Raw genomic sequence first — 67,409 nt, 5'->3', positions numbered from 1 at the left:
AGCACAGCGCTACACCCTCTCTTACCAAGAGCCCATGCCCGTCGAGCAGCTCGTCCAGTCCCTCTGCGACACAAAGCAAGGGTAATAAAATCCCGTGCGAGTTGTTTAATTGGAGAGATTGGAGCCGGGTCTAGTGATTTCTGTGTTTGAAACTATCTCAGGTACACCCAGTTCGGTGGGCTGAGGCCGTTCGGGGTCTCGTTTCTGTTTGCTGGTTGGGACAAGAACTTCGGGTTTCAGCTCTACATGAGCGACCCGAGCGGGAACTACGGCGGTTGGAAGGCCGCGGCGATCGGCGCCAACAACCAGGCGGCCCAGTCGATGCTGAAGCAGGATTACAAGGACGACTTGACTCGCGAAGAGGCCGTTCATTTGGTTCTCAAGGTCTTGAGCAAGACCATGGACAGCACTAGCCTCACCTCCGACAAGCTCGAGCTCGCCGAGCTCTTCCTTTCTCCGTCCGGGGACGTCAAGTACCGAGTCTGCTCGCCCGATGCTCTCGGAAAATTGCTTGTCAAGTCCGGGGTCACTCAGCCCGCCCCGGAGCCTTCTTGATTCGCGATAATACTCGCTGGATTCTCTCTTTTGCTCTGCTCTAATGTAAGCCACTTCATTTTTTTTTTAAATCTATTTCAGGCATTCTTCAGTTCAAACCTAATATTTGAATCTGGTTTGGTAGAGACTTTTGCACCCTCAACTAATATTTAAGAGCTACTGGTTCAAATAAGCTTCTTAAAATACATTTCTGAAAATATTTTTGCACATGTAATCAATTAAAATGATAAAACTAGTATACAATTTTAGGCATTCACACGACTATTTGATAATTATTTTTATCAAGGGAAAATATGTTATATAACAAAAATAATCCGAGACTCGTTTTCGAAGAGGTTTCATGGAGAAGCTGCAAACACGACGACTTAACCGATGTTTATCGGCGACGTTGTATATTAGAACACATCGGAAACCCACGTTTGACAACTTGTAGGTATTTGGTTTGGTTGTGTGGCATACATGCACAAAGAGACAGATAAACTTGTTCCATGAGTGAAAAATGTATGTATGTCAATAATCCGGACAACAACCTAGAATCGTATCAATTGGCTAGAGTAACTTGAAGTGACATTAGAAGTCGCTCCTAAAGGCCAAAAAGTCGATTCTAGTTGACTTTTAGAAGTGACATTAGAAGAGACAAAAGTTGCTTCTAATACTTGTGGACAAATCCAAGAATCGACGAGTAATTGATTGCAAATGAGTGTTCAAACGAAAGGAAGATATTTTCAGGTTTGATAAGCAGTGTGTAAAGTGAGATTGGTTGCTAAGGGCTTTCATATGAGTTTTCTCGTTGTAGTAAATCAATATGATTTGGAGCTTGAGAAAATATATGTAAATACTGCGTTTCTTAACAAAAATCTTGAGAATAGAATAATAGTGACTAAACTAGAAGGATTTGTGGTTGGAGATGAAGATGTGCGTCTTCGTAGGAACTCTTTCTAGTTTCTACGGGTTGAAGCAATCTTCGAGGTAATGGCACTTGAGGTTTGACGAGTTCATGATTAAAAATGGATTTTGGTAAAACAAATTTGATAGTTGCATGCGTATGTCAGATGGGTCGATGGTTGTGAAAAATTCTTATTGTTATACGTTAATGACATGTTGATAGCGTAAAAAAATAATAGCGAATTCCTTGACATGCAACGAATTTTGTTTGATATGAAGGACATGAGACCGACCAAGAAAATTTTGGGGATATAAATCACAATGGATATGAGATCATTGGTATTCGTGTCTCAATGTGGTTATCTTCACAAGCTGATGGCTAAGTTTGGATTGTCAAACGCAAAACGATTCAAATACCTTTGGCGGGCCATTTCAAGCTTTTTATGAGAATGTCGCCTAAGACCAAAGACTGTCAAGCAAGTATGGAGCAGCTTCTTTATGCGAGAATCTCATGTATTTCATGATGCGTACACAACCAAATTTAACATTCAATAGTATTTCTATCGTAATTTTCATCGATCACCGCAATTTTTGTTCACATTTTCACAATATTTATGTCCTTATTTTCATCAACCACTGCAATTTCTAATTTTTAAGATTATGGACACAAAATCGGCTATAGATATTTTAATCCTGGTTATAGCTCATGTGGTTGAAATTGTTTGAAGCAGAAAAAAAAAATAAAAAAAAAATAAAAAAAAAAAGAATGGAGTAGTGATTGGGTTAAACATCTTCAAAATATGGCTAAATTTCAAGAGTAATTTTTTTAAAAAATAAAATGGATTTTTTATTAAAATTGGGTAAAAAACTCATCAACACAGGAGAATAACACCTTAGTACATGGACCACCAAGACCTAAGTCGAAGTGAATCTAACACTAAGTTCCGGTAAAAGTACGATATGTGCATACTTCCAACAACGGGAGGAATTACAAACACAAATAGAGCACACAAGAGAGGCTCGTTCAAAAATCCAAAGATTGGCGATGGAAAAATCCAACCAACCTCGGTCCGATGGCCACGAAAAAGATGGCTCTTCACCTGCATAGATCAAAACCTAATAGGAAATCCTCTACGAGAAAGGAGACTACGACTAATCCGGCTCCAAAACAAGTCAAAAAAACCAAAGCACAAAAAAAAAGGTTCACAAAAATCGAAACTAAACAAAAACATCCAGATTCGCACACCAGCTTCGCACAAACAAGAATCCATGTGACATTCTTAAGCCCCAACAGAACCGACGATCCGAAGTCGGGAACCGGAGGATAAGAATGGCGCTCATCTAGGCTAACGGAGATCTCACCGGTTAGAGAAGTTGAAACGAGATCAGCGGGGGGACACCGATCTGAAACGAAGTGGCCCAGTGAGGACCGACGCCAAGAGTGAGGTAGGATTTCGTCGCAGCGCTTCATCGAGGAGCATCGAAGGCTTAGAGCAACGTCCATGAGGAGTAAGAGATCGAGGGAGGCCGGATCTGAGGGAACACCCAAAAGCGCCCGTGGGTGAGGCGAGATCGAGATCCACAACACCTCCAAAGAAAACTCACCAACAACCCCAAGAATCAGCATCCAAAGAGAAGTGTTGGACTCCCAACGGCACAGCTCGGCGTTGAGGAAGACCGTCGAGGGAGACCACCGTTTGCGGAGGCAGATCTCGAAACCAAAAGAAAAAAGAAAAAGCAAAAAGCTTTAAGATAAATTAAAAAATAAGCCTCCCCCAAGTCTCAGCCTTGCCACCGTTGGACGAATGGCCAGCGCTTGGGGGGAGAGGCAGCTGAGAAGAGAACTGTGTTTGAAACCCTAGTTTCAGAGAGAAAGAGTACTTTTAGTCTAAGACTTTTCAAGAGAGTAATTAGACGTGTAAAAATTTCCCACCGTAAAATAAAAACAAAAGGAGAAAATAGACTTAACACTTGGAACGTATTGTGACTATCGGGTTATTTAACTTTTTTATTTTTATTTTTATAACAAAAACAAAGTTTGGCCATTATACAAAGACTAAAACTTAAAACGGCTAATATGCTATAGACTAGTGCTCTCAAAGAGAATTCACAAAATTTCAAATGACATATCCTATATGTATTTGCTAGTTATTTTTTTATTTATTATTATTATTATTGTAACATCCTATATATTATTTAAGAATACTCGTAAAATTTCCAAAGCATTTAATGGGGTTTGGTGGAGATTCTCGTCTAAAATTGATTGATCATGTTGTTACGTTTGTGTTGACTTATTTTTTATGCAAGTTGTTTTGGAAAGATATCGGTCAACATGCTCCAGGATATGTTGAGACATCTTGCCCTCTGAGCGCAGATTATATTTCTGGAAAGTTTCTTGTTTTAGCAGAATGTTTTGCGGGAGTTTTTACTCGATGGATCTTCACGCGTGTATGGGTAAGAAAACCCTAGATTGTTCTCCAACCTTGTTTGTCTAGTATAAAAGCCATGCGCCTCTCCCTTAGTAGTTCTCGACGGACACATCAAACTTTTAGGGTTCTTAGATATGCAAGACTGGCGAACTGAGAAGCTGATCATTTGATTTGTGTGGTGTAAATCTCTAAACACTTTTCCAGAGATCTGAGTGTTTGAGAGAGTTTGGTTTTGTGATTGCGTGATTGAAGTCCTCATGTACGTTGATATTGAAGGCGACCAAACATCGAGAGTGTGTTTGAAGAGTGGAATTGATAGGGGTCTCAAATTCAGGGGGAATCCTGTTTAGGTATTCACATGTAGTAATAGTAAAATGGCTTTGAGTCTGGTGTTGTTCATGTAAGCCCTTAGTTGTACTATTGACTACTTATTATTTTCGTGAATTCCTTTCCACTGGGCTGAGAGCCTCCCATAGTAGGTGTGACGACCCGACTTTTCGGACCGTCATACTAAGCTTAATTCTTTTACTTAGAAAAAAAAATAGTGGAAATTTTTTTTTTAAACATCGTTTCATATATTTATAAAGTTTGGACTTTAAAATAAAACAATCTTTGACAATAACCAACATTTGAAATCTTACAAAAATATTTGATGAATATAAGAGAGAATACTTAATTCGGAATTCCAAACTAAAGTAGATGGTTGGAATATTCAACGGAAATAAAACCATAAAAATTCAACTTCAGTTTTGCAAAACTAATTAAACTTGGAAAGTATCTTAAGCATAAAATTTCAAACCGAGTGTTTAGGAAATTTCGTAGCGGAAGTCTTTTAATTAAGTGAGCGGAACCACAACCCAACCCCTTAGCCATCGAACGCCGCTGATCCACCCTCCTCACTTATTTATTTGTTGCTTACCTACAATACGGACGAATACACATAATATGAGCTAACGCTCAGCGAGAATAATAATAACTCACAAAAAGATGAGTAATGCGATGTATGATCCGGTTATTAGTGTTTTAAATTCTAATAGTGTCATGGTCTTTCGTATCATAAGTCTTATCATATTTTATTCGGGGTGCCCCTAGAGTAGTCGTACCAATTTCAGTGTACACTTTGGAAACGAACTACGGGGCTGCGACCTCCCATAGTTCGCACCATCTAATAAACATATCATATGAGAAAACTCCCTTTATGAGCCCGTAGGTCGGCTCGAGAGAATTCTCTTAATACCTCCGTAGCTCGAGGCGGTACGACTCTCTTACTTATCTTATCACTTGATTATTTGCGTTACATACAAAGATGACATATGACATAAACATAAATAAAACATGCTAATAATTAGAACATGTTATGTCAAAGTTGTACTAAACTCATACATAAACTCATCATAACCAAACATGCCATAATAATCACAAATCACTCAATAACATATACACGCACATAAGAAATATCATACAATCAATCATATAACACATATTAACCAAATCATATCACACACTCATCGTAATTAATTTTAAGCTAATCCGTATTGTAGTGAGATTATTCTCACCTTGTTTCGGGAACGTGCGACTTTAAACTATCGAACGATCGGAAACGTATTTGGCTCGGGACCTAAACGAAGAAAAAAAAATGAATAAAGCTTATCCCTAACTATCTCTGGTACTCTTAAAAAAACATACAAGGCTTCTGGAAAAAAGAATTCCAGAACTGAAAATTGGACATGAAAAGACCAAAATACCCTTAATCCTAAAGTATCGGGGAAAATAGTTTTCTGGAAAAAATTTCTGAAAAAATTACAGAGCTAGAGAATAAAAAACTGAACGTTTTCATCTTCAGTGGTGTCACCAAAATCGGATCCCAAATAACAAAACTGAATTAAAAGTATAAGACGCTTTAAAAAAAAATTCTGGAACCTATCTGCGCACTGGTACAAAATTTCAGTTTAGAAATAGTTCTGCTAATTAAAAACTCATCAAAATTTTATCATATAATATAAACATATAAAAGTATCTTGTATAAAAATTTCATTCAAAAATACATCTTCTAGGTCTTTTTTAAAAAAACAAGACCTTGCTGATTGAATCAATGTAAAACTATATGCGCACCGATGGTAAATGTTTTTTATAAAATAAACCATTCAACTAAAAATCATAAAATTTTAAATACATACCGAAGATATCTATACCATTCAGGTATATAAATATCAAATAAAAATTCGTTTTGTAGCTATTTCATTTTGAATCAAAACCTTGCTGTTTGAAACAGAAAACAAAATTATGCGCACTGATCATTATTGAATTTTAGAAAAAAAAAACGGTTTGTTTAAATATTATGAAATTTAAAATACATATTAATAACATCTTGAATATTTTGGTACAAAATTACAGATCAAAATAAAATCGCAAGCCTATTAGAACTGATAAACACATTACTTTTCAAAGACTCGCGCATAACAGAAAAACATTTCAATAATATAGTGCATAAGAAAAATCGTAACAAGCAAAGTCATGACAGACTAATGAAAAGATATCTTAAATAGAGAAGTACCTCTGAAAGAATGAAAAGAAAAACTCCTTAGTGTGGAATAGGACTCCCGAAAAATAAAGAAAATTCTAAAGAGGTTTATGTGTTTCTTTTGTTTTGTTTGAAAAGGGAGAAGATGATGGAGTTGAAAAGATATCAGATCAAGAGTGTGTGATAGACAAAAAAAATTAAGCACGTCCATTCAAAGTCATAGAGCTATAGAGAGAAAGCATTTTTAATGAAAATAAATATTAGACTGTTATAAACGTCCAATATATAATGCCATTTAGTCACCTCTTTGTTTCTTTCAAAAAGTAAACATCCAAAAGAATTGCTATGCACACACTTATTGCATGTATCCGGATACACATATTCATTTCTATATGAATCCACTGATACCACAATAAAAACATACTACTCTTTTTTTTATTATTACTTTTATATGCATCTATTATCAGATCTCTTTTTATGCCTTATATATATACCTATATATATTTATATAATATTCGTATGATTAGATGTATAAGTAACATTATACACAAGGGATAAAAATTAGATATGATGATACTGCTACTATTGATTAAAAATTATTATTAAAAAAATAATTGTCATACATAAATTTGATTATGGAAGATAAATTCTCAGACTAAACATATATAGCACATAAAAATAATTCAAGCTTAAGGTATTACGTCGTAATGTTAAATTTTTATATGGCTAAATTTCGGGGCGTCACAGTAGGTGACGTTGCACCGAACTGGATTATCATTTCTTGTGTCATTTTTTAACGCACTGTTATTTATTATTCATCGCCTGAGTCAGAACAAGTTGTCGAACACATTGGTTCTACATCGTGTGCGACATCTTTCTTATGTTTAAACAGAATTTCAGATCACTAAAATGTTAACAATTCAATAAATAGAATTTCAATAAACACAATAAGAATGGAGGAGATATATTGATGTTTATTAACGATCGTGTAAACAATATAATTGGTACGTTCGAGGCTTTGTTTCAAATGAAAAAATATAATAAGCTTGATGTAAGAAGATTGGATGTTCTTTGAAAGGTATGCGCTTTTAGAGCTTCTTATTGATCTACGAGCTCCCGTGCACTGCGGAAGACATGTCACATTGGAATCAGTCTTCTCTAGCCACTGCTAGATGCATGTCTTCTTCAATCTAATTGTGCGTAGTGGTTTGGCTATGAGTTTGAATAAGTTCTTGTCTTCCATGAGACTCAATATGTTCCAAATGATATTACGAGCTCGAGTTTACTCAAGACATCAAAGTTAAAACTCTGCATGTTTTGTCGATCTTGTCCTTCCATCGAATTGAGCGCTTCGACCCTCTTGTGGTTGAGCTCGTGGACGGCATATATGGACCCAAAATTCAATATTGTTAGGTTCAATCTCTTTTCTGAAAAGGGTAAAGAGGAGAAGTTAATCAAATGTAGCCAAGCACAAACTTCGACGAGCATGAGACGGAAGTAATTTTTTATTCCTCTATTGATTTTTTTTTTGTCGCTCAAAAGAGTTTTGATGATTATGATCAAATCCAATATATAGAGAGGTGTTTGTATAAAATATGGAGATGATATATCATAGCAATGTGTGTGTGTGTGTGTGTTTTCGGTTCTCACTATTTTCATTTTTATTTTCAAAATTTCACCGAATTTAATAGACAATATATATATATATATATATATATATATATATATATATATGTTATGTCTATGCAAGATTTATCTTTTCAAGATAATTAAATCAAGTAATTATCAATGTTTTTAAAATATACATTTTTTTTTATAAATTAAATAAATGTCTTATCTCTTCTTCAATGTGTCTGAATGTACGGGATTTAGGGCTCTATTTTTCTATATATAAAGTGGTACCAATGCAATTGTGTCGATGATATAATTATCTTGACACTAGTTGAGAATATGTGATATATATTTATTAATTATGCTTAATTAAAAAAATACATTGCGATTGCATACGAATTTTAAGGGACAATTAGGTCAGTAATACAATAATCCACCGTCCTTTTAAAAAATTGGTAAAATTTTATTTTATTAAAAAAATATTATACCAAGCCGAAGTAAATTCAATTAGCTGTTTCTAGTTAATTGAATTGACCGAAGTAAATTCAATCAAGTAGAAACAGTTAATTAAATTTACTTCGATCTGGTAGACTATTTTTTTAATAAAATAAAATTTGAGTTAGATCTTTAAAATGATGTAAAAATTTGCTAGTTATAACAAATACTTACAAATTTTAATACATTTAAATTTTATTTTAATGTTAAAACTTGTGTATTCAAACTGAAAATATCCTTATCATTTTTCATGACCTATGTCTAACCCAAACATATATTAAAGGGTAATATAGCTAAATAGCCTCTCATATTTAGACAGTTTTGGATTTAGCCAACATTTGGTTAATTTCGTGTTAATAGCCAGCCCAATTTATTTACATAGATAAAAATACCAAAATAACCTCCCAACCGTTCCCGCTCATTAACATGCTGAAAATAAAACATTTAATACAAAATATTGTGATATAACCGTCCATTAATGTCATTAATATCATTAATTAAGATCATAAGAAAGAAAAAAGAAGAAAGAGAGCCAATTACGATTACGTTGTTCTCGTCATAATTCGATGTTAGTATTTTCCGATTACGATTTTTTTCATCAGTTGTTGCGTTATGCTTTTGTCTTTTCCTTATTAAATCGAATCGGCTTGCAATTATGTGCGATATAAATCTGGTGTTCGGATTCATAACCACCGCTTATGTTTTATTGGATCGAGAATTGGTTATATTTCCTCGCTTTATGATCGGTACGTTTTTGTCTATGTGCAGTAGATTCGTCAACTGTTCTCGTTTTGTATCTGATGTTTTCTTATACCACCGACTCAATTTCTATTCACGGTTTGAAATATATGTTCTTAAACACCGAGAGTCATAGCAATTAGGAAAAGTCATGTGGCATATTTCTTTTTGTTTTGTTTTGTAGCTACTAATGTTTATGATGGCTAACCATTATAGATATCTCAATTTTTTTTTTCTTTTGAATAACGTTGTTGGTAAGGAAAAAGCAATTTAATCTGATGGCTACTAATGTTTCAGGTCGGGATCGACCTCGTCGGTGCCGTCGATGGCGAGGTCGAGGCGGGGATGGTCGTCGAGGACGGAGAGCGGGATTCCGAGCGATCTGGCTTGCTCCTCCGTGCGCTTCGAGGTCGGGACGCCGATTATGTCGGAGAGCTCGCCGGAGGATAGGAGGGCGCCGAGCTTGGCGACGACGAAGGCGGCGGTGGAGCCGGTTCCGAGGCCGAGGATCATGCCGGACTTGACGTACTCGACGGCCTTGTCGGCGGCGAGCCTTTTGAGGTCGTCTTGGGTCGTCCGGGTGCGCAGGCTAAGGCGGAGCGACGGCGGCGAGAGGAGCGAGATTGAACTGGACGCCATTTTCCCTGTTTTGTGTCCCTGTGAGAGAGGACCTTTTTTTTTTTTAAATACAGTATGTTCGTGTAAATTGATAGCCTATTTACAGTATGTTTGTGTAAATAGAAATCATATTTACAGTATATTCGTGTAAATTCGAAGCTTATTTACAGTATATTCACTGTAAATACAAAGCCTATTTACAGTGTATTCGTGTAAATAAACTGAAAAATTCTGAAAATATTTTGAGCACGAAAATTCTGGAAATTATGAATATATGGAAGACAAAATAATATCAATGAATGAAGAATTAATTCGACATTAATTACCTAATGAATTGCAACGAAAATATAAACTAATTACCTAAAGTCAACGTTGAAAATTTCCAAATATATAACAATTAATGGCTGATATCTTTCAAAATCTGCTCAAAATTCAAATTTGAAAACTTCCATATTCGGTTTCAATATTTAATTCGAATTTTTTTTTAAAAAATGCCTAATTAAAATAGCATAAGGACAAAAAGGTAAAACTAAATCAATTAATAAGCTGTCACATAAGCAAGATGGCTATTTACGGGAAATTAACGAAAGATTGACTAAAACCAAATTGCTAGTGTTTTAGATGGCTAAACAGCTAATTATTTGTATATTAAATGTTTATATTTTTTACAAAAAGTGAAGCAGGGACTAAAAAAAGATAAATGATATTAAAGCAGGGATTTCATCCCAAAACCTCGGCGCTCTAGGGTTTAACTGTCCCTCTCAGAACAGGACTCCCCTCAAAACTCTCAGAGAGAGAAGCTCAGTCCAAAATCTAACCGAACGACCATCGAAATGCCTCGAACGACGACGTTGGAGTGCTCTGGTTGTCCTCCGCTTCGAGCTCTCACCTTCGACGCTCTCGGTCTCATCAAAGGTCTCTCATTTATTTTAATTGTGATTCAAAAGCATTATTTTGGTGTTCGATTTTAAAGAGAAACAAAAAAACGAACTTTTTGCAAATGTGTTTTTTTTTTTTTGGTTGATTTCAGTTATTGAAGCTCGGGACAATGAAGGAGGTGTTCCTAGGGTTGTTGAGAGATGGGGCGAGCCTGATTCTTCTAAATGCGTCCTCATAGCTTCTATGGTGGACCGTCAATATGACCCTGTAAGCACTTCGCTTCGGTATTTTCATGACTTCATTCTTGTAGTCTTATGATTTTGGACTCTTTTGTTAGCTTGATATAGCTTGATGAAGTCTCATTTGCCTTTGTACTTAAATAGCTGAAACTATGTGTTGTATTTACATTTAAAAGTTGTTGAAATATTGACTAAAGGAATGTAAATTTTATTTTGTGTGTTTATTTTGGCCTATTTTACAGTTACTAGCGGTGGCAAGGAAAAATGGAACTGTGAGTTATACTTCCTCCTCGTTCTTATTTATCATATTTCTGGTTTTATATTTATGTTTAATTGGTAACGGGTCTTGTAGATTGAGGTTCTCAATCCTCTCAATGGAAATCTCCGTTTCGCAATCCCTCGCCCGACTGATGAGAGCGACCAATCCGTGGACGACCCGATTTCTGGGCTGCATTTGTTCGCCACGAATAACCCGGATTCGGGATCGAAGTACGGCTTCGAATTTCACTTGTTTGTTTGATGTTATTTTTCTTCTAACCTGAATTTCCGTTTGTTCTAACCTGAATTTCCGTTTGTTTGTTTGATGTTAGATCTTGCACTTTGCTCACTTGCTCAGCGAAAGGGAAAGCAATGATGAGGTCTTTTGAAGGCTTATCGCCGTCCCCGGAATCTGCTTCTTGTGAATCGTTGAAAGCATGGGACGTTTGTAATTCTGGTAGTATTCTGTGTTCTAAAGTGGACCATTGTGAAAAGTTTGCTTTGTTTGGAGGGTAAGTAATCGTTTTTTTTTTCCTTTTGGGAGATGAGAATTCGTAATAATTTTTTATTTATATAACACAGGAAAGGGGTTGAAATGAATGTATGGGACCTAAACGAGTGCGCTAAGACCTGGACGGCGAAATCTGTGAGTGTCTTTTAAGTGTAGAAGAACATGGGAAAAAATACTTGGGATATCAAAATCTTTTATTTTTTTTCGCAGCCTCGTAAGGACAGCCTCGGAATTTTCACACCAACTTGGTTCACATCCACGACATTTTTAAGCAAAGACGATCATCGTAAATTTGTGGCCGGAACGAACAGCCATCAGGTAATAATCTCTCGCTAGTATAACGATTTTGTTTGCCCAATTAGGAGATCGTTAAGTGGTTAACATAGACAAATTAGAAGTTGTAATATTCTATAAATGTGGGAGATTAGATAGGAGAACAAATGGGTCTCTTTGGAATTACTCAACAGATTTCAACTATTTTTTTTTAGGTTCGCCTCTATGATATTTCTGCTCAGAGAAGACCTGTGATATCGTTCGATTTCCGAGAGACTCCCATTAAGGCAGTGGCCGAAGATGTGGATGGGTACACAATCTACATAGGGAATGGTTCCGGTGACCTTGCCTCCGTTGACATGCGTACCGGTATATACTTTCTTCTCTTTGCTGCTAATCGAATAAATCGTATTAAACTAGTTCTGAATGTTCCGACTCATTTAAGATCATCTCTCTCTCTCTCCAGGAAAACTGTTGGGATCGTTCACCGGAAAGTGTTCTGGAAGCATCAGATCCATAGTCAGACACCCAGAGCTTCCCGTGGTAGCATCGTGTGGTGAGAATCTTGCATATTTTTTTTCACCTTTTTTTTTTGCTTCTTTCTAATTATGTCGTGTAGTAGTTTCATGGGATACTATTTCTCAAATTCAAGCTCAAGTTTTTTTTTTTAATATATTTCTTAGGATTGGATAGCTATCTCCGGCTTTGGCACACAAAGACACGGCAGCTTCTAGCCGCGGTATGTTATTTTTTTTTTAATACATTTAAAACTGTGATACTTCAAACTAGTGATAATTTATTTATTTATTATTATTTATTCTTTTGTTTGTAATCGATTTGCCAAGGTGTTTTATTTTCAAGTCCATTGTGTGCTGCATTTCGTCACAGGAAGAGAACTACATACAATTATTGTTAAAAAAAAATAAAAAAAATGAAAAAAGCTCCATTATTTTTTATGAATTAACAGTAATTTTTATTTGTGTTTTTAATTATTCTATATTCGTTGCTGCAGGTTTTCCTGAAGCAGCATCTCGTCAGTGTTGTTATTGATTCAAAGTTTCCCGCAAATGGTAACTACTTTGATACAATCATTTACATATTGTTTCAACTTCACTATTGTTGAAGAACCGCACGATCCGAGCGTCTGAGAATGCTTGTACAAATCTCTGTATTGATTTTTCTTTCGTGCGTCATTGATTCCAATTTTGACGAAGAATGTTATGTATGACCAGCAGTAGTAAATGATTCTGCGAGAGACACTTCATTGGGAGAAGAAGAAGAGTCTGCCAAGGAAATCCAAAACGTAGATGATCGAGAAACTAGGAAGAAGAAGAAGAAGAAAAGGTTGTCATCTAAAGAAAAGAAAGCCACGAAGAAGGATCGTCAGAGCGAAGAAGAAACACCCATGGAAGATCAAAAAATTGATAAGAAGTCGAAATCGAAGAAACAAAAACGAGCGAGCGCCGACGATTCGTTGTAAACCCCGAACCTCGTCATTAGTGCCGAGATTTAACCTTATCTGTATTCTGTCTTCTTTTCATCAACATACACCCCACAAAATTTTGGTATTTAGAGTTTTGGCCTAATTTACAAAAATATGCAACTGTTTTTTATTTCTTCCAATGGAATATAGCTTGTGAATTCTTTCATAGTGTAATGAGACGATACATTTTACTCGAGTGAACCTAATAACTGTACATACAATTACTTGGTACATCACTATACTCTACATTTAACGGTAATAAACTAAAACTTTTTTCTGCGAGAAAAAAAAAACAGGACGTAGCTTTTGAATCATGCGAATATCAATATTCTGATTATTGGAACAAATGATCATAAATCTATTTTTTCATCGTCAACAATGCAAGATAGGGATCAAGTTTCGCCAAAGAGGTACTAGCTAATACAAGCTTTATCTTGGTGTAAAATAAAGAAGCAATCCGTGTCAAATGAGCCTCACATTGAAGATCACTGATTTCTGAAAGAACCCAACCAAAAAAAATACGCCAAACAATGAAAGCGAGAGAGAGAGAGAAAGAGAAGCATCTGAGTTACTCGGGAACAGCCTCGGTTTTTTTTTTGTCTGTTAAGTACCTATATAAACCAAGCACAGCAAAGTGAAAAATGTCACAATTATATAACTTTTCGTAAACAGAATAAAGAGCATAAAAGTTCCTGATACGGACTAGTATATTTTGTGTCACTAAATATCAAGGAAACAAAATCAGACATTCGAGAGATCCGTGCTCTTTCTAAGGAATTTCTTGTCGATATATACAATAGTATATTTCGTAAATTTTAGAGTCTATTTGTATCTATATTCTTCTCTAATATCTAGAGTCCTAACAGTTTCAAAGATCAAAATAAAAAAAAAATAAAAAAAATCAAAGTAAAAAGGGATATAAAGCTTACCCTTGACCCTTTGCCCAGCGAGATAGTTGATAAAGCTGAACGGTTTCGTTCGAGCCATGGCAAGCCAAAAGCAGATAGTTACGAGGCTGTACCATCCACGCGAATCTCATGAACAATGCCGAGTACACACACATCGCTGCATTAAAAAAAATAATAATTAAAAAAAAAATTACAAAATCTCTCTGTCTATCAGACTTATTCCCTATTGATTAAAACCAACACATTGAAATCGGGTTAGCTTCAAACCTGCTGTCATGTTCCCAGAGATCTTTTCCGGAGGTTTGCTCATGTCAGCCAACCCCTATTACACCGAAATGGGTCAAAATCATAGTCTTTTTAATGTTAAAGAAAAAAAACGAAAAAAAAATAAAAAAAAATAAAAAAGATCCCACAATGGGAACATTTCGTACCGCAGCGACAAAACCCCAATTAGCAATCGGACCCCAAAAGTGAGTTGTTTTCGGACCGACGGGACTGTTCAAGAATGCTCGAAATGCAGCCATATCGATTTAGCTCTGCAGACAGAAAACAGTTCAGCACTTAAAACACATAGATCCAAGCAGAATTTTAGCAAATATACATTCAAACATCAGCAGTACAACAAACACATCTGAAAATAACAGTAATCCGAGTATTCCACTTTCCATAGTTTCTAATCAACAAATAATATTTAAAAACTAAATTTTCAGCTTCAACAATTTAGAGATCCGGCAGATTTCATATTATTTTCAACACGAATTTTAGTAATCCAACTCTTCCTAATCAGCACTTCTCAAGGTCATTTCAACAATCGAAAATTCAGGAAAAAAAATATATAGGAGCCCTAAGGTTCCAATAATTCATTCTCAGATTCGATTCATTTTTCAAAGACCCAATCAAATCATAAACTCAAGAATTTCAAAACCAGCACAATCATATCCAAGTTCGAGCTCAAAATAATGAAATGAAAGAGAGATTCGAATATGCTACTTAAATCAGCAAACCCAACACAAACAACACATAAACTCGAATATGGATTCAGGCAACCCTAAATCCGAAAAGCCCTAAAGTCACAGCTTTAACTCATCGGACCAAAAAACGAAACTTAGAAGTGAATCACGAGAAATCCAAACACCCGTGAACAAATATCGAATCATCATTGAATTCCACCAAAAACGTCTCAACTTCAAAGATTAAAAAATAAAATCCAAACCCTAGCTTTTCTGAAACTCGAGCAGGGGAGGAATAATTTCGAGACTTTACCTTGAGCAAGTGAGTCTCGACGACCCTGAACCACCACCACCACAACCTTCTGTTCCTGAAGAAAAAAAAAGACTTTTTTATATTTATTTATCAAATACCTTCTCTGGACTCAACTTGATAAAGCAAGCTTAGTGGTGATGTGATTTGAAAACCAAACCATGTTTTGGTTCTCTTAGGAAAACCAAGCATCTCACCGTGTAAAATGTTCAAATTACCCTTAAATGAATTTTTTTTTTCAAAATCAATCCTTCACTCACTCACTCCCCTTCCCTTCCCTTCCCTCACGTGTGTTTTTTCAATTCTGAAACAAAAAAAACGCATAGCCCATACCTTTCCCATTTCCCTTTCAAAAACATAAAAAAAAAAAAAAAAAAAAAACCCCCGCTCAGTTCTCCCCGACCCGTCAGTTCTCCGTCGTCAGTTCTCCCCGTCGTCGCCACTCGTCATTTCGGTCCTTCGTAGCGGAGATCGGAGAAGAACAACCTCCGCGTCGGAGTCAACGCGTATGTTGAACGGATCTTGTTCTCTTCTCCCCGGGGATCGGGTACGGGTTCTACGTGTGGCTGAGAAAGCTTGGGTTCCTCGAGAAAGAATATGGAATCGCGACCGTGATTGGGACCAGCGAAAATCACTTTGTGGCCAGGCTCTCGAGGGTTCACCCGGCGGCCCCGAAGCAGTACTTGGAGCGTTTCGCTCGGAGAAAATTCGATGATTAGTTCTTGAGATTAAATTATGGTTGTTTTATGTGGGATTTTGTATTCGGTTTTGCCTATTTTTGTAACAGAAAATTTGACGAGCAAACCAAAGGCGCTTGCTTATTATTGGCCTGCAAATGGGTATTTCTTTTGAATTCCAATTTGTTGATTTATTTGCGAGTGAATAAAGGAGTTCTTCACTGACTAACTAATACGTTAGTTCTATGTAACTTTTTTTGTTCATTGATCTCAGACTTGTAGATAATAAAGAGAACTCTAAACTTACTGCTTTTTTAGATCATATTTATAAATAAAAAAATAAAAAAAAACTTCGTGCACTTCAGAGTACACTCTTATCTCTTTCATTAATAGTCTTTTATTCATTTGTTGTAGTTTGTAAATGAGTAATATTTAGCCTGCTTTTTGGGGGATTAGGGTGTGTGGATGCTCTCAATTGCATTAGGTTGATCGATTTATCGTGTGTTTTTGGCTAACTCATGCATGATCTATTGATTTGCAATTAGGAGGATATGCAAATCGTTGAACTGTCGTACATGTTTGACTGGAAATAGTTTAGAAAGTTGGAGAGCAACCTACATGGATGCGGTGTACCCTTGTGGTCCTGAACACGAGTGGAATGCTCCAGAAGAGCTGTTGAATATAGAGGTCAAGGTACCTGTTGCGAAAAACCCCGCCGGTCGGCCGAAGAAGAAGAGCAAAGGAGGACGGCGCAAGATCAAACGTTTGTCGTCTCAAGGTGAAGTAATTGTTGTTCAGCGCAAATGTAGTATTTGTGGAGGTAGAGGACATAATAGGAAGTCGTGTACTTTTCGTCAGTAATATTGGATTTCAGACATTTCAGTTATTTTATGTATTTGATTTCAGAGTTTTCAGTTAGTTTATGTGATGGATTTCAGACATTTCAGTTATTTTATGTGTTTGATTTCAGAATTTTCAGTTTGTTTATGTGCTTGATTTCAGACATTTCAGTTATTTTATGTGTTTGATTTCAGAGTTTTCAGTTATTTTATGTGTTTGATTTCAGAGTTTTCAGTTATTTTATGTGTTTGATTTCAGAGTTTTCAGTTTTTTATGTGTTTGATTTCAGAGTTTTCAGTTAGTTTATGTGCTTGATTTCAGACATTTCAGTTAATTTTTGTAATGGATTTCAGACATTTCAGTTAGTTTATGTGATGGATTTCAGACATTTCAGTTTTTTATGTGTTTGATTTCAGAGTTTTCAGTTAGTTTATGTGCTTGATTTCAGACATTTCAGTTATTTTATGTGTTTGATTTCAGAGTTTTCAGTTATTTTATGTGTTTGATTTCAGAGTTTTCAGTTTTTATGTGTTTGATTTCAGAGTTTTCAGTTAGTTTATGTGCTTGATTTCAGACATTTCAGTTAATTTTTGTAATGGATTTCAGACATTTCAGTTAGTTTATGTGATGGATTTCAGACATTTCAGTTTTTTATGTGTTTGATTTCAGAATTTTCAGTTAGTTTATGTGCTTGATTTCAGACATTTCAGTTATTTTATGTGTTTGATTTCAGAGTTTTCAGTTATTATATGTGTTTGATTTCAGAGTTTTCAGTTATTTTATGTGTTTGATTTCAGAGTTTTCAGTTTTTTATGTGTTTGATTTCAGAGTTTTCAGTTAGTTTATGTGCTTGATTTCAGACATTTCAGTTAATTTTTGTAATGGATTTCAGACATTTCAATTAGTTTATGTGATGGATTTCAGACATTTCAGTTTTTTATGTGTTTGATTTCAGAGTTTTCAGTTAGTTTATGTGCTTGATTTCAGACATTTCAGTTATTTTATGTGTTTGATTTCAGAGTTTTCAGTTATTTTATGTGTTTGATTTCAGAGTTTTCAGTTATTTTATGTGTTTGATTTCAGAGTTTTCAGTTATTTTATGTGTTTGATTTCAGAGTTTTCAGTTAGTTTATGTGCTTGATTTCAGACATTTCAGTTAATTTTTGTAATGGATTTCAGACATTCCAGTTAATTTTTGTAATGAATTTCAGAGTTTTCAGTTATTTTATGTGTTTGATTTCAGAGTTTTCAGTTAGTTTGTGTGCTTGATTTCAGACATTTCAGTTAATTTTTGTAATGGATTTCAGACATTTCAGTTAATTTTTGTAATGGATTTCAGACATTTCAGTTAATTTTTGTCAAAGATTTCAGACATTTCGGGTTATTCATGTATACATTACAAACCAAAATATCATCCAAAAAACTAGTCTCCAAAACTACCAAAGTAATTATCAATAAATATTACAAACCCAATTTTCATCCAAAAAACTAGTCTCCAACACTATCAAAGCAAGGGAGTGTAATCATCATGCTTTATGGGCCGCTTGCTCTTTCTCTTCGAAACTACACAATCCAACATAAAATAAATAAAAAGTCGTCGTCGTCGTCGTCGGGGGCTGTCACAGAGGTTGCCGTCTTGGGGGCTGCCACAGTTCTTGCCGTCTCTTTCGCCGGAGGGTTGACGAAGTCGTCGTCGTCGTCACCGGGGGCTGCCACGGTGGTTGCCGTCTCGGGGGCTGCCACGGTGCTTTCCATCCCTTCGTCAAAGGGGCACGGGTGCCAAGCTTTCAAAGTTCAGGGACTGCTGGTTATTTAATCAAAACTGAAGTAAACGGAAACCAAACCTCGTTCGTGGTTGTATTTGTGAGGCACAGCTGGGCATGGTAAGCAAAGAAACCCACCAGAAGCAACGAGACAATAGCAAGAAAGACCATAAGAAGAATTTGTGTGTTGTATGAGCTCAGCAACCACTGAAAATCCCAAAAAAAAAAACCAATGGCAACTGTGCGTAATTGTATCCTCTCCCGAAAACGAGAAGTGACTGCTCGGCAATAAGTAGCTGTGCAAGGCTTTTCATTTCCTGGTCGAGCTTCAGGACTTCCCGTACTTTATCTGCATGGGATCAACATATATAATATTGAAGATTGAACCGTAATTCACAAAGCATTTAACCATGGCCATGAAACTCACTCGGCAAATTAAATAGACCGTCTATTATGGCCTCTCTTCTTGCTTGAGTTGAAATTGTGTCGGCACCGACCGCTAGCGCTACCATTGCCATCGCAACGATTTGGCTTGTGTAAGCCTAAAAACGAAAAAATGACATGAGTGTCACAAAAACCACAAATAAACGAGATTCCCTGATCGCCTGCGAAATAACCAACTAAATGTCAGATGATTTGTCTTTCAATGTCCTGCGATAAACAAACAAAAAATCTTTAAGGCATTCTTAGTAGTCTGCACCTTCTTTGTTTGCTTGGTCGAAGACGAATTTGGCAAGTTTCGGAATTACTTCTGTGTCGGTCTCAGATTCGAACGCGAAGCCATGTCTGACCAGCGTTTTCTTAAGGACCTGATCACATTAAAATTAAAATTAAAAATTAAAAAAAAGTTACAATCAAGAAGGCAACACCAAACGCCACCAAAAATTAAAAAATAAATAAATAAATAAAGAACTCGAATCCAGCGAATTCAGTCAAGAGTTAACCAAACCTCGTAGTTGGTGATAACACCGTTATGAACGACGACGAATTCATTACCGGGACCAGAGGTCTGAGGATGGCTGTTCCTCGGGGCCGGCTCTCCGTGAGTCGCCCACCGTGTGTGTGCTATTCCGGCGTGGATGAAATACGATTCCTCCAAGTTGATCTCCTTCTCAGAAACCTCTGTACATACAAACAATAGTTCCAAATTCCTAAGTACATTAAAATATGACAAATGGATATTCACATATAAAAGTTAAACACCAATGAAATGGGAAAAAAAAAAGACGTTAAAAGAGTTGGACCAGAAAAAGTAAAACGATTGTTATTCCCTAACAGCGCATATTCCATGGAAACAAATAGAATGCTTGAGATCAAAATAATAAGAATCTCGGAACCTTGGTAGACTGATTTGACGAGGGATTCGATGTTTCCTTCCTGGCGAAAGACGAGCATAGATGGTTCGGCGGCGTTGGAATCGGATGATTCGTCGATGGAAACTCCGGCGGAATCGTAGCCTCGATATTCCAATCGCCTCAAGCCATTGAAGAGGACTTGAAGGACGTAACGCCTCTCTCTGTTCACGCTATAATTTATGTAAGCGAAAATCCCACACATTTTTCCTGAATCAGACACACACCATAACTTTTATAGATAAAGATATTTTTGAAACTAGCGAAATATCTAATTTATATGCTCATTGGAACGTACCAGTGAATTTCGCTAAGGTAATTGCCGGGGATGAAAGTGAAGCAAGACTTTGCAACGATATAATAGGTTCCCCCGAGAATCGCAAGATATATCACCTTCAACAAACGATTCAAAGAAAACTTTGTCACATTTTCTAAGAAATTCAAACGCCATTGTTACTTTCTATGATCATCGCAAGCCCAGAAAACCGGAGCACCAGATTAACTAACATTCTAGAATTCAAGAGAAGTCAATTCGTTTACTTTCAGATTAACTAACATATTGCAATGTAAAACCTCAACAAAGCCCCAAACATTGTGTAGTTTCATCACTCACACACACTACCCAAATTCCTGAAATTTCCCACACACACACACACACTGTTCATATGCAAAATCAAATCTTTAGAAAAAATAATATAAAAGAAAATGAAAAGAGTGAGACCTGTAGAATGGGATTAGGATGGTCACAACAGAAGTACTCGGCCGAAAGAATGGCGTTCGTGCCTTTGGAGCCACAAGCGAACCCTACAAACCTCCTGCAAAAGCGAAGAAGCCAGGAAGGATCGGCTAGAGGGCTCTGTTGGTTCGCGAGGATGCTGGACTGGCGACGAAGGACTGAAATGACGAGTGGCGACGACGGGGAGAACTGACGACGGAGAACTGACGGGTCGGGGAGAACTGAGCGGGGGTTTCTTTTTTTTTTTTATGTTTTTGAAAGGGGAGAACTGTCGGGGAGAGCTGTGGGTTTTTTTTGTTTTTTTTTTTGTTTGTTTCAGAATTGAAAAAACCCACGTGAGGGAAGGGAAGGGAAGGGAAGGGAAGGGAAGGGGAGTGAGTGAGTGAAGGATTGATTTTGAAAAAAAAAATTCATTTAAGGGTAATTTGGACATTTTACATGGTGAGATGCTTGGTTTTCCTAAGGGAACCAAAACATGGTTTGGTTTTCAAATCACATGCTCCACTAAGCTTGCTTTATCAAGTTTCCCTTTGCCTATATGAACTTGTTATAAAACCCATTTTCTTTTCCAATAATTATAAATTTATTCCATTTCAATTTTCAATTACAAAACCACATACAAAAAAGACTAAAGTATCATTTCTTTTTGAGAAATTTCATTTTGTAGACCTAAAAACTATCAAAATATCAAGATTAGACTCATTAGTTTAATAATATCTGAAATTATACTTTTGAACACTTTTCGGACAAAAATGCCCCTGAAATTCAAATAACTCATATTCCTCTCTCATTTTCAAATCCTCTTCATCACAATTCTTGTCACTTTCGAATTGGTTGCGCTAGGATTAGAACTTTCGGTAGTCAGAATTTCTAAAAAACATGAAAAAAAATCCGATGAATCTCATCGGATATCATCGGATTCCGATGATCTCCGATGAGATTCATCGGATTTTTCCAAATTTTTTGAACCCAAAATTTGTGCTCAAAATCCGATGAATTCCGATGCTTTTTATACATATATGGACTTGCAAGGGCATTTTTGTCCAAAACGTGTCCAAAAGTCCAATTTCGGATATTATTAAACTAATGAGTCTAGTCTTGATATTTTGATAGTTTTTAGGTCTACAAAATGAAATTTCTCTTCTTTTTCTCTATACTACCGAGAGACTTCCGAGTGGGTTTTACAAACTTAAGCAAACCCTAATTTTGTAGTGACCAAGAAACGTCGCCTCGAACGCCCTAATCCTTCTGGACTAGCTTACGACTCCGATATCGATCGATCCTTCTCAATTAATGCCTTTCTAACTTCGATGCTTGATCATGCGTTCGTGGTTTCTTCTCTCAAATTTTTCGATATTTATAAATACTTTGATACTTAATTAAGTTTGACTATACAGACTTGTAATTTTTTATTCAACTCAGACAACAAGTTCTACTACGCACTAGTTGTCTAATATTGAACTATTCAGTTGTCTACTGACGACTAGTTCGACTAGAAAGACCGTGCATGTCAATTAATCGACTATAGTCCAGTTACCTATTTGCTAAAGCTATATTTTTTTTAGTTTAAGATGATCACACCAATATTTAGTTACTTTACATGATAAATTATAGATTATATATGTTAATTGAGAAATTAAATATGCCGATTAAGCTTGGCTCATCATCATTAAAGTTACACCAACGTTAAATGTGACACGATTATGTTATATTACTAATTGTTATAGTAAATTATAATTATTTGTAAATTACTTCAATAATGAAAATAAATTATCAAATGTCATCGTAGAAATTATATTACTAATTTTTATAGGATCTTAGAATGGTTTGCAAAATTGTTATAGGATCTTAGAATGGTTTACTAGTAGTTTCTTAATTACACTGAGCCAACTAGTTCAACTACTAATAATTGTCTAATATTGAACTAGCCAATTAGAGCGACTAGTCGACTATAATCCGATCAGGTAGTCGCTCAATATATACCTTGTATTTTAAGATTATCACACCAATATTCAATGACTTTTCATAAAAAAAAATTATAAACTATCATAGTTATTGTGAAATTAAATGTCTAATGGGCCTTGCTTGTCATCAGTAAAGGTGCATAACATTAGTTGTATCACATCTATGTTATATTACTAATTCTTATAATATATTAGACTTGTTTGAAAATTGAATTTCAATGATGTAAATAATTTATAAAATGTTTTCAAACGTCATCGTTGAATTTATATTACTAATTGTTATAGGAGTTTAGAATAGTTTACAAAATTGAATTTTAATGATTAAATAAAGTTATAATTATTTAAGTTTTGACTATAAATACTTCCTAGTAGTTTCTTAATTCAATTAAGCCAAATCATCAAGTCAACCGGTTCAATCAATGCAAATTTTCAAGAACAGTTGACATGTTCATCTTCGAGTGGGCAACTTCATGGTTATTAATATACTTATTTTGTTAATACAAAAGAACAAAAAAATAATTATAGTGATTGGGTGTTAGTTTAGTACATGGCATTAGCATAATTGTTTGGCTTTCGTATCATTGCTTTATATATTCATTTTCATGCATGCACATAGAAGCTAGGTTCTTAGATGATCATGCATTTGTGTAGGATCCAAAAATATGCCTTCAATGAGCACAAAGTCCCATAAAGCTTGTTCTGAGCCAAAAAAAAAATGTACATATCTACATATTTTTATTTCAGCTTGAAATTTTTACAGAGATTAATAACAAGTGGTTGACTACTAATCAGAAGAAAAAAATTGCTTTTGGGTTCTTGTACACATACACTCTTTGTTTGGCTTTCGTATCATTGTTTTATTATTTTGTTGTTTCATATTCATGCATGCACCCAAAAATATACCTTCACTAGTCTAAGCACAAAGTATACCAAATATTTCTGGTGATTCTTACCTAAACCATAAGCTTGTTATTTTTGTGAAAATATTCAGCCTCTGGAAAAAAAAAAAAAAAAAAAGTGTACATATATCTTCATTTCTTTCAGCTTGAAATTTTTACAACAAGATGTTGACTAGTAGTAATCAGAAGAAAAAACTGTTTCTGGGTTTTTGACACATACACTCAGGGACAGGGTGCGCAATTACATCTCTATCCCTCCTGAAACCTCTCGGGTCGGGCCGGCCTGTGGACTTGCCGTGAATCTCCCTGAGCAAGTCCTCGAGCCGGGCCTCGGGGACTGAGGAGGGATCGTCAAGGAGTGAAATCATGAGCCTCTTATTGGGCTTGACTGACTTTCTGTGGCCCACAAAGGCGCGGTGGCCCATTAAGGCCCGGCCCATATTGCCTCCGTGGGAAGGCACGAAGACGTCGCTGCTGAGTGATACGATGTAATCGATGGCCGCCATTGCCGAGGGCTTCCCGGAGAATTGGGAGAGCTCGTCGTCCCGAGCAAGATTCTCTTTTCGAGCCATGTTCGGGAACGCTGACGTCAGCGCCGCCATTGCCTTTTCGCCGCCGAATGGCTCGCCTCCGGCGACGTATATTCTCGTCTTCCTATCTGCCCCGAGAGCCTTCAATAGCCTGTTTAAAATATATATTGGTGATTTAAATTATTGCTAATTTGGTCACTATTTTATCATCTTGTACCATCTAATAGGATCCTTTTGGTGAAGCCAATTAAGTTATTTTTGGAATTTTAACAAAATTGGAAAAATATAAGATTAATCAAGAGAATTTATCCAAAATTATTGGTGATTCAAATATTAACATAAGCTATTGTTATTTTGGTCACTGAATTTATTTTATAAGCAAAATTGCTCAAACTATTGATCATCTTGTAACAGTGAAGTCTTTATTTTTAGCCTGAATTTACTTTTATGTGAAATTCATCACACCTTTTGTGTAATAGCATTATTTAAAAAAAGAAAAAATAATCTAGAGAATTTTAATCTGGAGACTTGTATTTTCAAACCTTGCGATTTCGGAGGCGTTGAGAGGGCACAACCCGGCGAGCCTGCGCTGAGAATATGTCATGTTTAGGGTTCCGGTGAGAAGCTCGGGCTGAGACTCGCGGGCCTTGGCTATGATATCGTCGAATTCGGGCCCGAGGCCCGTTCGACACCCCGTCCGGACCCACACGTCTTTCTCTAGCCGGAGATGGAGAGCCATGTACGGCCCTTCGATCCACATCCTCTTCGCTATCTTGTCGCCGAGCTCACGAATCGGCTCCGCAAATCTCAATGCATGAAACGCCACCTAATAATAATCATCATTATTAAAATTCTAAAAAATTAAAAACCCAATTATATAATCTTATTATATGTTACCTTGCATTTAAGCTTTTGTAAGTCCGGAGGCAGATTCTTTGTTAGCTTGGAATCTAGGCCTTTTAACACAATTAGACCATCCTGAGTCAGCTGAAATTTGACATTAAACCAAGAAAATGAATTAATACCAATAATAATTATGCACCGTAATAAATTAGTAGAATTATACTTGGTTGAAGAATCTGGAGTGAATCCACTTCGGAGTGACGTCACGCGGAATCTTGGATTCAATTTTATGTCTCCCTGAGAAATGAGTCGCCGGAATCGCCGACACGACTCGGACGTCCGATTCGAGCGTCTTCTTGAAGTGTTCAACGTCAAATATTTCTGAAAATTCACTGCCATAAAATACGATAATTATATTACAGTAATTAATAAAAACGTTTAGTTTTGGCGCTAAAATTAGAAATGAAAGAGAAAAGAAGACGATCTTGGAATTTCTTGAAACCCTAGAAAAACAACGAACACGAATCCGTACCTCTCGTCGCCCCAGACGAGGTTGACCTGCAAGACAGGGACGACAATGGCGGCCTCGAGGATCCTCGCGATGACGACGGCATCGGCGATCTGGTTCCTCTGCTGATTCAGTCCGCCGGAGACCACCACAACGAGAAACCTCTTCTTCTCGCCGGCGATAATCGCCGACGCTTTTCTGTACCCGATCCCGAAATCCAGGCACGGTCTGTACCCCTCCCCCTCCGGCTGCCTCCAGAGCTCCGACGACGGCGAAGCTCCTCCGCCGCCGCCGCTTCCGTTCCCAGAGGCGCCGGAGAGTACGACGCTGCGGAGCGGCAGCGGCGCGGTGGAGCTCCGGGAGAAGAAGGAAGCGACGGCGTCGGAGTTTAGGGTTTCGTCGGAGTTCCGATCGCCGTGGCCGAGGAGGAGGAGGAGAGTAAGTATGGCGGAGAGAGAGAGGCAGTGGAGGAGCGGCGCGACGGCGGTGCCTTTCGCCGGCGAGGGTTTGGTTCTCGTCGTTGTCGTTGCGGTGGTTCTTGAAACGACAACCATATCGTTTCTCTTTTGTCGTTCGACGTTGAAGAAGAAGAAAGAGAAAGCTTGGCGTGGAAGAAAGAAGAGAGTACAGAGAGTAGTGTACTTATTTCGATATTTGTGTGTGTGTATGTCGATTTTGACCTCACGGAGGTGGGGTTTTTATAGCGTGATCGGGAAGGATCATTCAGGGGGTATTTTTGCAATTTCTGAAGACGACGGTTGTTCATTTTTATTTTTTTTTATTTTTTTTGCCGGGAAAGTCTTTTTGTTTGTTAGTTACGGCTTAGCGAGCTAATAATGAATACCGGAACTGCTCTTGTTTTTGTTTTGTACTGGAGGGTGATTATTAGTACCTCAATTCATTTTAACGTGATTGTAATAAACTTGCTAATCAAATTTATATTAATATTTTGGTGCGTTGAAAATGTGTACCGAAAAAAATAATGCTTCCCTTGCATGTACAGTAAGGGATTAAAAAAAGAAAAAGGAAGAAGAGTCGTTGGGTCACCAAGAATAAGAGAAAGTACAAAAAAATATGGCAGATAGCCAGAGACTGGTGATGATCAAGATTAAGATTAGAATAATATATATTTAGAAAACTATGCACCTAGTTTTGAGTCTCACACACAAACAAACAATGCATAGAATCTGCTGATTGATTACATGTAAAATAAGTAGCTATATATAGCCTATATATATACGTAAGTAAGCATACACATGTTGGTTAAAAAAAAATTACGTAACATACGCAATTTTAAAACTTATTTCACAACTATCAAAGAGAATTTTTTTAACCGCATAAATACGTAATTGCATTTGATTTTCTTAGTGTTTACACTTTAAGTTCGAATAAAACTTTACAACTTTCATTTTTCAAAAAAGCATATAGAAGCTGGTATTCTTGAAATCAACATTAAAATCTGTAAAATCTCCTTAAGTATTTTTTCTACACCACACTTAATATAGTTATAATATTAATGATAAATGGTAAATATAAAAATATTATACCGTCGACGAGAGAATTCACCTCAAAGCAGTCTCGATCTTTCGAAAGAAAGAAACCGATAGTCTTAAACTTCCATTACAAGATCAAATATAAATAGATTGGATTTACATTACAAATATTTATTTAATCGAATTGAAAAAAATTATAGAAAAAAATTTAAACAATAATATTTGACGAAGAACAATGGTAATCTGTCTTGAGAATCAGAGAGCTCCGGAACAAAGTATAAATTGCTTGCGTGAGCAAAAAGTGTCGTATTTATGTTGTTAACTTATACTTATAGCCTTTGAGGAGGATCGTTGAGCTTCGCTTTTTTAGGGACAAGTCAGCTTGAATCAGTTTTCTTCTTCTCGTCGTATGTCACATACATTACTTGACCCGGAATCAGAGGAGCAGTTGAGTAGAACATGGTTGACCAGTCTTTGAGAACCACAACATAAGGAAGCTGTTGAAGGAACCTTCGTCTAACTATTTTGACCGAGCTAAACCTACAATAGTTTAGCTCACGGGATGGACTAAGCCGAAAAGAGCTTACATCATCATATCTCGTGTGATTAGCTAAGTCACAAATGGCTTAACTCGCTCTTTGTTTGATCATAATGGGTTAAGACGAAAATGACTTTGTCTGTTGTATCTATGCTCGTGACAGACTAAGTCAAAAATAGCTTAGCTCATCGTATTTTTGCTCATGACGAGATGTCATGTGTCATACTTACCATACTTGACATCACCCTAAAGACTTGAGTTTAGTGGTCGAATTGGGTTCTCTTCTTGAGGAAATAAGTTATTTTTGTAAATTATTTTTTAACTTAAGTCTTCAAATACTCTATTAACTATTTGTGTTTTATAAATATATATATATATATATACAATATATTAATTTAATTTGAATTTTTACAGTTTTATTTATTTATTTTATACTATTTATTTTATTTAGAATAAAAGTAAATCGTACGAAATGTTCTTCAAAATTGAGATAATTACAGAATGTTTGAAAATGTAACTGTTTTTACTATATTGGGCTAGTCATATAGTCTCACTTATTTGGGCCGTAAGGCTGTTTAATCGGCCCGTACGATTTCCACTATGAATCAGAACAAAGTGCGAGAGGGAGAGAGAGTGAAGAAGAAGAAAACGAAGAGATCAAAGCTCGGAATCAAAACCATGGAAGCGAACCATGATGCCGATGGAAGCTCTGTCGTCTCCGATCTCATCGACTTCTTGAACGCTTCTCCAACCGCCTTCCATGCCGTCGGTACTTTTTCTCTCCCTGGATTTTCCGCTCTCATTTTTTTTTTTGTTTTTCGTTTGTTTCCGAAGAATCAGTTGTCAGCTGAAAAATTCTCATTTCTACGTCGTTTATAGGTTTATTTGATTGGTTAAGTGAAGTTTAGTCATCGGTTGTGCTATTGAGGGATGTTGATTCGTTCGAGAAGGAAAAAGAAAAAAATCTCGTCACTTCGTTATACAACCTTTCGTCACTTTATCCTTTTGATTGCACTGATAAGTGTACATATTTGACTTAGTCCAATCGAAGTAATCGGTTTTTCTAATTGCGTTGAACTAAGTAATTTTTATATTTTATTCTGTTCATTTCTATATTTTAAATTTATCAAAGCTTATTCTCCTTAACCAAAAAAAAAAAAAAAAAAAAAAATTACGAGACGAGCTTTTATTTTCTTATGAATTTGAAATTGATGTGTAACTTCGTTTAATGGGTTGGCTGATCAGATGAGTCAAAGAAGCTTCTTCAAAGTGTGGGATATGAGCAAGTCTCGGAGAGAGAGGACTGGGTTCTTGAAGCAGGGAAGAAGTATTTCTTCACTAGAAATTACTCGACCATTGTAGCTTTTGCTATTGGTAAAAAGTATGATTTTCTTTTCACTTGTTCACACACACACACACACACACACACACACACACACACACACATATATATATATATATATATATATATATATATATATATATTTGTTCTCGTGATGCTAGTTGAAATCAAGCTGAAAGTTAAGGAAAAGTGTTCAACTTTTGACACTTGTTTAATCAGATATTATCTACACGATCGTGTGTGACGAGTTATTTTTCGTTAATGGATCAACATGTTAATTTTGTGTCTAGATTTAGTGAATCTCAAGGTTACGTGGTCGTTCCCTGGTTTCTTGATTTTGTCTGCTGCTTATCCTTAGATATGTTGCTGGAAATGGATTCTGCATAGTTGGTGCTCACACAGACAGTCCTTGCCTCAAACTTAAACCTTTTACCAAGGTAATTATACAGCAGTGCTAAGTTTTGATGGATAGTTCATTCAAATTGATTATTTGTGTATTTGTATATTTATTTATGTGTTTGTTTATTTTATGAAGATAACCAAAGGCGGGTTCTTGGAAGTCGGTGTCCAAACCTACGGAGGTGGGTTGTGGCACACGTGGTTTGATCGGGACTTGTCAGTCGCGGGGAGAGTGATTCTGAAAGAAGAGAAAGATGGTGATGTGTCATTTTCACATCGGCTTGTGAGGATTGAGGAGCCTATAATGCGGATTCCGACCCTTGCTATTCACTTAGACAGGTTTCTCTTGCGATTTCGTATATCTTCCATTGCATATTAGGTTGATAAAAAGCGTCTTATTTTCAATACCAGAATTGAAAATCGTAAGGTTCATCTTTGTAGAAAGTAATTATTTTATTAATTGCTTCAATAACAGGGGCGTCAATGACGGTTTTAAGGTGAACACACAGACTCAACTTCTTCCGGTCTTGGCAACATCAATTAAGGTAAATATGCGCATTTTTCCCAGTCAAAACTGTTACCATTGGGAAAAAAAATAAAATTTTGAAAGCTTGAGAGGTCATTAACTGACTCACATTGAGAGTGTATCTCAAAATGCGGAAGATCTTGTCTATTGTTTATTACGATTTGCTTCATTTATTGTATGCTCTTTTATCTCATATATATATATATATATATATATATATATATATATATATATTAATTCATGATGCTACCTTTAGGATTCCTTTTATCCAGTTGTTTTCCTCTCCACCCTAAGAATTTTATTATTTATTTCTTTCTTTCAGGCAGAGCTCAATAAGGCTGTGGCTGAAAATAGTCAGGTTGAAAGTGAAGGTCAGGCTGATGGAAAGAAATCTGAAGAGAGAACCTCACAAAATTCGAAGCATCACTCACTTTTGTTACAGGTCAATTACATCTCATGTGCACTTGTATTTTATGTTTTATTTTATACTTTTTTTTAAGAGGTAGAAGCACTTTTTTCTTAGGTTTGTTAACAGGATGAATAATAAAAGGGTGTTTGGCAGAAGACAGGAGCACCCGTTTTTTTTCTTCTTCTTTTTGTATTATTTTTAATGGGAAAAGAATTCATGGATTGTAAATTTTTGTATTTTCTTGTTCTAGCTTCTTGCAACTCAGCTTGGATGTAAGCCAGGCAATATCATTGATTTGGAACTCCAAGTTTGTGATACTCAACCAAGCACAATAGGTGGTGCCAAAAAGGAGTTTATATTCTCAGGACGTCTGGACAATCTCTGCTCTTCATTTTGCTCTCTAAAGGTGCAAATTTGTAATTTTGAAATTACAACAACCGCTTCAAATACGTATAATAAGTTCATAGTTTTTCCATAGTTCCTTGCCAGGAAAAAAATTCTAGCAAATATTACAAAGGACATTTGAATTACGAAATGAAATTTGACTCCCATGAAATTTCCTTTCAGGCATTAGTAGATGCTTCATCTTCCGAAAACAGCCTCGATGATGAGACCGGTGTGAGAATGGTTGCGCTGTTTGATCACGAAGAGGTCGGATCTAACTCGGCCCAAGGTGCAGGCTCTCCCGCCATGCTAACCGCTTTATCACGAATCACTAATTCCTTTGCCTCAGACCCCAATGTAATTTTCCTTTCTATTCATCCAAAATTGCAACAGTTTATCATTACTTGTATTATAAAATTGAGTATTACAATGATTTCCTCTTTTCTTCTTCTTCTTTGTTTTTTTCCCAGCTCATTGAGAAGGCCATTCAGAATAGTTTCCTTGTTTCTGCTGACATGGCACATGCACTGCATCCAAATTACATGGTATGTATTCATCCCTATTTTTGTTGTTGGATTCAAACGGATGATAATCACTGCTGTGTATCGATAAAAAAAAGGGTCTTCTCTTTCTCAGGACAGACATGAAGACAATCACCAGCCTAAGATGCACGGTGGGCTTGTGATCAAACACAACGCAAATCAGCGATACGCGACGAATTCCATAACCGCCCTTTTATTCAGGGAGATTGCGACGAAGCACAAGATTCCGACCCAGGTCAGTTTCTTTTCGTGTCTTGTTAGGCACCTGAATCCTATAGAAAGTCTAGAATCTAGTCGTCGTTGAGAATTGGTCGCAAAACATCTCTATAAATCGAACCCATATATAGTCTTCAAACTTATTCTTAATTAAACACCACAAGAATGAGAGCCCAGGCTCACCATTCTAGCACTCAAAGCCACAAACAATTTTGTATCAGTCTCGCAATTACCCGTGCCTTAAGAAGAATGTAGAAAACTAGGTTATTTTCTTCTTTTTTTGTCTTTCTTCTCTCTATCCAACTTTTTACTTGGAAAAAAACCAAATGAGAAGGAATTATCCAGAACCACCATTAGTGAGAGTTTTTAGTCTGTAATTCAGTAGAATTATCCAGAACCATCATTTTGAGAGTATTCCGGGTCTCTTAAATATCTTGTATTTACCATCGTTTTCTATCAATATGCTTATTTTTTTTTTCTCACTCCACTCACTAATACTATCATTTGTGAGGCAGGATTTTGTGGTGCGTAACGACATGCCTTGTGGTTCGACCATCGGTCCGATCCTCGCGAGCGGAGTCGGGATCCGAACGGTCGATGTCGGAGCACCCCAACTTTCGATGCACAGCATCCGAGAAATGTGTGCCGTCGATGACGCGAGACATGCCTATCGACATTTCAAAGCCTTCTACCGAGAATTCTCTAGCTTTGATTCAAAGATCACCGTCGACATGTAGGCCTTTTTACTCTATTTTTTTTTTTTAAAAAAATTTTGGGTTATCTTTGCTATTATCGAATTCCCAATACACTCATGGGATTTCCTCTTTTGGGGAAGACTGGGATTCATGATAACTTGGTGGCTGTGCTATGGTTATATTCAAACAGTTGAAAAACTATCTGCTCTGCAATAAAAATTCACAGCACAATCTTGAGCTTGTTCCTGCCTTTTATGAGACAATTTTCAGCTTTTAGAAACAACATAGAATGTCATTGTATTGTAGAGTTGTGAAGGTGTTCTATTATCCAACTCATAAAAATGTGAAGAAAAAAAAAAGTACTATTTCTATGCCTTTATAATATTCCCAAGTCCCAACCACTGAGGCGAGGAAGAAAATGGGATTAAATACATATTTAAAAAAAAAAAAAAAAAAAGCCAAGAACTGAAAGTATGCTAATTATATCATTTTTCTTTATTCACTTGGAACATAAAGGGACGAAATATTGTATGGTTTCATTCATTTATTTTCGTTATAATAAAATCTATCATGTATAAGTATCGAAGTTCAAAATGAGCAAAATAAATCAATATATTATCAAAACATGCTTAAGAGCTGTAATTCTGTGCCAGAAAACAGTAATTTAATTACTTGTCATGCACTTCCAGGTATTAAGCTATATATAGGTCTTATCATGTGTTCCTTCATCAATAAAATTAATGTTAATGCAATTTCTCCAATAACATTTGCGGGACACGCATCGGGGTGCGAGCTTGCGATGTGTCTCGATCTTGTGTTGTCGGGATCACGTTTCTTCGGTTCTCAAAAAGGATTGTGAAGACTTGCTATCCTTTTGAGAGTCTTTCGGATTGGTGAGTATTTTCTCGTTGCCTTCTCTGTTGTTCTCATTGGACTCTTCGTTTTCTATTCGCTCTATTTGTTGGGTAATCAGATCTTCAATCTTTCTTTTATTCTTTCTCGTCGAATGGTTGGATCATTGGTTTTTGTTTGTGAGCTGAGAGAATTATGGATTGAGAGAATTTTGAGTTGAGAAAGGATTCCGAGTCGAGAGAATGACTTACATTCTGGTTATAAGAATAATATGGGCGCTAAATTGGATTTCGTACTAAAAAGATATTTGCTTTTTCAATTGAGATGGAATAATTTTTTAAATCAAAAAATAATAAATAATATTAACGTATATTGTCTCCTGCTTAGACTACTAAACCCAAGAGAAATTGCTATAGCCTCTATTCAAAAGGGGGAAATTAGTCTGGATATTTTAATGTGAGTGAGCTTTTTATAGGATATTGAAAGCATGGCGCGTGGCGCGTGGGACTTGGCGCTTGGTGCTTGGCCCTTGGTTTTGGTCAAGCATATTTTCGACCATTTGACTAAATTTTCATTTTGCATTGTGACGTCGTTTTACAATTGGAACACCGTTTTACTAATTGGGAGCTGTTTTACTCTTAAGAAAAATGACAATATAACATTAAGCGCTCAGTTTCGCATGCGACTTATCGTGCGGGGAACTTTATAGTCTTGTCACTGCTCTTTGTTTTTCTTCTGGTTGATCCATATTCGTACCATCTGCTTACTCGTCTGGACTGCGAGGAGTCTAGTTTGAGTGGACCACGAGTAATCTAACTTAAAGCTTTTTAGGGTCATGCTCGTTCGGACCACGATGGATCTACTTCAAGCCTTAAAGGGTTGTACTTGTCCGAACCACGAGGGGTCGGATTTTGAGCGTCTCAAGACCGTGCTTGTCCAGACCAAGGTTTAAAATATCGATACCGATACTCATACCGAGGTTCTGATTTTACGAATATATCGAATATCGACGGATATATCGACGGATGTTATATAACAATTTTAATACCGACTACCGATTATATCAGTGATATATCGATGATATATCGATTACCGAGGATATATCGACAAATATTCTATAACAAAACATGATTATAAAAACCCAATATATATAAATGTGTGTGTGTGTGTGTGTGTGGGTGTGTTTTTCAAGAAAATCTGAATTCTATATGGTCAAAAAATTTGTATAATTAAAGTAAAAAAAATTGTTTTTATATTGTATAAATGATGTATACCATTGTATAAATGATGTATACACACTTGCATATAAATGAGATATTAAAGTTTATTTATTTATTAAAATTAGTTTTATTTAAATTTTTATTAGTAGTTTAAAAATAAATAGGTTATATATAGAATTTTATAAAATTTGAGGCATTTAGGGAGTTACCATCTTAAAACAAGTTGATTATGAAATTGTCACAAACAAATACATGCAAATGACTCTTTTTTATTTTTATTTTTATTTTTTACCGATATTTACAATGATATAATCGGTATTTAGGCTGTTATAACCATTTAAATACCGAGAGTCCCCATTTTTGGATATATCGGCTTGATATCGTTGGTTACCGACGATATTTAAAACATTGGCCCGGACCATGATGAGTGTGACTTTGAGCTATTTGGTTGCTTGTTCGGACCACGATGAGTATGACTTTGAGCTATTTGGTTGCTTGTTCGGATCACGTGGAGTCTAACTTTGAGTTTTTTGGAGCCTTGTTTGTCCGGACCACGAGGGTCTGACTTTGAGATTTTTGGCTTGCTCGTCCGGACCACGAGGGGTCTGAATTTGAGATTTTTTTTTAGTTGCGCTCGTTCGGATCGCGAGAGGTGTAACTTTGAACTTTTTTGGCTTGCTCGCCGGACCACGAGTGGTCTGACTTTGAGCTTTTTGGAGCCTTGCTCATCCAGACCATAGGGGATTTGACTTTGAGCTTTATTATTATTTTTTTAGTTGTACTCGTTCGGACCACGAGGGGTCTGACTTTGAGCTTTTTGGAGCCTTGCTCGTCCGGACCACGAGGGGTCTGACTTTGAGCTTTTTGGAGCCTTGCTCGTCCGGACCACGAGGAGTCTGTCTTTAAGCTCTTTGGCTTGCTTGTCCGAACCACGAGGGGTCTGACTTTGAGCATTTTTCTTAAACTTCTTTGTTTGACTCATTCAAGAGAAATGATAGTTTTTTCATCGATCATTCTTTCTACGTTGTGGATTACAAAAGATTTTCCACTTGATTGAAAGCATCTTAAAATAAGGTGGGCAAAAGTGGAGCACTTATGAGAGCCTGAAAAGATGAAGCGGGTCCTACCCTTGATTAGGGAGCTTCATGTGACGATGTTTAGGGTGTTCGCCCTCTGAGTTATGTGATCGCCTTCTCTATCGTCAGTGGTGACGGATCGCTGGCTTGCCACTTGGTGCGTGGCGCGTGGCGCTTGGTGCCTGACTCTTGGTTTTGGTCAAACATATTTTCGGCTAATTGACTGAATTGTCCTTTTGCATTATGATATTGTTTTACAATTAGAACGTCGTTTTACTAACTGGGGCGTTATTTTATTCTTAAGAAAAATGTCAACATAACGATTAATATTATGAAATAATGTCGCGTATTGTCTTGTCACGATGACAAAACCTGTTTTACATTATTTCAGGTATACATGTTTTTGCGATTTGTTATTACTGCCCTGTGATCGAAATTGCAATGTAACAAAAACTTTGTTCACATGGTTTTTTTTTTTTTTTTCTTTCCATTCATTTGTAAAATAAGCGACGCATAGATAATTTAGGAGTCTGTTGATGAGGCTGATAAGGATTTAACTATTTACTGCTATTTATATCAAAGGTGGTATAATTGCTAGTAAGTTATTGCGCTTACGTAAAATATTATAAAAGCATTACCACACAAGAGCATTAGGACAAAAAAAAGAAAAGAAAAAAGAAGCAAACTCATAGTTGGATATACACTATTTAACTATGAGCATGGCATTCTCACGTGGGCTTTTTGGTCTTTTTGCCATCACTTTTCTCATTGCCTGCTTCTTCCATGTTGACGCTCAAGATGACTTGAATATTAAGAAATCAGACTTTCCCAAGGATTTTGCCTTTGGAGTTGCAACTTCTGCAATGCAGGTATACATATAGATATACAATATATATATATATATATTATTCAGGGCTTGTTATGAAGTCATTTGTTTACATTTTTGCCCCCTCAAAGGTGTTTATATTTATGAAATGAGACATTTTTGAGTAGATAGAAGGATCACCAAAAGCAGATGGGAGAGGAGCAAGTATTTGGGACACCTATGCTCAAAGACCAGGTTTTGATTAAAAAAAGTTCCCATTAAAAAATAATTACGTATATAATTTAATAATCCTGCACATGTAATCACTCGTTTCATGTTGTAGGTAAAATCAAAGGCGGAAATGTCACTCTTAATGCGATAGATTCGTATACGCGATACAAGGTTCGTCTCAGAAAACACAACGAAAAAAAAAAAAAAAAAACTCTTCCATAAAAACTAGTTTCCTTTGTTGTATTTTTTTTTTTTTTATAATAGTGGAATCTGAATGTATGGTCTTAAAGGATGATATAAAGATCATCAAGGAACTCGGAAGTTCATATTACAGGCTCTCAATCTCCTGGACCAGAATTTTGCCTAGTAAGCTTACTAAGTACTGATTGAATATCTCAATTCTTGGTTTATGTGGACATTCTCAATTAATCATCCTTTTTTTATGACCCGTAAAAAACGTGCAGAGGGTTCGCTAAAAGGCGGTGTGAACCAAAAGGGCATTGATTACTACAACAATGTCATCAACGAATTGCTTCTTAACGGTAAAAAAAAAAAAAAAAAAAAAAAAGCTACTCGTTCATTTTCAACTACTGTAACAAAACAAAAACATTACAAAAAAAAAACAACTTAAATCAATTTATCGGCATTGTGGGCTCAGGCATAACACCATTCGTGACGATACTCCATTTCGACACACCACAAGCTTTAGAAGACGAGTACGGAAGCTTCTTGAACCGCTCGATTGTGTGAGTCTCGAAAAATGGACTAGTTCCTCTTTCTTTTCTTTTTCAGGTGTGTAAAGTTTATGATGTTGTGTGTGTGTGTGTTTGCGTTTAATCTTGTAGTGATGATTTCAAGGACTATTGTGACCTTGTGTTCAAGACGTTTGGGGATAGAGTGAAGAATTGGGTGACGATAAACGAGCCATTTGTGATGGCACTCGGGTATGACTTGGGAATCATGGCTCCGGGGCGGTGCTCGTTGCCACCGCCTCTCGGGCCGTGCCCGGCTGGCAATTCTGCCACCGAGCCTTACATCGTGGGTCACAATGCGATCCTCGCCCACGCCGCCGCTGCGAAGCTCTACAGAGACAAGTACCAGGTACTAAAAAACACATCCTAGAACTAGAACTAGAACTAGAATGTCTAAAACCAACCACATGTTAGGTCCGAGAAACGGTATTCGATAGGAAGACCTCCCAAAAGGCTAAGCCTTACACTAGGTGGATATATCTGTAGAGAGGCCAGAAATAAATATATGGGGACTAATGTGTAAGAAACAATTTCAGGGGGACTAATTTGTAAAACAAAATTAACGTAAAATAAAAATAACTTTTTTTTGAAAAAGTTGGGCAAAACGTATTTTAAAAAAAATTGAGGGGCGTATATAGACTAACAAACTCTTCTAACAACAAAAGATGAACATGGTAGGAAACTGGTATTACCTATATTAACTCTACAAGATAACAACTTGTATTCAAACAAATACCTCGTTTGTTTGAAGATGGTAATTTCCTGAATATCTCAAATTTTCAAACCTTCCACAAATTAATCTCTTTCTTTAATTTTTAAACGATTTTGCCCTTATTATTGTAAAGGGTAGGAAAAATAAGTTGAATTAAACTGTAAACAACAAGGAAAATACTGTTTAAAAAAAAAAAAAAAGATGTATTTTCAAATATTTAATTGCTTAAGTCATAACAAGCTACTTCTTCTCTGTACAAGGCTAAACAAGGCGGGCAGATCGGGCTTGTGATAGTTGGAGAGTACGCCGAGCCTTACAGTCCACAATCGCCGGATGATAAATTTGCCTCCGAGAGATACATGGACTTTCTCTTCGGATGGTAGGTCGATTGGACCGGATTACTTTTTTCATTCCTAAGAAATATTTTATCGAATTATCGAGATTTTTATCTCGACTCGAATGATGATCTTCTTGTGACTTGGGTTCAGGTACGTGGAGCCGTTGGTTTTCGGGGATTATCCAAAGTCGATGAAAAGCTATGTTAAAGAGAGACTACCAAAATTCACCGAGGAAGAGAAAAAGTTGGTAAAAGGGTCTTTCGACTTCATCGGCATTAACTATTACACCTCTAGATACACTAAACCGGCTGAACATCCCGCGGTCCCCACGCACTACCTCGGTGACTCCTTAGTGAACTCTTCAGGTGAAAAAAAAAACATGTTTTGATGTTATTTCATCTAAATTCTTCACCATTTTTAGTAACACATTGTTGACGAAATTGTTTTTCTTCTTCTGATTTTTGCAGCTGTTAGGGATGGAATTCCAATTGGTCCCAAGGCATGTGATTGTGGATTTCTTTGATGTCATATTACTTTGAAATGCATATTTGAAAAGAATAAAAAATAGAAAATTAGAAAAATAGCCAACTTAACATTTGACGTTGCTAAACAGTCGACGTTTGGTAAATTTTAGATAAATAACCACTTTCAGACCTAAATCTTAGGGAAATAGTCAATGTTTGGTATATGAAAGTGACTGTTTACCTAAGATTTACGTCTGATTATGACTATTTACTTAAAATTTTCCAAACTTTGGCTATTTAGCAATGCCAAACGTTTAAGTTGGATACTAGGGGCTATAACATTTATCTAACTTGAGTTCTTACTTGAATGAATTTACAGAGTGAAGCATCTGGGTACATATACAGCTATCCTCAAGGGCTTCAGAAGCTTTTGGAGTACATGAAGCAAAAATATCAAAACCCCACAATCTATATCACTGAGAATGGTTAGAATTGGAAATGCACTTTCTGAAAAAAAAATATAAACATTCTTTTTTTATAATGACTTATGCTAAAATTTCCTTGTCTATCCGCAGGAGTTCCCGAGCCAAACGTCCTCGGCAAAAATCTCGTTGAATCGCTCGAGGATCAACACCGAATCACCTTCATCAGCCAGCATTTATACTACACCAACCAAGCAATAAAGTGAGTAAAAAAAAAAAGATTCAAAACATTAAAGCAGTTTTACCAAACACTAAAAGTAAAAAAACACGTCTTGGGCACGCTTTTATCGTTTTCGTGTCCCGTTTGTTTCAATCATGCTATTTTTAATCACTCTTATCATTTTCTTTACCAAACACTTAAGTAAGTTATATATTAAAAAAAAAAAGTAAAAAACACGCCTATCGCACCCTTTTATCGTTTTCGTGTCCCATTTGATTCAAACGTGCAATAAAGGCAGTAAAATATTACAAGGCATAACTGAAAAGATTTTACTGTTTTCGTGTCATGTTTGACTGAAAACTGCTGATTTTTGGATCGGCAGGAACGGTGTGAATGTGAAAGGCTATTTCTACTGGGCTCTATTCGACGACTTCGAGTGGTCCAACGGATATTTCCCGAGATTCGGGCTCTACTTTGTCGATTACGACAACAACTACACAAGGACCCCGAAAAAATCAGCTAAGTGGCTTCAAAGCTTCCTCGGAGGCAAAAACTCGTCATCCTCATCCTCAGCCCGAGCGCTCGCAGAGAGCCCGACCTTTTCCCCGGCAATGTCTCCCATGAGAGCCAAACCCAGCGGAGCCGCCACTCTCAACGGATTCTTCGCTGCCCTCTCTGGCGCTGCGCTCGTTTTTGGTATCTTTGTCACTCTCTAAGTCCTAAAACCGAGTGTGGACCGAGATGAGTTATATTCGAGAGTACAAGTGTTGGCTTGTGATTCAAAGAAAAAGAGTTGTCTCGCTCGTTGCTTCGCTAGAACTTAGTCGCGAAAAATGCGTCTCTTACAAGGACTACGTGATGTGTTGATGGTATTAGACCCATGTTTAAGTGTGTATGTGTGTAAGTTCTTATGTTGTAACTTGTAACTCAAACTCTCTTGCTTTTTTTGTAAAGAGCATATTTGGTTAGAAAAAAAAAGGATTCATAATGTGATGTGAATGAGAATTAAAAAAACGGGTTTTAACCGTCTGATATTGTAAATAGCCAATTAAAATTAACGAGTTTGTAAAATATCTAAAGTTTCAAATTTTTTGCAAAATAATTAGTGAAATTACATCTTTATAGAAGTCCATATATGAAAAATTGGTCTTTCTCTCTCTGACTATTTATTAGTAAGACGCATCATGTGTTCAAAGTAAAAACATTTTGCCAATTAAAAAACGCAACGAGTATTCCTCAAAAAAAAAAAGGCAACGAGTTACAAGATTGCAATAAGAAATTGGTCTTGGGACCTAATGAATTAATGAAGGCTAATCTAGCAACGTAGCCAGTTTCAAACATGGTTTTAATGATGTAAGTAACGTTTGGTAAATTTTGTAATCTAGCCATTTACATAAATAAATGGTTAGAAAATATCGGAAATACTCTTATGTAACATAAATCATAGAAAACAATTACTAGTCAACGTTTCGTGTGTAAAATAAACAGGAATTAACTGAAATTAACCCAAGGAAACTTGATATCGCAACTAATTGGACTACAAAAAAGGAAATGAAATATTATAGAATAAAGAGATTCGTCAGTTTCTAGCCGCTTAATAGAAGGGATATTAAAATAATAGCCAAGGTTTGAGTTATATTAAGCAATTAGCCAAAAAAAAATTAATATGCCTAAAATACCCTTAAATCTGCGATGTTGATTGCGTCCAGAGAACCTTGTCCCATTTTTTGGAATAGAGTTCGGAAGTGACGATCAATTTTGTGGGTTTTAGTTTGGATTGAGCCTAGTGGAGGATCGATTTCTCCATCCTCGCCGTGAGCTTCAAGATTCGCATCACCAGGCTTCGTTCTTTAAGCTCAAACCCTCTCATTTGACCATCGAACCAGCTTCTCCGAGACTCTTCTCCGATTTTGCAGAAGAGGTGGCATTTACGACACTCGAACGCAGGCCATGACGGTGACGATCGCCGCAGCGTCCATGGAAAAGGACGGCGAGAGAATCTTCAAACTATGCTGATTTAGGATTTTTAAGTAACAAGTTAGGGTTTGTGGAGCAATTTTTTTTTCCAGAGGATATGTTGGGAACGGGATTGCAGCTGGGACGCAGCGAAGATCGGTTCTACAGTCCGGCCAAAGCTCGCTGCGCCGCCGACCAACTCCGGCGGGCTCAGAGCGTCGCGTCTTCGAGCCACCAGCAGCGGCAACAGCAATCCTCTTCCTCCGCCGCTAAGCTGGTCTCTGACCTCGCCGGCTCGCTGGAATCGGCGGCGCCGATGAGCAATCTCCAGCGGTTCTTGCATTCCGTCACGCCGTCCGTACCGGCTCAGCTACTACCTAAGGTCTCATAGATTTAGTTATACATTGCTCGAGTCGTTGATTTTTCATTTATTCAATAAATATTTATTTATTTATTTAGATTTTTGTGGTGATCTTATCAGACGACGATGAAGTCTAGGAGACCTTCGGATTCGGAATTGTGCAGGCCGTACTTTGTTCTTGGTAAATACTATTTACTATCGAACGGCGATTTGTAAATATTATTTACTATCAAGGTTATGATTTGGAAAAATTGGAACGAGCCGACGAGTATGTGTAACATTACTGCAGTTATTTTTCATTTTGCACGTTTTACTATGAAAGATGAAGAGAAGAGATCACACTATAAACGACATTGACTTTCTCGCTTCAAGATGTTGGTTTTTTCAAATGGTAAATATTATTTACTATCGAACGGCGATTTGTAAATATTATTTACTATCGAACGGCGATTTGTAAATATTATTTACTATCGAACGGCGATTTGTAAATAATATTTACTTATCGTTTTTATGAATAATCTAATCCAAAATCGTTCGGAGATGACGTCTAGGGTTCAGTTAATAATATTTACTTACAATTTAATGGTTAATCTAACACAAAATTGAGCGGGGATGAGGTCTAGGGTTTCAGTTTGGGTGTTTTATGAGATCGCAAAGAATTGTTAATAATATTAACTAACCAATTTACTTCGTCGGCGCCGGAAGTGGAGAGATTGAAGGATTTGAAATTACCAGAGATTGAAGGTTGAGATACTCACCATTTTTTCTTCGTCGGCTTCGGAAGTGGAGAGATCGTCGGTTTCGTGTTCGCGAATGAGGGTAAAAGAAATTTGTTTGGCGGAGAGGTTTGTTTCGAATGAGGGAATTGTGTTTTGCGCTCTATTATTTGAACTAAGGGTAATATAGGAATATTAAATTGTTTGGTAGTGGATTGGGCAACTTACTTAAATTTTGTGATAGTTGGGCTATAATTTTAATAGAGGGGGTCAATTTGGGCTAGATACCTAGCCGCCCCTAGAATAAATGGGATCCAGTTAACATGTATTAAATCTGCATTATTTAGCTGCGATCAAAAGAAAATTTAAAAGACAATTCATTATTAAAATTAATACAAAAATATAATAGATAACGGTGCAAAACTATAATAGTAAGCATTCAAAAATTACTACCCCACTTTCTCATTCTTCTCAGTTACCGAAAGTTTCTCTTCTAACGTTTGATATCGTGTGTAGAATAAATGAAAATTAACTGAAATTAATCCAAAAAAACTTAATATCATAACTAATTGGACTACAAAAAAAGAAAGAAAATATTATGGAATAAATCAAGTTAACGTGTATTAAAGCTGCATTATTTGACGGCGATCAAAATATTGGGTACATGTTTATGTTCAGCCGATTTTAATAATGGTTAATATAGTAATTTGTTAAATAACAAATAAAGCAACGTCATCATTTGTGGCTACACTTAAAACTTAAATGAATTGTTGGCTAGATTGCAACACAACATTTTAAGTGGGTTAGTCCGTGTAATTTTTCATTAACGACTTTCGAGGGGGTTCTCTAAGTAATGGCGTACACAAAAACGACAACAACAAAAAGCCTGCCGTCGAGTGAAAAAAAGGTTTCATTCCTACAGAAACAAATTAAACAGTGAAGGCAATGACCAAAGATGAGCAAAGAAAACGACTAAACTATGACTTAAAGCTACCAGAGTTCTTAGATTTTTACCCCACCACAGAAAACAGCCACAAAAACAAGGCAAAATGTTATAGTTTTTAGATTATGTTTGGATATCCAATTTTGAGACAGTTAGAAGGGGAACAACAAATTCTGAAAAAAAAAAAATCAATAAATAAAAACAAACTGAGCATTATTCCAAGGCTTTCCAAAGGTTTTCGTTAGAGTATTCAGAAAATGCATTTAAATGTTAATTTTTTTTACTAACCATGTAATGAAGAAACTGTAAAAATAATAAATCAAGCTATAATTGGAAGCAAATCACATGGGGAAAAGAAAACCATTATAAAGTTATTAGCCAAATTATGTGTATCATGCACATCTAGATTTGAAGCTATCTATAGGGGTGTTTTTACGTGTCCCATTATGAGATAAAATTTAAAAAAAAAAATGAAGATTTTTATTTTTTATTTTTTGCCTAATTGTCCTGTCACGATTACAAACGCCGGGTTACATTTTTTTTTTTTTTTTTAATAATGCCGGGTTACAATTTCATGTGAACGAAATTGCAATATGTAACAAAAAAACTTGTTGAAATGGTTTTTTTTTTTTTCGGTCAAGACAAAATAAGCGACGTATAGATAAAAGAGGAGTCTGTTGATGATTATGCTGATAAGGATTTAACTATTAATTGCTATTTATATCAAAGTTGGTACATGTGTTTTAAAGTTATTGAGCTTTCGTAAATTATTATAAAAGCATTACCACTTTGATTGTACAAGAGCATTAGAAGAAGAAAAAAAAACTAACTCAATAGTTTGGAATAATAATAACTACGAGCATGACATTCTCACGTGGGTTTTTTGGTCTTCTTGCAATCACCATTCTCACTGTCTGTTTTTTCCATGTTGATGCTCATTCTTCTGTAGCTCATGCCTTGAACATCAACAGATCAGACTTTCCCAAGGATTTTGCCTTTGGAGTTGCAACTTCTGCAATGCAGGTATACATATATATGTATATATATACATGCATATATATATAAGATATTTATAGTTCTGAAATGAGATTGATTGTGAGTATTGCAGATAGAAGGATCACCAAAAGCGGATGGAAGAGGAGCAAGTATTTGGGACACCTATGCTCAAAGACTAGGTTTTGATAAACAAAAACATATTATATCAAAGACAATACTAAATCGATCTAAATAAGGCTTCAAATTAGATCTATTCATTTTCTCGAATAATGATTGTAGGTAAAATCAAAGGCGGGAATGTCACTCTTAATGCGATAGACTCGTATAGGCGATACAAGGTTCGTCAAAGAAAACACGGTGAAATGAAAAATTCCATAATTCATTTTATTTTTTGTTTTCTTGGTAATGGAACTATAATTTATGGTCTTACAGCATGATATAAAGATCATCAAGGAACTTGGAAGTTCATACTACAGGCTCTCAATCTCCTGGACCAGAATTTTGCCTAGTAAGTTTATTAAGTACTTGTATTTAATAGTCAATTCTTAGTTTCTATGAAAAATCTAAACTAATCAATACTTTTTGATGACCCAAAAATGCGCAGAGGGTTCGCTAAAAGGCGGTGTGAACCAAAAGGGCATTGATTACTACAACAATGTCATCAACGAATTGCTTCTTAACGGTAAAAAAAAAAAAAAAAAGCTACTCGTTCATTTTCAACTATTGTAACAAAACAAAAACAAACAAACAAACAAAAAAAAAAACTTAAAACAATTTATCGGCATTGTGGGCTTAGGCATAACACCATTCGTGACGATACTCCATTTCGACACACCACAAGCTTTAGAAGACGAGTACGGAAGCTTCTTGAGCCGCTCGATTGTGTGAGTCTCGAAAAATGGACTAATTCCTCTTTCTTTTCTTTTTCAGGTGTGTGTAGTTTATAATGTTTGTGTGTGTGTGTTTGCGTTTAATCTTGTAGGGATGATTTCAAGGACTATTGTGACCTTGTGTTCAAGACGTTCGGGGATAGAGTGAAGAATTGGGTGACGATAAACGAGCCATTTGTGATGGCACTCGGGTATGACTTGGGAAACATGGCTCCGGGGCGGTGCTCGTTGCCACCGCCTCTCGGGCCGTGCCCGGCTGGCAATTCTGCCACCGAGCCTTACATCGTCGGTCACAATGCGATCCTCGCCCACGCCGCCGCTGCTAAGCTCTACAAAGACAAGTACCAGGTACTAAAAATAAAAATAAAACAAAAAAAGACTCGCCTAGAACTATATCAAGAACTTGAACTAGAAGGCAGTGGCTAATTCAATTCAGCAAGAATGTTATGATAAGAATCGGAGTCATGTCCACGAACCGACAGCTCTAATAGATTGATGCAAAATGCAAGGCAAACGCGTATTCGAGAGACAGACCATGAACTCTCCCAAGAAGCTAATCCTTACCCAAAGAAACAAAAGTTTCTTTCCCCCTATATGAGTCGTTTGTACCTCTGTTTTTCATTTTTTTTTTTAAGAAAATGGCGGCATAAATACATTAAGTTTTCGGCTGGATATAGTTGATTAGCTAATCTTTTTTTCGGCTTGTAAAATACCTATTGTTTACTTTCAGTAATATTGTTACTACCGTTAGAGAGTGTTAAGTCCCAAAGTCACATGTCTGACCCCAAACCTTGGGGAAATTGAGGCTAGAACTCGGGACCTATTGGAGATAACAAACTCCTATTTATAGACTATTTATAGACTAACAAACTCTCAATAATGATATTTCATTGCCTAGAGTCCTAACACACTACTCCTTCATGTAGGCTAAACAAGGTGGACAGATCGGGCTTGTGATAGTTGGAGAGTACGCCGAACCTTACAATCCGAAATCGGCGGCTGATAAACTTGCCTCTGAGAGATACATGGACTTTCTCGTCGGATGGTAGGTCACCTAGATTGAATTTTCTTTTTATTTCTCAAAGAATTTTGTCGGTTTATCAATAGATGTCTCGACTTAATGATGACTTTTTGAGGCTCATTTGGACCTTTTCAGGTACATGGAGCCATTGGTGTTCGGTGATTATCCAAAGTCGATGAAATTGTATGTTAAAGAGAGACTGCCAAAATTCACCGAGCAAGAGAAGAAGTTGGTAAAAGGGTCTTTTGATTTCATCGGCATCAACTATTACACCTCTAGATACACTAAACCGGCTGACCATCCCGCGGTCGCCACGCACTACCTCGGCGACTCCTTAGTGAGCTCCTCAGGTGAAAAACCGAACACATTTGATATTATTCCATCTAGACCATTTTAGTTTACACGTTGCTGATGGGATTTATTAAAAAAAAAAAATCTGATTTTTGCAGCTGTCAGAAATGGAATTCCAATTGGTCCCAGGGCATGTGATTCTGAATTTCTTTGATCTCCTATTCCTTTGAAGTACTAATTTGACCAAAAAAATAAAAATAAAAAATTAGGGGCTATAACATATATCTAACTTTTCTTATATGTATGACTTATCAGACTGAAGCATCTGGGTATATATACAGCTACCCTCAAGGGCTTCAGAAACTTTTGGAGTACATGAAGCAAAAATATCAAAACCCCACAATCTATATCACTGAGAATGGTTAGAAATAGAAATTCTTTTTCTACCAAAAACAAAACATCCTTTTTATAATGACTTACTAACATTTCCTTGTCTATCTGTAGGAGTTCCCGAGCCAAACATCCCCGGTAAAAATCTTGTCGAATCACTCAACGATCAACACCGAATCACCTTCATTAGCCAGCATTTGTACTACACCTACCAAGCAATAAAGTGTGTAACATATACCAAGGCATAAGTGAAAAGATTTTACTGTTTTCCGTGTCATGGTTGACTCAAAATTGCTGATTTTTTTATCGGCAGGAACGGTGTGAAGGTGAAAGGATACTTTTACTGGGCTCTGTTCGACGACTTCGAGTGGTCTGGCGGCTATTTCCCGAGATTCGGGCTCTACTTCATCCAGTATGACAACAACTACAGAAGAATCCCGAAAAAGTCGGCTAAGTGGCTTCAAACTTTCCTCAGCGGAACAAGAAACACATCATCTTGATCCTCCTTCCGAGTACTCGCAGAGGAGCCCAGCCAATTCTGAATAAACTTCTTGTTTGCATCTTCATATGCAAACAGAATCTAGTTGGTGTAATAAATCGGAGGAACGAACCCTGGGGTTTGAAATAATAATCTTGCCGTCAAATTGGCACAATATATGTAGCAATTCATCTTATTAAACTTCACGTCATGATAATAAATTACTTTGCTCAATTATCGCATGCATGAGAGAAATATAAACACATAAGAGGACACAAAATATATTTGCGAGTACAAGTAACCAACAATTATGTTGAATTTTATTTGAAGTTCGTTCTCATTTAACCCTCATAAAGGAGAAAGAAGCCGGCATTTGAAACATCAAAATAATTAAATATAAACCTCAAAGTCGGGCAAATTCAAATGTATATGGGATTTTAAAGAAGAAAAAAGGTGCAGATTAAAATTCTAAACAACTTTAGGAAATAATTCCAAAAAGCCACGAGAAGATACTCAGGATCACGACGAGAGAACTTTCTCAACCTCAATTGTCACCTCTTTAGGAGGTTTGTCTGCCGGAAGACTGGCAACAATGCCCTTTTTCGAATAGTAGTCGATAACCTGCAATTTCATTAAAAGAAAAAAATTGCTCATTACCAAAAATGCAAATGAGGGTTCAACACACTTAAACATAACGAACTCAGTAAAAAAAAAAAAGATTTAAATTCTCCAGGATATTAAATGCATACCGGCTCCGTCTGCTTGTGAAACGCTTCTAGCCTCGATTTCAAAACTGCTGCAGTGTCATCCTTGCGTTGAACCAACGGCTCTCCAGTGATCTATCGACAAGTAAGAACAAGATGGACAAGATCATTTCAATAAATATCAATACAAGAATTGATAAGAAACTTTATACGGTAAACCACTACAAGTATAAGATGTGACTTTATCACCATTCACAAAACACAAGTAAATGATTTACTATTTTCAATTTCTACAGAATAAAAATAAAAATAAAAATAAAAAAGGCGAAACAAAAAACTTTCTTACATCATCTAAACCAGATTGCTTCGGCGGAGCAAATTTGTTGTGGTAAGTTCTACCACTGGATGGGTGTATCCACCGACCAGTAATCCTTTCCTCCAAAACTGCATCATCAATGGCAAAGTTGAGAACTTTATCAACTTTGACTCCCTGCTTTTGCAACATCTCATCAAGCTGCATAACATTGGAAGCAACTGTATCGTCAGAAATATGAACAAAAAAATAATAAAAAATTTACAGATTACAGTAAAGCATCGGAGATAGAACCTTCTGAGCTTGGACAACAGTCCTAGGAAAGCCATCGAGAATGAAACCCTTCTGGCAAGAAGGCTTCTTCATTGCTTCATCGATGATGCCAACAACCAGGTCATCAGAAACTAGCTCTCCCTGAAATGTAGTTAAAACAGCAAAGTTTACATAAAAATAAAAAATAAAAATAAAGCCAGTCATATTCCTATTAGTCAAATAACAAAGATCGTACCTTTTCCATGGCCTCTTTAGCTTTAACACCAAGAGGGGTCTTGGCATGAACCGCAGCTCTCAACATATCACCGGTAGCCAAGTGGCACAAGCAAAACTCATCCCTAATGATAGGTGATTGTGTACCTTTCCCTGAACCAGGTGGACCTGAAAGTACGTTTTTTTTCCATGGAACAATATCAGTGCAAATACTCATCAAATTTCACTAGTTATATTTTTTTAGAAGAATTTTACTCATTATATTTGAGCATTCGATAAGAGATTAAGAGATCTGTTACTCATACCAATCTCACACACTATGCGCAGGCCTCAATTCTAACCCGTGAATTCAAAACCAGTCAGCAAAGTTTCCAGCCAATATACCAACGAGGAAAAAAAGAGATCTGTAACCGATACCAATATCATGGTATAACCAATTTTAATATTTATATTTTAATCCAAAATTTTGCTTCTTTCGTGCAAATGCAGAGGTTAAGAATTTCCTCAATAAAAAATCGAACTACTCGATAACATTGAACGTCATAAACCAAGGCCAAAATTTCAAATTTGAAGCCACAAAAAAAAAAAAAAAAAAAATCCAAACTCGAAGCCAGAGACACTTAGAATTCTCGGATCTGACACAACGCTTAAACACCAAAAACCAAAACTTGACCTTATAACGCGAGAGCACAAAACCACAAGCACTCAAAAAAACACCGAACGAAAACAAACACCGCATATTCGACTCAGTTACCGATCAGGATGAGGCGTTTGTCGGGCTTGGGCGCGCACTTCATGCGGCGGAGGAGCTCGGTCATGAGATCGACCGAAGGCACGTCTTCCAAGATCGACATTGTAGGAATTTCCCGAGCTCTGGTTCTCAATTAGGTTTTTAGGGTTTGGTTTTTGTGAGAGAGAGAGGGTTTGTGAGGTTTAGAGGAAGATAGAAGGTAAGGTTTCGGACCCCCAAAAGCTTCAAAATCACGCCGGTCTTCACCAGATTTTCCGAATTACTATTTTACCCTTGGCTTGGGTTAGTTGACAGGGGTGTTTGCGTCTCTTCGCATATAAATGCTTTGTAGTTCGTGCCGCTCGTGGATTTTATTTTATTTTCGGTTTGTTTACTTTGAAGTCAAACTTGAAATAATTAATTAATAGTTTGGTAAAATAGGGTGACACATTTTATAAAGTTCAGTAGTATATTTGTATATTTTAGTTTCTTCTCAATAAGGCATAAAGTTGGGTGTTTATGTGAATGACTTTGCTACCGTTTTAGAAACGTTGCTTGTCAGGTGGGTGATGTTGTGAGGAATTTTCCCATTTGATGAAGGCTCAACCCAAACGAAGTAGCATGGGAGGTCCGGTCCAAAAACGAATCGAAAACGTCAAAAGATCGACCCCGAAGTGCCCAGGCTGGATCGATCCCGAGGAACTCAGGCTGGATCGACCTCGAAGTGCCCAGGCTGGATCGACCCCGAACCATCCAAGCTGGATCGACCCCGAGGTACTCAGGCAGGATCGACCTCGAGGTACCCAGGCGGGATCGACCTCGAAACATCCAGGCTAGATCGACCCCGAGGTACCCAGGCTGGATCGACCCCGAGGTACCTAGTCGGGATCAACCTCGAAACATCCAGACTGGATCGTCCCCGAAACATCCAAGCTGGATTGACCCCGAGGTACCCAAGCAGGATCGACCCTAAGGTACCCTGGCGGGATCGACCTCGAAACATCCAGGCTGGATCGACCCCGAAGTACTATCCAGGCTGGATCGACCCCGAAGTACTATCCAGGCAGGATCGACCCCGAGGTACTCAAGCGGGTGTTGGAATTGATCTAGGGTTAAGAAAAGATTTAACGCTTCGAGCAAGCGACGGAATTTAAACATTTTCTTTAAAACAAGTAAAACGATTTTACTAACCTAGACAAAGAGCAAGTACATTTAAATTAAAACTATTAATGAGCATTATTTATTTACTAACCTTTGTGAAGCTTGAACGTTGAGAAGCCTTGGGAAGGTTGAAACGTTCGTCTCCCCACGCAGCTCGTCTCTCTTCTTTCCTCGGGAATTCGAGCAACCACGAAAGTTTCTATCATAAGAATCACTCGAGAAAGAAAGGAATTAGTGTGTGGGCACTTTTAAACAAGACGACTCAAGAACAAGTCTAAGAGTCGAAGAGCTAAAACACTAGGTCAAATGTGGACCTAGGTGCCAAAACAAAAATGAAAGGAAACTTAGAGAGAGAAAGGGGAGGGGCGGCCAAGTGTTCTAGAGAGAGAAGCTCTTAATCTCTAAAACTTTGGAATGAATAAAATGAAGGGAATGAGAGCTCTATTTATAGGAGAGGGTTTACCTTCAATGAGGTAGTTTCCTCTTCTATAGAATATCACATATTCATGAGCAAAATTTGCTCTCCTTCCCTTCAAGTCACACGGCCAAACTAGGCTTCTAGAAGCCTTGGGTTTGTTTCCTCTTTTGTTCTCCATCTTGCTTGGCCGATCCCCTCCTTTCCTCATAGAGGAAATTTGTTTCCTCTTTTTCTTTTGGCAAGTATCTTCATAACTTAATGCACAAAATAATCTCTCTTTTCTATATTGGGTTGGACGGCCAAAAGCATCTAGAAGGGGCTTCTAGATTTTTCTTCATTTGTTCATGACAACATAAGAAAGGCTCATTAGGAATTTTCAAGTAAAATTCTATGAAATGAAATTAATCCACAAGGCCCAAATTATTTAACTTGGCCGAGTGGTTTAAGTCATCATATGACCATGTCAAAAAATTTAAGGTTATATAGCTAAATAGCCTCCCAGTTTAGACAGTTTTGGATTTAGCCAACATTTGGTTAATTTCGTGTTAATAGCCAGCCCAATTTATTTACATAGATAAAAATACCAAAATAACCTATCAACTGTTCCTGCCCATTAACCTCACGAAAATTAAAATCATTAAAAGCAATATCTTCGGATAATAAAAGCCGCAAATTAAAATCATGAAAATCATTAAACTCTTTAATTAAACCATAGATACACGCAATCTTCTTTTCCTTCTTCTCTTCTGCGCTCAGACCAAACATCGTCTTCTTCTCCTTCTTCTCTTTTGCGCGCGGCCTCCAGCATCAGCTCGAGCCCGAGCTTCTCTTCCTCGCGCGCGCCATCCCACTGAGACCGAGTGTCGCTGTCTTCTTCTCCTTCTTCTCTTCTGCGCGCGGCCACCAGCACCAGCCCGAGCCCAAGCTTCTCTTCCTCGCGCGCGCCATCCCGCTGAGACCGAGCGCCGCGCCGCCGACGAAGAGACACCAGAGAATTTCAGGAATTTCAGCGTTTTTTTTATGTTTTTTTATTTTTATTTTTTATGTCGTGGTTTGTTTAATAAGTTCAAAGTTGATGAATTTTATTTCAATTCAGGATATTGCTTTCCTTTATAACCTGGGAATCAAGTTCATTCTTGTTCCTGGAACGCATGTGCAAATCGACAAGCTTCCTGCTGAGAGAAGTTTATGGTTTTTTTTTTAATACAGTATGTTCGTGTAAATAGATATCATATTTACAGTATGTTCGTGTAAATAGAAATCATATTTACAGTATATTCGTGTAAATACGAAGCTTATTTACAGTATATTCACTGTAAATACAAAGCCTATTTACAGTATACTCGTGTAAATACACTGAAAAAATTCTGGAAATATTTTGAGCAAGAAAATTCTGGAAATTATGAATATATGGAAGACAAAATAATATCAATGAATGAAGAATTAATTCGAAATTAATTACCTAATGAATTTCAACGAAAATATAAACTAATTACCTAAAGTCAACGCTGAAAATTTCCAAATACATGACAATTAATGGCTGAGAACTTTCAAAATCTGCTCAAAATTCAAATTTCAAATTTGAAAACTTCCCTATTCGGTTTTAATATTTAATTCGAAATTTTTAAAAAAAATTCCTAATTAAAATAGCGTAAGGACAAAAAGGTAAAACTAATTCAATTAATAAGCTGCCACGTAAGCAAGATGGCTATTTACGTGAAATTAACGAAAAGTTAGCTAAAACCAAATTGCTAGTGTTTTAGATGGCTAAACAGCTAATTATTTGAAAAATTTATTGACATTCATTTATCATATTTCCAAAAACACAAAAATACCCTTTAGACAATTTTCGTAAAACTTGTCTCGTTCTTGTTTTGACTTAGCTTCTAGTTTAACTATTCCTACTCGATATGATTTGTGATAGTGACCTCATGTATCCAAATGAACAAAGTTTGAGCTAAAATACTTGGACTCAAAAGTTCACCAACTTTTTCCAGGTTTAGCTTAATGTCAACTGACTCCACTAAAGAGTTGACACTGAGAATCTCTCGGTTCAAATGAATTTATTTTATACTCAATAATTCAACTAAATTGTGATGAGTGGATCCATTGAATGTTATCTATGTTTACCCTTCATGAATATCATCAGCTAGTCGGGATTTACAAAATTACTATTTTACCATTCTAGCTGTTATTTCCTTAACTCATTTGTTGCTTGTGAATAAGTTAGAAACAATGTATTGACGAGGAGCTAACAAGACACATTGTTTCATCCAAAAGAGTCATGACTCAATTTGGACACTGGCCAGTTCATTTATTCACATTCCAAGGAACAAAGCATGAGGTGATATACATTGCATTTCAGTAATCTTGTACATGAATTCCATATATATGAGATCTTCACAAAGTTACTCATGACATCTTCGTAACTTAATACTTCACCAATAGGTCCTGTTAAGAATCACATAGTGAATCCGAACTCTGACTTTCTCAAATGAGAACATGTAAGCTATGAAATGACATGTCTCATTTCAGAATTGAGGTAAGCATGATGCAATTCATACGTAGTGACTTCGAGACATAAGAGGTTAAATGGTTTGTTCTTATTATGTCTCTAGAATACAGAAGTGCACTGGTCAATTCAGTACCTTTAGAAGATACCTAGAAGAACTATAGAGTCTCCAACTCTCTATGCCTCATAACCAGACATCATAGATTCTCCTAACAATCGTACTGAGATCAATAGTCCTTTGATCCTTAGATTGCGAATTTATTGCTTTAAGCAAACCATGAAGAGTTTGTTCATGCAAATCTACATTTGTCTCTTCATATGTTGTTTGGTTTGTTTAAGGACTAAAGACTATAGATTATCATAAAGCTTCAAACAGACAAGGAAGAATGAATGAACGTTTCAACTTTTGTTAATAATTAAGCAGTTACAAGAAAGTTTTTTCGTGAGACTTTTTTGCATCAAATGTGCATAAGTAAAGACTACTACTCTTCTTGTGGGCACCCATTGACAACACTACGAAGGCAGCCAAGTCTAGACAACGTCCTCGCCGAAGATCGCTGAGTCCAGACGAAGTCCACGCTGAAGGTCTCGGTGTTGGGAGTCTAGACGATATCCGCGCCGAAGATCCCACCGCCGAAGGTCCCCGCGTCGAAGATTGTTGAAGCAGCGAGCTCAGACTCGTGCCGAGGATGTGACCTTGCACTGGCGACTCCAATGCCGCCAACCCCACAGCCTCCGACTCCAAGTGCTGGAGACAGTCACACAAAAACAGAGAAGGAAAAATAAATATAGTACATATACGTACACAAATATATATACAAAATATATATTAGTATATACATTCTAAATGTATAAACACAGGTATCAAAAACAAATATAAATACATATATATGAGAGATATATGTATAAACATAAATATACACTATGAAAATATAAACGTAGACTGTATATAGACAAGATGTATGAAAAGAAACAGGAGATCTTGCTTGGCTTGATGACAAAGCACTCAGGAGGCGGCAAGCTTACGAGACAGACCGGTGCGACACATCACGAGACGGACAAGAAAGACGTACTCGGCGAGGCGACGAGCCACGAAACGCGGGGGTCTCCGACAGACCACTCGGCGAGGCCACGAGCCATGAGATGACGTCCCCCGATGAACTACTCGGCGAGACGGATAAGCCCAACACATAAAATATAAGCAGGATAGACGTACTCGGCGAGGAGACACACCACGCCACGAGACGGACAGTATGGAAGTACTCGGCGAGGCGACATGCCACGAGACGGACATGATAGACGTACTCGGCAAGGCGACACGCCACGAGATGGACATGATAGACATACTCGGCGAGGCGACACGCCATGAGACGGGCATGATAGACATACTCCGCGAGGCGACATGCCATGAGACAGAAGTGATAGACGTACTCGGCGGTGCGACACACAACGAGACGGACAAGAAAGACATACTCAACGAGGCAACGAGCCACGAGACGTGGGTGTCTCCGACAGACCACTCGGCGAGGCCACGAGCCACGAGATGCGTCCCCGACGGAGTGCTCGGCGAGACGAATAAGCCCAACATATAAAATATAAACAGGATAGATGTACTCGGCGATGCGACATGCCACGCCACGCCATGAGATGGACAGGATGGACGTACTCGGCGAGGCGACATGCCATGAGACAGACAGGATAAACGTACTCTGCGAGGGGACACGCCACGAGACGGACATGATAGACGTACTCGACGAGGTGACGCATCACGAGACGGACAGGATAGACGTACTCGGCGGTGCGACACGCCACGAGACTGACAAGAAAGACGTACTCGGCAAGGCGACGAGCCACGAGACGCGAGGGTCTCCGACAGACCACTCGGCGAGGCCACGAGCCATGAGATGACGTCCCCGACGGACTGCTCGGCGAGACGGATAAGCCTAACACATAAAATATAAACAATATAGACGTACTCGATGAGGCGACACGTCACGAGACGGACATGATGGACGTCCTCGGCGAGGCGACATGCCATGAGACGGACATGATAGACGTACTCGACAAGGCGACATGCCACGAGACAGAAAGGATAGAGTACTCGGTGAGGGACACGCCACGAGACGGACAAGATAGACGTACTCGGCGAGGCGACACGCCAGACGGACATGATAGATGTACTTGGTGGTGCGACATGCCACGAGACCGACATGAGAGACGTACTTGGTGAGGCGACAAGCCACGAGACGTGGGGGTCTCCGACAGACTACTCGGTTAGGCCAGCGAGCCTCCACGCGCCTTAGGCCGTTGATCCTCCGTGAAACACGAGAAGCCATCATGATACCAAAGCGACCCGATCAAAACTAGGCCAAATTCTCTACTCTACAATTTCTCTCATTAAAAACACATTTGAGACCGAAATAAAGAACAATGAGAAATCAAAGCCACTTCACTCACACAATCTCATACAAAAAGAGGAACAATCTACTTCCATTCTCTCTAGAGTGGAAGAAGAAAAGCTCACTCTCTCTCGAAATCCAAGGCTCCCAAGCCAAATTATATTCACTCTACAAGAGTGTCCAAGAACTTGAGAAATCGATTCTCATGTTCTTCACTTGATAAGTGGAATATTCCATCACTAATCTCACAGATTCGTAGACACGTGGCCAAGTCCGCTCGCGTCACGTGTCCATAAGTGTTAATCCAAAAAAAAGGCTTAACAGGTGACAGTATTGGAAGAATGAAGATGGACACGAAAGGCATCTAGATTAAATATTTTGTAAGGATCTATGGTAATTTTTTTTGATATGATACACGTCATATTCTATGAGGTACACAGTGTCGATGATGACTCGCTTTATTACTATACACTTTAATGCCTCAAACCAAGGATTAAATTGCCCGAGAATGTCGGCGAAACTGCAGCGAAAGGAGAAGTCTGGCCAAAAAATTACCATCTTCGTTTCGCGTAATGTTGTCGTCGAAATTTCTTGGGCATGTCGTTTACGTTTTCATGTCGTCGTGCCGAAAGTTGTCATTTTTTATGCTATAAAGACTCATTTTCGGGAAATTTCACCGAAACAAAATAGGAAAAAGACCTAGCTAATCCGAAGCTTGAAGACGACGAGGGCCCAGCTAATTTCCACGCCATTTCCACCGAATCCAGGTTATTTCGACTTTTCATGTACAAATTCAACAAGTTTTTAGTCATTTCCCCGTCGCGTCATTGTGATTTGAACATTAATTCCGACGATTTGTGTCGGACTGGAGAAAATACCTATTTCTGTGTGTTTTGGATTTTTTTGGTGATATGTTACTGAATGAAAGTTGTTTATATATGTTGCGCGGTTTACATATGTTATTTTCAATTTATTTAAACTCATTCCGAAAATTGAGAACTAGATTTATGTGAATGGAATTGTTAATTGATATTTACTAATAGTTGGTTTGTGTTCATGAAATTCAGATCTATGTTTATACGTTCACTTTGATGATCAAATCAGTAGATATGAAATGATTCAGTCGAATAGAGATATGTGACATAGAAAATGAGAATAAAAGCGATGACTTTGGCAAAATTATAAGTTCGATTAAAATAACACATGAGTCTCACGTGCTATTTGAGAAAAATGGTGTTGTGGGTAATTCCATGAATTTTAAGCGGTGTTTCTAAAAAAAATGAGTCAAGCAATATATCCGACAAAATTAATGACGAAACAAAAATGAAAACTCCTTTCAAGGTTACTAGTAATAACAAACAAAACCACTACAAAGCAGGACATCAAATCGAATCAAGACATCAATGATTAATTTGTAGATAAAGACCAACAAGAAGAATAAAAGGGGAACGAACAATTACATAGCTATGGTCGTCACAGTCTTGTCCCCGACTCGAAGCCGTAGCCTCCTCCAAGGTTTCGCGAGGGCATTCTTCAGACTCGTCGCTCAGTTTCGAAGCCCCAAATCCGGAGTCAATCACTCCAAATCGCCGGCCACGACGGGTATCTCCGGCCGCACTTTGCCCACACCAAATCGCCGGAGCAAAAATCCTCCAGCCTATACACTTCTTTCCTTTTCACGCCCTGGAACCCAGAGTCTCCGTTTTCAAGAGTGCTGAGCCGCATCTCGACCTTGAGCTTTCCCGCGCCACCCAATTCGTCGGCACTGGCTTTTTCCTCTTCGGAGGGCTTCGAGTCCTCCTCCCAGAAGTTGAGAACCGAATCGTTAAACTTCGACGAAATCATCCGAACGCGGCCACGAGACGACCTCTGAGACGACTCCGACTTCGAGTTTGGTTTCCTCTGTCGGCCATTGACGGAGTCGACCTCGCCGGACCTGCAAGAGTCTTCGTTGAACCGAGAGCCCGATCCGCTGCTTAATTCTCCGACGACATTGCAGAGAGAGTAATACCCATTGGCTCGTCGCTTCTTCGAATCCTTCGGATTTTCACATAACACCCTTTTCCTCAAAATAAAAATTCATGTAATTACCCATAACACCCTTTTTCTCAAATAGCACGTGAGACCCATGTGTTATTTTAACAACCAAACTCACGGAATATTCGACGGAAGGACATAAATGAAATTGAATCACACATTAAGGGGGAAAAATCGAGTTTTACAAGTTTGGGGGGGAAAATTTCAGGACCACCATAATTAAGGGGGCAAAAGTAACATTTATTCTATATAATATTCCTCATCTCTAAACGACAACAAAATGAACCCGCATTTCATTTCGTTAAACGACAGGTCGATTTATACAACCAAAATAGCAAATAAATACAGAGCGAAAGCAGTAATAAAACCTCTTAAACCCTAAAAAGACCATCAGTCTCTCTCTCTCTCTCTCGTTTTGTGTCTGCGCGTTTTAGGGTTTGGATTCTCTTCCTCCCTAACAATGGCACTTTACCTTCTCTACGAGTCAGCCTCAGGCTATGCGTTATTCCACGCCCATGGCCTCGACGAAATCGGCCAGAACACCGAGGCCGTTCGGAGCTCCGTCTCCGATCTCGAACGCTTCGGCAAGGTCGTTCAGCTCACGGCTTTTCATCCATTTGAGTCCGCTCTCGATGCCCTAAACCAGTGTAACTCTATCTCCGAAGGTTGTTTTTTCAAACCCTAGCTGATTTCGTTGGACATTTCTGGAAATTTTTTGTAGTTGAATGATTATTGATGTTATGTGTAGTTTGTTTGGTTATTTCTGTTGAATATTTACATTTTTTCTTTTAAATAAAAAAGATTTTTATGTGAGCGAAAAAATGAATAATTTTTATTTAGAGATGATTCTTTTTTTCGGAGCTGATTTCAGATTCATGAATGTGGTCTAGTATCAGTAGTGGGTTTTTCATATGTAGCTGTTGTATTTTTTACTTATTAACATATGAGTGTAGAAGAAAACAGGCTTTTATCGACAGAAAATAAAGAAATGTGCAAGAAGTTTATACTCACAGGAAAGAAGGTTGATGTTTTTAATTTGAGGCAGGTTTTGTGTTATTGTATAGAGAAAAATGCGGATCAAGTTGTTGTGAAGCTGTTTAAAATCCGAAATGTTTGGTCTGTGGTTTATGCTTAACTGTGTTTGCTGTTATGGTATCGTTTCAGGACTTATGACCGATGAGTTGAGGAGCTTTCTGGAGCTTAATGTTCCAAAGGGCAAGGAAGGAAAGAAGGCCAAGTTCAGTCTTGGAGTGGCTGAGCCAAAACTCGGGTCAAACATCCTCGAAGAGACTAAATTCCCGTGTCAGAGCAATGAGTTCGTTCTCGAGCTCATTCGTGGTATAAGGCTGCACTTTGAGAGGTTTATCAAGGATTTGAAGGTTCGGATTCTTTGTTTTGTTGTGTTTGTCGTTGGTCGATATATGAATATCATTTCATATATACCGCTTATTTGTTTTTTCTGTATAGACTGGTGACATAGAGAAAGCCCAACTTGGTCTGGGCCACAGTTACAGTAGGGCAAAAGTCAAATTCAATGTCAACCGTGTTGACAACATGGTGATTCAAGCTATCTTCCTTCTTGATACACTGGACAAGGATATAAATTCCTTCTCAATGAGAGTCAGGTACGGCCAAATTCATGGTGTGGTTTGATAATTGATGGATAAGGATATAAAATCCTAAGTTTTTTTTAATCTCTACAGAGAGTGGTATTCGTGGCATTTTCCCGAGCTGGTGAAGATTATCAATGACAACTATCTGTACGCGAAAGTTTCCAAGTACATTGAGGACAAATCAAAGCTCACGGAAGACAATATCCCAGAGTTGACTGAAATAGTCGGCGATGAGGACAAGGCAAAGGCGATTGTTGAAGCTGCAAAAGCTTCCATGGGTATAAAAATTAAACACGGTTATCAATTAATGTGTATTTGTTTTGTACATGCTGTTTGACAAAAAAAGGTTTAAGAGGTATTTCGAGCTAATATTCCTGATATATTAGATGTTAATTACACACACAATGTTTAAGGGGTGTAGAGCAAGCTATTGGAAATTTAGTCAACTTTTTCTTCTTTCTCCAGGACAAGATTTGTCTCCGGTGGATTTGATTAACGTCCACCAATTCGCCCAGAGGGTTATGAACCTGGCTGACTACAGAAGGAACCTATATGACTATCTTGTCACTAAAATGAGTGATATCGCACCTAATTTGGCCTCCTTGATCGGTGAAATGGTCGGTGCTCGTCTGATCTCCCATGCTGGTAGTCTCACTAATTTGGCGAAGTGCCCTTCTTCAACTCTCCAAATTCTCGGAGCAGAGAAGGCTCTCTTTAGGTGCTCGATATATATATATATATATATATATATATATATATATTTTGCTGTTTTACTCTTTTTGATGTTTTTTTTCCTCTTTAATCTTCATTGATTAAATATGGTATGATAACCTTTTTCTTGTTCTCATCAGGGCTTTGAAAACCAAGGGAAACACCCCTAAGTATGGACTTATCTTCCATTCTTCTTTCATTGGCCGAGCTTCTGCCAAAAACAAGGGCCGAATGGCTCGCTACCTCGCTAACAAGTGCTCTATCGCCTCTCGTATTGACTGCTTCGCTGGTGAGTTTTACCAACCCTTCGATGCGGCTCTGTTTTTTTCTTCCTCTTTCGGAAATCTAATCGGGTCTGTCAGTCGTGATTCTAATTTTTTTTATTCATTGAATACGCCTCGTGATTGCAGAGAGTAGCTCCACCACATTCGGAGAGAAACTCCGCGAGCAAGTTGAGGAGCGGCTCGACTTTTACGACAAGGGTGTTGCGCCGAGGAAGAACATCGATGTGATGAAATCTGCCATCGAAATCACTCAAAACAAAGGTTTGTGTTTAAATGAATTTTTTATTTTAATTTTTATTCTAGCTATACTGACCCCTTTTGATTTGAAACCTGCAGATACGGAGATGGAAACAGAGGAAGTAGTGCTCACCGAGAAGAAAAGCAAGAAGAAGAAATCCAAATCTGGTGACGAAGAAGCCATGGACGTCGACGCTACAAACGGGGCCACTGATGATTCCAAATCGGAAAAGAAGAAGAAGAAGAAGGACAAGAGAAAAATCGAGAGTGATGTTGACGAGCCAGCCAACGGAGGAGAAACCGAGAAGAAAAAGAAGAAGAAGAAGAGCAAGAGCGAGGACGTTGAAGAACCCAAAACTGCCGACGCTGGTGAATCCAAGAAGAAGAAGAAAAAGAAGTCCAGAAGTGAGGACTAAGTAATTTTGATGATGATGAAGTCGTTTCTTTTTTTGTGTGGCGGTAGTTGTTCAGATATATATGTATTTTTATCTGGGCTTTTCTTAAGCTTTCTTGAGATTTAGATGAACTCTTGTAGTAACCAAGCTATCTTTGTCTTGAAATTCAGCTCTTTCTTTAATTTATTTTTATTTGTAAACACTAGTATAATGTTAGTTTTGAATTCTAAGATTGTGCAAGATGAGAACTAATATTGTCTTCTGCGATCAATTTTGTTCGTTTATTATGTTAATGGTATTGGTTATAATATGTTCAATTGTTCTACACTATATTTAGGCTTCTTCAAGATCTTTTGGTCTGGGATTATATCTGGAAAGGGGAAAAAAAGCAAGGATCGTTGCTCAAGTCTTCTCGTAACCTAGATAATTATATAATATTTTACTCTTAACTTCAATCAAGCATCAAGTATTTTCAATTAAAAAAATAGAAAAACGAAGGATTAAGCTAAAATATAATTGAACATTTAGCTATAGATACAAAAAACGAAGTCAAATTTAAATTTAGAATAAATGACAGATTTACCCCCTTGAACTCTTGGCTAAAAAATCAATTTATCCCTTGAACACGATTTTGTTTCAAAAAAATCATCTGATCTCTTTTCTCGCACGTTGACCCTTCTGTCAAAATTTGGGTGTTAATTCGGCACGTTTTTGTTATGTGGAGACGTTTTATAGGGTATAATTGTATTTTCTCGTACTCGAGTTAAAAATATTATTGTTTTACTTATCAAATAGTTTTAATGTGAAATTTAATTGTATAATATATGTATGAAAGTAAAAGTAAAAAAATAAACAAATCTCAAAAATCTAGGTTTTTGTTCATTCTACAAAAATGGTGAAAGCTTTGAATCCTCCACTGCACTCGAACCTTGATAGTGCTGGTTTCCGAACGAAGTCTCCGACGAAGAAAAAAAAAGAGTTGAGCATCCAAAGAAGTCTCCGAAGAAAAAGCCGGCAAGTCGTGCGCAGAGATCGAAGAAGAAAAACGAGTCAAATAGAGCGCATCGACCTACGATGGCCAAAAATATGGTGAGAATCCCTTTTTATATATGTTTTTAGGGTTGAAAAGCGGTAAGGACTACAATGTCTGGTATTGGTTAGTTTGAAGCTTCGATTCTTTAAATTTGAGGAGTAGGGACTACCATTGTTGTCTAGTTTTCTTGGTTTTGAACTTTAGAAGCTTTAAATACAAAAGAGTAGGGACCACTAGTGGTTGTTGTCTGTTGTTGGTTTTGGGTCCGTTTCTATTTATTAGGTTTATCTTTGAGTTAATACTATTTGTAATGGATTTGTTGTCTTTATTCGCAGAGAAAGGGTGTGGTAAATTCACCTTCAAAGTTCACAATGGGGGTAGAATGGAGATGGTGAATGTACGTTTGTCATATGTAGAAGGTCGAGTCGACCATGTAGACCATTGTGACATTGATAAGCTGTTGTTGAGCTTGATTTGATTCCGAAGAAGAATATGGGATATTCTGATTCAACATTGTACTACATTGTATCGGTAACGTCAACATAGTTCTTTTGCCTTGATTCAGATAAGAGTCTGATGGTAGTAGTCGGCGAATGGATTGAGGAGACATTTGAAATCTCTTTGTTTTGTGATCACCATATCCAAGCTCCCGCTATTGTAGAAGAACCTTTGATATTACCCCAACCAGAACTAGTCAAAGAGAATGAAGTCGAAGCGCCCCTTAACTGTAAGAGAGTCAACTAGATGTTCAACAGAGTCAAATGGAAGACCTTGAAGTGCAAGAGGGTCAACTTGAAGACCTTGTACGTGAAAAACATGTGGAGGTACACGTTGAACAGAGTCAAGTTGAAGACCTTGAAATGCAAGCGAGTCAAAATGAAGACCCTGAAGTGCAGTAGATTCAACTTCAAGACCCTGTTTCTGAACAACAGCATGAAGTGCAAGATAGTCAACTTCAAGATAGTCACATAGAAGATGTTGAACCAGACGTGACATAGAGTCAACCAGACGTGACACATAATCAGCCAAGAGAGGGAGGGATCAACCGGACTTGACACAGAGTCAACCAGAATGTACACGGAGTCAACCAGGAGAGGGAGGGAGTCAAATAGATGACCATGAAGAACTTGAGATGCTTGAACAAGATAGCGGGTTTGAGAATAGTGAAGATGATGTAGACGTTGATGGGGCTGCTGTGGAGTGTGGTCTAAGAGGCAAGGGAAAATTACCGGTTAATGACGATGATCCTAAATCGGATGCCGCCAACGACTACAACGATGAAGAAAATATAGACTTGGATGACGAGTCGTCCAGTGAAGATGGTATTTTGAAATCGCAAAATTTTTTGGGTTCTAAGGTTCCGATTGATAATTTCCCTCTCGTTCCGATTTTGAGAAATATTTTGAATATTTAACAAATGTATTTAGGATCCATGTATTTATTCAACCTTTAAATGAATATAATTATGTTCAGTAAAGGGCAAAAAAATAATTTACCTCTAAAACGTCCTCACGTGACAAACACGTGCCGATATAATATTTACAATTTGATAGAAAGTGCAACGTGCGAGAAAAGAAAGAGATCAAAGCAATTTTTGAAATAAATTCGAGAACAATTTTTAAAACAAATTCGAGAGCAATTTTTTAAACAAATTCGAGAGCAATTTTTTAAACAAATTCGAGATTAGGGGCACATTGTAATCGTGATACGAGTTTGGGGATTCCTGTCATTAATTGTTAAATTTATTAGAAATTTAAGGAAAATATTTGAGGTTAGGTCTGCATCAAAACGAGACGTTGGGGTTCGATGCCCTCACCAAAACGTTTTCTGTGTCCTTTTCTTGTAGAACATAAAAAACAAAAGGGCGTGAACTGATTTCAATTTCAAAGAAAAGTGTATTCAGAAATCCGAGCAACGCTTATACGAATCCGCAGTGCTACAAAACAGAAGGTACTCAATCCATTCTAATGCTTCGTTCACTTTGCTCTGAGCTTTCTCGTTTGAACAATATAAAAAAAGCTTCAATCTTTAGCCCTGTTCATGGCTTTCGCTCCTCGGAGATGTCTTGTCTCGCGCACCCATATTCCCCAACGGTCTCGTATCTCCAAAACTCGTGTGGGCTTTCTCAGGAATCAGCCATCTCAGCTTCCAAGAAGCTAGACCTCAAGAACACAGAAAACGCAGACTCGTTTCTGAACATGATGAGAATCCATGGCGTCACGGAGACCCACTTGAAGAAGATCGTCGAAGCTCGTCCCACGCTGCTCTTGGCCGACCTGGAAGATAAAATCAGGCCCAACTTAGAGCTGTTCGAGTCTTTAGGGATTTCCGGGTATAGCTTAGCCCAAATGCTCTGCAAAGAACCGTCAGTGCTTATTAGCAAAGCTCACGAGTTCGTCGAGTTCTTTAGAGCTCGCGGCTTGACCGACGAGCAGATAAGCTTGGTCGCCACGAAGTGTCCATCGCTGTGCAAGTCGAACCCGGGTGAGAATTTCGGTCCCAAGATCGAGTTTTTGAGTTCAGTCGGGCTTAATGACGAGGACGTAAAGACGATCCTGTCCTCGTCCCCGTCGATCCTTCAAGCGAGCCTCGAGACGAAGCTGGTTCCGTTCGGCCGAGTTCTCAGCCGAGTCCTCGGCCCGGAAGTCCTGAAGTGCCCGAATGTGTGGCGGTTCGTCCGGCGATACAACTTCACGAAGCTCTTCGAGCCGAACGTGTCGCTTCTGAGGAGCCGCGGCGTCTCCGAGCCCTCGATCTCGGCGATCTTCAAGGCCTATCCGACGACCCTGATCATGAAGCACGATCGATTCACGGAGATTCTCGATAGAGTGGAGAAATTGGGATTCGATCCTCGGACCCCGAAGTTCGTCCTCGCGGTCCGTTCCATGGCGGTCATAAGCTTGTCTCACTGGGACCGGAAGCTCGAGGCTTACAAGGGATTCGGGCTCTCGACGGAGCAGATCGAATCGTCATTCAAGCTCCGTCCGATGTTCATGCTCGTCTCGGTGGAGAAGATCACGAGGTCGATGGATTTTCTCGCCAACAAGCTGAGCTTCAAACCCTCGGATATTGTTAGGAGTCCATTCCTGATGACGCTGAGCTTGGACAAGACGATTGTCCCGAGGTCCTCGGTTCTTCAGCTTCTGATGAAGAAAGACATCTTGGGTATGAAAAGCAGCGTTTCGAATTACCTGAAAATGTCTGAGGTGTTGTTCGCGGAGAGGGTGGTTTCAAAGCATCGAGAGGCGGTTCCCGAAATCGTCGAAGCCTATCAGGGAAAGCTTGTGCTCCAAGAATTCCCTGATGTACTGAGGTTGCCAAAGTAGTAACATGACTTTTGATTTTTTAAAGGCTTGAATTTATTATTATTGCTCTTTTTGAATCTTCAAAGTCAAAGTCATAGGGATTATATCATCTAAAGCTCAGAAGAGAGAAAAACTCTGACCCAAGAAGATCAAGATGACCTTTTAGCTGTGATCACACAATGTGCTTTTCTCATCCATTGATTCTTTCATTTGTTTCTTTTTGTATCATTTACTGAAAGAGAGGGAAAAAGCCATGAATATTAGACCCGCGCTTTGCTGCGGGTATAAAAAAAGTAAATGATTATAATAATTGTTTATATCTTAAACTCTTAAAGGCAAAAGAAGTTGATTTTGATTTTGATTTTTTGTTATATTGATCTGGCGAATGTTTGGAATAATGTGTCGTTGGAGAAGAAGAAATAGGACTTAGCGGAGTTGGTTAAATGTTGCGGAAGATCTATTTGGTCGGGTTGTGTAATCGAGATTTGTCACCTTTTTTTTCTCTTATATCCCTCGACGCTGCTCGCGGGCCGCGACCAGTTTGCTGAGATTCTCGGGGAAGTCTAGAGGCTGTGGTCATAAGCCGGGCCCGCGTGGGATCAAAAATTCGAGGCTTACAAGAGCTTCGGTTGACTTGGCGTTCAAGCTTTGTCCCATGTTCATGGTCGTCTTGGCAGAGGAGTTCGCGAGATCGATGGACTTCCTTGTCAACAGACTAAAGATGAAGCCCTCAGATGTTTGTAGTAATCCGATCCTGTTGGCGCTGAGCTTGAAAAAATAAGATCGTTCGAAGGTGTTCGGTTCTGTAGCTTCTGATGGAAAAAAATGCCCTTGGGCCGAAAATGAGGCTTTCTTATTACTTGATGTCTCAAGGTTACCAAATAACTCTTTGGAAAATCAAGCTTATACCCACAAAAAAAAAAAAAAAAGTTTGTTGTCCTGCATCTTCTACCATACAAGGTTTGTTTGTTTGTTTGTTTGTTTTTTTTTTTTTTTTTTGTTTTTTTTTTTTTTTTGTAGTAATATTTTTCTCTCTGTCCATATTACAAAAAAGAAACAACTGAAAAAATTGACTGATTTGTCATCAAAGTCGAAATATTTAAAAGTTTATAAAGATGATAATACGACCGAATTTTATGATAGTTAATACACATGATTGAAATAGTAATATAGTTAGATATAGTTATCATAAATAGTTATAATAAATACTGTAAACACAATCTTAATCTGAATAGAGATCGACTTGCTTTAAAATGATATATATCATATTATATATATATATCTTCGTAACATTATATTTTCTATATGATATTATATGTTATAAATGTATATTGATATGTTTATAATACATCTATACTTCTTTTTTACTTTTTAATGTAACATAATTTTGAAGTTTAATGAAATGTGATTAAAATTCAAAACCATCACTTCATCCGAGTAAAAAAAATAAAGAATCTTTACATTGGGCGGTTAATTCTTTAAAAATTATCACTTCTTCGCGGAATTTGAATTTGAAGATAGATGAAGATGTAGAAGGTGATGATACATTGGACATCTTCCAAGTAAGAGTAGAGACGAGATGGCTGCCAAGATTAAAGATATTATGCAAATTTCAATA

At 37.5% G+C, this 67,409-nt stretch overlaps 11 protein-coding genes and 1 pseudogene across 12 annotated transcripts in view; 8 read left to right on the top strand and 4 right to left on the bottom strand.

The window, feature by feature from the left end:
* Positions 1 to 727, top strand: part of LOC149383315 (proteasome subunit alpha type-4-like) — a 2,989-nt gene extending 2,262 nt beyond the window's left edge. The window contains exons 2-3 of the mRNA XM_089627611.1: positions 1 to 81; positions 162 to 727. The exon at positions 1 to 81 is cut by the window's left edge and continues 307 nt beyond it. Of these exons, the coding sequence (XP_089483737.1) occupies positions 1 to 81; positions 162 to 555 (475 nt within the window). The 3' untranslated portion in view covers positions 556 to 727. The remainder of the gene's footprint in view (positions 82 to 161) is intronic.
* An 8,762-nt stretch (positions 728 to 9,489) lies between these two features.
* Positions 9,490 to 9,897, bottom strand: LOC149383314 (putative ribose-5-phosphate isomerase 3, chloroplastic pseudogene; annotated as a pseudogene).
* A 676-nt stretch (positions 9,898 to 10,573) lies between these two features.
* LOC149383313 (Transducin/WD40 repeat-like superfamily protein) lies at positions 10,574 to 13,640 on the top strand. Of its 2 annotated transcripts, none has more exons than XM_089629015.1 (12): positions 10,574 to 10,767; positions 10,883 to 10,998; positions 11,213 to 11,242; positions 11,323 to 11,459; positions 11,561 to 11,740; positions 11,811 to 11,874; positions 11,950 to 12,057; positions 12,228 to 12,381; positions 12,479 to 12,568; positions 12,696 to 12,751; positions 13,025 to 13,082; positions 13,248 to 13,640. In XM_089629015.1, exons 1-12 carry the CDS (start codon positions 10,686 to 10,688, stop codon positions 13,490 to 13,492), a joined length of 1,320 nt encoding a protein of 439 aa, XP_089485141.1. In that variant the 5' UTR covers positions 10,574 to 10,685; the 3' UTR covers positions 13,493 to 13,640. The 2 variants fall into 2 exon arrangements, with proteins under 2 accessions (XP_089485141.1, XP_089485140.1); XM_089629014.1 differs by having other exon boundaries at positions 13,245 to 13,640.
* Positions 13,641 to 13,799: 159 nt separating this feature from the next.
* On the bottom strand, positions 13,800 to 15,803 carry LOC149383312 (mitochondrial pyruvate carrier 1). The gene is made up of 5 exons (XM_089629016.1): positions 15,667 to 15,803; positions 14,835 to 14,939; positions 14,671 to 14,725; positions 14,425 to 14,560; positions 13,800 to 14,106 (listed from the first exon to the last, which is right to left on the bottom strand). The coding sequence occupies exons 2-5, from the start codon at positions 14,925 to 14,927 to the stop codon at positions 14,064 to 14,066; spliced, it is 327 nt and encodes a 108-aa protein (XP_089485142.1). The 5' UTR covers positions 14,928 to 14,939; positions 15,667 to 15,803; the 3' UTR covers positions 13,800 to 14,063.
* Positions 15,804 to 24,040: 8,237 nt separating this feature from the next.
* LOC149383311 (O-fucosyltransferase family protein) lies at positions 24,041 to 26,329 on the bottom strand. Its single transcript, XM_089627743.1, has 5 exons — positions 25,800 to 26,329; positions 25,491 to 25,659; positions 25,322 to 25,411; positions 24,967 to 25,250; positions 24,041 to 24,575 (listed from the first exon to the last, which is right to left on the bottom strand). The coding sequence occupies exons 1-5, from the start codon at positions 26,327 to 26,329 to the stop codon at positions 24,077 to 24,079; spliced, it is 1,572 nt and encodes a 523-aa protein (XP_089483869.1). The 3' UTR covers positions 24,041 to 24,076.
* A 2,069-nt stretch (positions 26,330 to 28,398) lies between these two features.
* Positions 28,399 to 32,559, top strand: LOC149383310 (Zn-dependent exopeptidases superfamily protein). The gene is made up of 11 exons (XM_089629127.1): positions 28,399 to 28,575; positions 29,052 to 29,187; positions 29,507 to 29,585; positions 29,684 to 29,886; positions 30,023 to 30,092; positions 30,396 to 30,515; positions 30,733 to 30,888; positions 31,050 to 31,223; positions 31,337 to 31,411; positions 31,503 to 31,643; positions 32,140 to 32,559. The coding sequence occupies exons 1-11, from the start codon at positions 28,407 to 28,409 to the stop codon at positions 32,359 to 32,361; spliced, it is 1,545 nt and encodes a 514-aa protein (XP_089485253.1). The 5' UTR covers positions 28,399 to 28,406; the 3' UTR covers positions 32,362 to 32,559.
* Positions 32,560 to 36,186: 3,627 nt separating this feature from the next.
* On the top strand, positions 36,187 to 40,403 carry LOC149383309 (beta-glucosidase 24-like). The gene is made up of 13 exons (XM_089627742.1): positions 36,187 to 36,336; positions 36,461 to 36,527; positions 36,616 to 36,674; positions 36,794 to 36,869; positions 36,968 to 37,045; positions 37,162 to 37,249; positions 37,349 to 37,604; positions 38,228 to 38,346; positions 38,456 to 38,670; positions 38,773 to 38,804; positions 39,149 to 39,254; positions 39,345 to 39,453; positions 39,794 to 40,403. Exons 1-13 carry the CDS (start codon positions 36,187 to 36,189, stop codon positions 40,125 to 40,127), a joined length of 1,689 nt encoding a protein of 562 aa, XP_089483868.1. The 3' UTR covers positions 40,128 to 40,403.
* A 1,082-nt stretch (positions 40,404 to 41,485) lies between these two features.
* On the top strand, positions 41,486 to 41,944 carry LOC149383308 (uncharacterized). The gene is made up of 2 exons (XM_089627741.1): positions 41,486 to 41,749; positions 41,849 to 41,944. The coding sequence occupies exons 1-2, from the start codon at positions 41,486 to 41,488 to the stop codon at positions 41,942 to 41,944; spliced, it is 360 nt and encodes a 119-aa protein (XP_089483867.1).
* A 2,414-nt stretch (positions 41,945 to 44,358) lies between these two features.
* Positions 44,359 to 47,517, top strand: LOC149383307 (beta-glucosidase 24-like). Its single transcript, XM_089629407.1, has 13 exons — positions 44,359 to 44,410; positions 44,496 to 44,562; positions 44,663 to 44,721; positions 44,816 to 44,891; positions 44,988 to 45,065; positions 45,180 to 45,267; positions 45,366 to 45,621; positions 46,200 to 46,318; positions 46,430 to 46,644; positions 46,744 to 46,775; positions 46,901 to 47,006; positions 47,090 to 47,198; positions 47,289 to 47,517. Exons 1-13 carry the CDS (start codon positions 44,405 to 44,407, stop codon positions 47,473 to 47,475), a joined length of 1,398 nt encoding a protein of 465 aa, XP_089485533.1. The 5' UTR covers positions 44,359 to 44,404; the 3' UTR covers positions 47,476 to 47,517.
* Positions 47,518 to 47,751: 234 nt separating this feature from the next.
* Positions 47,752 to 49,927, bottom strand: ADK1 (adenylate kinase 1). Its single transcript, XM_089629408.1, has 6 exons — positions 49,711 to 49,927; positions 48,979 to 49,124; positions 48,765 to 48,884; positions 48,504 to 48,671; positions 48,203 to 48,292; positions 47,752 to 48,074 (listed from the first exon to the last, which is right to left on the bottom strand). Exons 1-6 carry the CDS (start codon positions 49,808 to 49,810, stop codon positions 47,973 to 47,975), a joined length of 726 nt encoding a protein of 241 aa, XP_089485534.1. The 5' UTR covers positions 49,811 to 49,927; the 3' UTR covers positions 47,752 to 47,972.
* An 8,672-nt stretch (positions 49,928 to 58,599) lies between these two features.
* Positions 58,600 to 61,720, top strand: LOC149383305 (nucleolar protein 56-like). The gene is made up of 8 exons (XM_089628793.1): positions 58,600 to 58,878; positions 59,378 to 59,592; positions 59,681 to 59,838; positions 59,917 to 60,104; positions 60,292 to 60,544; positions 60,678 to 60,826; positions 60,948 to 61,082; positions 61,158 to 61,720. The coding sequence occupies exons 1-8, from the start codon at positions 58,674 to 58,676 to the stop codon at positions 61,472 to 61,474; spliced, it is 1,620 nt and encodes a 539-aa protein (XP_089484919.1). The 5' UTR covers positions 58,600 to 58,673; the 3' UTR covers positions 61,475 to 61,720.
* Positions 61,721 to 64,292: 2,572 nt separating this feature from the next.
* On the top strand, positions 64,293 to 66,517 carry LOC149383304 (uncharacterized). The gene has a single exon (XM_089629183.1). It carries the CDS (start codon positions 64,454 to 64,456, stop codon positions 65,810 to 65,812), a length of 1,359 nt encoding a protein of 452 aa, XP_089485309.1. The 5' UTR covers positions 64,293 to 64,453; the 3' UTR covers positions 65,813 to 66,517.
* Positions 66,518 to 67,409: the final 892 nt, after the last annotated feature.

Source organism: Urtica dioica, chromosome 10 (genome assembly GCF_054948205.1).
Source record: "Urtica dioica subsp. dioica isolate 48M chromosome 10, U.dioica_male_clone48M_v1_H2, whole genome shotgun sequence".
NCBI classification, from domain to species: Eukaryota; Viridiplantae; Streptophyta; class Magnoliopsida; order Rosales; family Urticaceae; genus Urtica; species Urtica dioica.
The sequence above is the reverse complement of the archived record's forward strand: the minus strand, read 5'-3'. Positions and strand labels throughout refer to the sequence as shown.

What these genes read in the sequence shown, in the direction of transcription:
- LOC149383310 (XM_089629127.1), top strand. Translation starts at nt 28,407, where the DNA reads ATGAATCAGAACAAAGTGCGAGAGGGAGAGAGAGTGAAGAAGAAGAAA. An exon ending in GCTTTTGCTATTGGTAAAAA is followed by an intron (nt 29,188 to 29,506) that starts GTATGATTTTCT and finishes GCTTATCCTTAG; the next exon opens with ATATGTTGCTGGAAATGGAT. An exon ending in ATCACTCACTTTTGTTACAG is followed by an intron (nt 30,516 to 30,732) that starts GTCAATTACATC and finishes TTCTTGTTCTAG; the next exon opens with CTTCTTGCAACTCAGCTTGG.
- LOC149383308 (XM_089627741.1), top strand. Translation starts at nt 41,486, where the DNA reads ATGTTGGGAACGGGATTGCAGCTGGGACGCAGCGAAGATCGGTTCTAC. An exon ending in CGGCTCAGCTACTACCTAAG is followed by an intron (nt 41,750 to 41,848) that starts GTCTCATAGATT and finishes TGATCTTATCAG; the next exon opens with ACGACGATGAAGTCTAGGAG.
- LOC149383307 (XM_089629407.1), top strand. An exon ending in ACTCGTATAGGCGATACAAG is followed by an intron (nt 44,722 to 44,815) that starts GTTCGTCAAAGA and finishes ATGGTCTTACAG; the next exon opens with CATGATATAAAGATCATCAA. An exon ending in AATCTATATCACTGAGAATG is followed by an intron (nt 47,007 to 47,089) that starts GTTAGAAATAGA and finishes GTCTATCTGTAG; the next exon opens with GAGTTCCCGAGCCAAACATC.
- LOC149383305 (XM_089628793.1), top strand. Translation starts at nt 58,674, where the DNA reads ATGGCACTTTACCTTCTCTACGAGTCAGCCTCAGGCTATGCGTTATTC. An exon ending in GTGTAACTCTATCTCCGAAG is followed by an intron (nt 58,879 to 59,377) that starts GTTGTTTTTTCA and finishes GTATCGTTTCAG; the next exon opens with GACTTATGACCGATGAGTTG. An exon ending in AGCTGCAAAAGCTTCCATGG is followed by an intron (nt 60,105 to 60,291) that starts GTATAAAAATTA and finishes TTCTTTCTCCAG; the next exon opens with GACAAGATTTGTCTCCGGTG.
- LOC149383309 (XM_089627742.1), top strand. Translation starts at nt 36,187, where the DNA reads ATGGCATTCTCACGTGGGCTTTTTGGTCTTTTTGCCATCACTTTTCTC. An exon ending in CAACGAATTGCTTCTTAACG is followed by an intron (nt 37,046 to 37,161) that starts GTAAAAAAAAAA and finishes TTGTGGGCTCAG; the next exon opens with GCATAACACCATTCGTGACG. An exon ending in TTCTTGAACCGCTCGATTGT is followed by an intron (nt 37,250 to 37,348) that starts GTGAGTCTCGAA and finishes TTAATCTTGTAG; the next exon opens with TGATGATTTCAAGGACTATT.
- LOC149383312 (XM_089629016.1), bottom strand. Translation starts at nt 14,927, where the DNA reads ATGGCTGCATTTCGAGCATTCTTGAACAGTCCCGTCGGTCCGAAAACA. An exon ending in CTCTGGGAACATGACAGCAG is followed by an intron (nt 14,561 to 14,670) that starts GTTTGAAGCTAA and finishes TTTTTAATGCAG; the next exon opens with CGATGTGTGTGTACTCGGCA. An exon ending in CGCTGGGCAAAGGGTCAAGG is followed by an intron (nt 14,107 to 14,424) that starts GTAAGCTTTATA and finishes TGGTTTATATAG; the next exon opens with GTACTTAACAGACAAAAAAA.
- LOC149383304 (XM_089629183.1), top strand. Translation starts at nt 64,454, where the DNA reads ATGCTTCGTTCACTTTGCTCTGAGCTTTCTCGTTTGAACAATATAAAA.
- LOC149383313 (XM_089629014.1), top strand. Translation starts at nt 10,686, where the DNA reads ATGCCTCGAACGACGACGTTGGAGTGCTCTGGTTGTCCTCCGCTTCGA. An exon ending in AGACCTGGACGGCGAAATCT is followed by an intron (nt 11,875 to 11,949) that starts GTGAGTGTCTTT and finishes TTTTTTTCGCAG; the next exon opens with CCTCGTAAGGACAGCCTCGG. An exon ending in TCCCGTGGTAGCATCGTGTG is followed by an intron (nt 12,569 to 12,695) that starts GTGAGAATCTTG and finishes TATATTTCTTAG; the next exon opens with GATTGGATAGCTATCTCCGG.
- ADK1 (XM_089629408.1), bottom strand. Translation starts at nt 49,810, where the DNA reads ATGTCGATCTTGGAAGACGTGCCTTCGGTCGATCTCATGACCGAGCTC. An exon ending in CTAAAGAGGCCATGGAAAAG is followed by an intron (nt 48,885 to 48,978) that starts GTACGATCTTTG and finishes ACTACATTTCAG; the next exon opens with GGAGAGCTAGTTTCTGATGA. An exon ending in AGCAATCTGGTTTAGATGAT is followed by an intron (nt 48,293 to 48,503) that starts GTAAGAAAGTTT and finishes ACTTGTCGATAG; the next exon opens with ATCACTGGAGAGCCGTTGGT.
- LOC149383311 (XM_089627743.1), bottom strand. Translation starts at nt 26,329, where the DNA reads ATGGTTGTCGTTTCAAGAACCACCGCAACGACAACGACGAGAACCAAA. An exon ending in CTCGTCTGGGGCGACGAGAG is followed by an intron (nt 25,660 to 25,799) that starts GTACGGATTCGT and finishes ATTTTATGGCAG; the next exon opens with TGAATTTTCAGAAATATTTG. An exon ending in TACAAAAGCTTAAATGCAAG is followed by an intron (nt 25,251 to 25,321) that starts GTAACATATAAT and finishes GATTATTATTAG; the next exon opens with GTGGCGTTTCATGCATTGAG.